Below are 72,089 nucleotides of genomic sequence, written 5' to 3'. Positions count from 1 at the left end.
TATTGTAGATGGATAGATGGCTCCTTTCCTCTGTTCTCTGTCTGGCGTCTGATCTTCGGGTAACTGCATTCATCAAAGGCCTAGTCAGACACACAGAGACAATGGCTAATGAGTAGGAGCTCCCAGTTGGGCTGATCCCGGCTTTGGTGCTCGAGACAATGCAACAACATCTGTGCTGCTGTGTGCAGACAGAAGCCTCCCCAGAGAAGTGGGATGGGGGGGGGGGGGAGGAGGAGGGGGGGATAGCAGGGGGTTGATGGGGAGAGAGAGGGGGGGGAGGGGGGGGTCACGTGTCCTGGACATACAAACAACCCCCCCCACCACCACCACCACCACCACCCCCGTCCTCCTCCTGCTCATCCAATCCAAGTCCTCTCATCACCCCGTCCGTATGAAGCAGCTTGACGTACGGGGGAGGGGGGGGGGGAGGGAGGGGGGGGGGGGACTCGGGATGCGCCGCTCACCTACACGTACGGCACGCGAGGCGAAACCCGAGGCGCATTTAAAAACGTCAGGGGTTTTTGAGTTAGCTCCGGAGGAGGGGGGGGGGGGAGGGGGGGGGCGGGGTGAGCGGGATGGTTTTTCCAGAGCTAGGCCCGAACAGGTGCGGACCCCCCCCCCCCGATGTGGACGGATCTCCTCCAGGGGGGGGGGGGGGGGGAAGGTCCGCGGTGACCGGGGCCGGACGGACGCCTCCCCACCGAGGGGGGAAGGGCTGCGGTCCCTTTTCCCCGCCCAGACTCGAGAATCGGCGGCTCGGCGATGTGTGTGCAGACATGCAAACGGTAAGACCCCGGTTTTAAGGGGAGCGTCTCGTTGCAAAACGTGCAAGTAGAGATGGAGCGAGTTTGGGAGCAGGCAGCCCGACTCCCACCAAGGTGGCTGACCCATCCGGAGGACAAGGTGTACCTGGTAATTAAAATGCAATCTCCGCTGCTGCTGCTGCGCCGCCCCCCCCGCCCCCCCCCGGAGCGACGGTGGCAGCGGACTCGCCCAGGAGCCCCGGGGGGGCGAGAGGTGCCACCTGCACCGCCACGCCACCTGCGCCACCGCTGCCTCCCTTCATTAAGCCTGGTATTTATACTAGCGCCTGCCCCCAGCAGCCCCGGTCTTCACGGGGCCCGGTAAGGCAGCGCTTTATTAGAATTAATGTGGCACTTCAGAGGAGAGTGTCAGCGCGGTGCGTACCGGGGGGTGCCGGGAGAAAGAGTCCCCAGCCCTCCTCTGTCACGTTGAATAAAGGCGCCGCGGCGAGCTCGGAGCAGAGATGGGCGCGGACAGCACATGACAGAACTGCTTTGCGGGGCCGAGGGAGAGGAAAGTATCCTTTATTCAATCTGTTCTCGCGTTTACGGGATGAGCCGTTGCGTGTACGCGGGGCGGAAAAGGGAGGAGACGGCCTCACGGCGAAGCGCGACGCCTCCGAACACGACGAAGGCCGCACGGCCGTGACGACGCCGGCCTGGGGAGGGGCCACTCCGTCTTTCAGCAAATCGCGGCGTCGGCGGCCACCGTCGCGAAGGGTTTGAGGGGCTCCACCTCTCGCTGCGCTTCGAATGGTCCGGTCGTCAGGTTGGTTGGGTCGAGACGCACCGTCTAAATGACAGAGGGGGGGGGGGGGGGGGAAACCCGGTCCGGGAAGTAAAAACCCCTAACCGTGTCTTTACTCCACCCATGTAGTAAACCATCAGACTGCTCTGACTAGTTTCCCAAATCAGCTGGTTTAACACGTGGATGGAGTAAAGACACGGTTAGGGTTTGTACGGTATGGACCGGGTTCCCCCCCCTCTGCTAAATGAAGGCCCACGGTTACACATTTCTGGTTAACCCCCCCCCCCCCAACAACTGCCCTCACACCCTGTCCAAAAGCCTCATGGTTTAACAACACTGATGAAGGCCACGAAACTGCTGCAGATCCTGACTGATGCAGCTAAAGACCCAACACGGCCACTGATGAGAAGACGATTATGCGGGGCATCGGGGTAGCGTGGCGGTCTGTTCTGTTGCCTACCAACATGGAGATCGCTGGTTCGAGTCCCCGTGTTACCTCCGGCTTGGTCGGGCGTCCCTACAGACACAAGTGGCCGTGTCTGCGGGCGGGAAGCCGGATGTGGGTGTGTGTCCTGGTCGCTGCACTAGCGCCTCCTCTGGTCGGTCAGGGCACCTGTTCGGGGGGGGGGGGGTAGCGTGATCCTCCCATGCGCTACATTCCCCCTGGCGAAACTCCTCACTGTCAGGTGAAAAGAAGCAGCTGGCGACTCCACATGTATGGGAGGAGACGTGTGGCAGTCTGCAGCCCTCCCCGGCTCAGCAGGGGCAGGGGTAGGGGTAGGGGTAGGGGTAGGGGTAGGGGCAGGGGTAGGGGTAGGGGCAGGGGCAGGGGCAGGGGTAGGGGCAGGGGTAGGGGTAGGGGTAGGGGCAGGGGTAGGGGTAGGGGTAGGGGTAGGGGCAGGGGTAGGGGTAGGGGCAGGGGTAGGGGTAGGGGTAGGGGCAGGGCCAGGGGCAGAGGTAGGGGTAGGGGTAGGGGCAGGGGTAGGGGCAGGGGCAGGGGTAGGGGTAGGGGTAGGGGCAGGGGTAGGGGTAGGGGTAGGGGTAGGGGTAGGGGTAGGGGTAGGGGCAGGGGTAGGGGTAGGGGTAGGGGCAGGGGAACCCCCCCACCCCCCAAAAAGAAAACTGTTATGTAGACAAAAATCGTCCAGTAAAGCGTTGAAAACAGCAGAGGATATGTCTGTTTTCTTGTATTTGAGAGTTCTCATTAGTTTTAGCCCCCCCCCCCAGCTTGAAGTGAACTGTTCTTTTATAAAGCGTGGTAAAACTATTAAAAAGAAAAGGTAGAATGTAAATTCGTACAGCACAACATGCACAAAGGAGGATGTTGTGACGATATGATTTAAGAAAGGGGTCTGAGAAGGGTCCGTCCCAGGGCCGGTTAGCCTCACGCCGGGTCATTTCTGTGGGGCGAGATGGAAGGGGGTGGGGGTGGGGTGGGTCATTTCTGTGGGGTGAGATGGAAGGGGATGGGGTGGGGGTGGGTCATTTCTGTGGGGCGAGATGGAAGGGGGTTGGGTGGGGGGGACGGCAGCGCTGATGCGACTTGTAGTCGGGCAGCAGGGGAGGGCATTAAAACCTAGTTTGCATCACTCAGCGCCTCCAATTAAAGAGGAATAACCAGATACAAGTTCCTGTCTTCAGATGTGTTTTATGAGCTGCAGTGCAGCAGGGGAATTCTCTGTAATATACTGCACATCTCCCTGCAGTTGGGCAATCTCCGCTGCACGCCTCAGTTCATTAGTGTTAAAAATGGGGAGCGTTTTAGAGGCAGATGTACTTGTAAGTCTTATTAGGTTCATATGATGTTGTTTAAGGGGCACGTGAGGCTCCCAATTAAATCTGCAGAAAACTAAACAGAAGTTTCAGCATATTTCTTTTTTTTTTCTCTCTCTCTCTCTGCAGGTTTCTCCCCCCCCCACACACCCCCCTGCAGCCACGGGCCTCGCCGGCGCTCCTCCTATCAAAGGGCTACATCAAAAGAGCCGTGCAGCTGCTGCATTCACAGCTGTATTACTCCTCCACACTGGGTCTCCTGCGCTCCGCCGGCGAGAAGGAGGAAAGTCAAATAGTTTGATCACTTTCCGCCGTGGACGTGCACCATGATCTGCTTAACTCGGAGGGCCGGCCAGAGTAGCGCCGTCTCTCGGGGGGAGTATAGGATCCACCCTGCATCATCTGGGGTCAACTGTCTGTGCTCCCCTTACCTGGATTACTGAGCATGCGTATAGTAGATCCTTTCCATCTCTATTTATTCCATATATCCATACATCCATCCATCCATCCATCCATCCATCCATTATCCAGGCCGCTTATCCTTAGTAGGGTCGTGGGATGCTGGAGCCTATCCCAGCAGCCATTGGGCGGCTGGCGAGGAAACACCCTGGACAGGCCGCCAGGCCATCACAGTAGTCCACACACACACATATATATATATGTAGCATTTTTTTCCGAAACCGTCAATAAGTGCTCAGCTAATATATGTGGTGCAGTGGTTAGCACGGTCACCTCACAGCAAGAAGGTTCTGGGTTCGAGCCCCCGGGGTAGTCCAATCTTGGGGGTCGTCCCGGGTCGTCCTCTGTGTGGAGTTTGCATGTTCTCCCCGTGTCTGGGTGGGTTTCCTCCCACAGTCCAAAGACATGTAGGCCGTACTAGATTGTCCCTAGGTGTGTGTGTGTGTGTGTGTGTGTGTGTGTATGTGGGCCCAGTGTGATGGCTTGGCGGCCTGTCCAGGGTGTCTCCCCGCCTGCCGGCAGATAACTGCTGGGACAGGCTCCAGCATCCCCGTGACCCTGAGTAAGGCTAAGCGGTCTGGAGGATGGCTGGATGGATGGATGGATGGATACTCCATATGGCCCAGTTATGGTTATTCCATCCATCTACAGCAGCGTTTCTCAACCCAGTCCTCAAGGAACCCCTATCCTGCATGTTTTCTTTGCGACCCTGAATAGCTACCTGTTTGTAGTTATTCAACCAATCAGCAACGAAGTTTGTCAGACGTTGCACACCTTGCATAATTAAGTGCTGCGAGATGATTGGTCGAGTAAGTACAAGCCGGGGCTATCTATGCAGGGTTACAATGAAAACCTGCAGGATAGGGGGTCCTTGAGGCCTGGGTTGAGAAACACTGCTCTACAGCGTACACGCTCGAGTCATGCGGTGTGACGGTTTCTGACAACGTTTAAAAGTTGCCGTTTCCCTGGCAACGTGAGCCGATAATAAATAAATAAGTTAAAAAAAGAAATAAAAATGCTATCACATGTAACTAAACTTGAGCACAACACGCTCCTCGGCCCATAACTTCAGCCTGCTTTCAGTTACTCCCTTACGCTCACACCGCCTAAGAGCTTCTCTCTCCCCCCCCCCCACTAATTGGCTGAAGTATTGGGGGGGAAAAAAGATGGCGGTGGAAATCTCGCGCGCCGCGCGCGCTTCCAGTCCCCTTACAGCGGCTGTCACTATCCATCGGCGCTGCGCCCTTCCCGCGGGCCGCGCCGCCTCCGCAGGGGCGTCGCCGTTGATGGGAAAACAACGAGGGCGATTTGCGAGAACTCTCGCCGTCTTCGTGATGTCATCAAGCGCGACGGGATTATATTTCAGATCGCCGCTCGTTTTTTTGCCCATTACGCGTTTAAACTCCTCTGACGGAACACACCCCAAAAAAAAAAAAAAAACACACCTCGAGTAAAAACGCGCGCGTCAACCTCGGTTGACTCCCGCCGGCTCTCGCACTTGATTAGACAAACAGTGCGCCGGGGCCGCCGAGCCGAGGAGATAATGTGGCTCATTTATTCATTTTCCAGGCAAGTCACAATAGATTTTTAACGACCAGCTTCTGACCTCCCTTAGGTACCCCTTGCTGGGGGGGTGGGGGTGGAGGGGGTGGGGGGGATTAATAAACCCTAACACTTTGGCGCTGGAACGCGGTCCCGAGAAGATGGCCGTGATGAAATAAAGACGGGACCAAATCAAGAGGCTCCAGCCCCAGAGAGGGAGGAAGTGGACGAGAGAGTGAGTGTGTGTGTAGGGTGGGTGGTGGTGCGGGTGGTGCTTAGGGGGTTAGGCTGAAGAGTGAGACTGCTATTCCACTTAGAGTCCAATTCCGCAGGTCTCCGAGGGACAATTAAAGCAAGCGAGGAAGAAGTGCCCCTCTCTTCTCAACGCGCTGGGGCGTGCATATTAGACGCTGCGCCCCCTGTGATACGCTCACGCGCAAAGCGGTCTGACAAGGCCCGCGCCGGGCAGCCTCTAAGAAAGCCGCTCCGGAAGTTGATGTCAGTGTTTCAGAAAACAAAACTGCCCGGTTTTTCTTCCTTTTTTTCTGTTTTTGGGGCCTGCCATCTGCATCAGGGCAACATAACAACTTTCTCCCGCGTCCGTGTAACTTCTGTTGCAGCCCCCCAACCCCCCCCACCCCCCACATTTCCAAAAAAAGCTACACCTACACACACCCGGTGGACTGCACGTTTCCCCAACATTCAAATTCAGACCTTTTCACATACTGGCTTTGGGTGTGAGCGAGAGAACATGTCAGAAGTTTGTGCTCACCGGAGAGGGAGGGGGGAGGGGGGGAGCCGTGTGGATGTGTTACCGCTCAACATCCATCTTGTTTCCCCGCTTAGCTCGGTGCTCTATTTGTCTGAATCTATGTCATTTTAGCTCACTCAGGTCAATGGCAATTCAGCCTCCTCTTTCATCTGAGGCACTTCAGAATCATAATGTGATGCATGTGGGAGAGGAACCTGCTAAACACAGTCGCTGTCACTGCTCACTCATAGCCGGGTACAAATGATGTATGCCCTGCACTCCCCCCCCCCCACCCACCCCCCAGCCCCAGCCTCAGCCCCAGCCCCATCCTGAGTGATGCTGCACCCTGTTCTCATGCCGCTCCCTCCATCATCTCCACTTTGTGCAAATGTTCTCCCATACCCGGCCTCGCCTCCATGGTGTGTCACGGTATTCAACATATGAGACTACAATCACCCCCACCCCCCACCCCCCGGAACAGCACAGGAAATAACTCTTTGCAACTTGGCGGAGGGAATAATAATGAAAGCATTTGCTCAAACCAGTCCGTATTTCATGCGGTACTTTTCTGCAGGCCCGGGCCTGCTTCCTTCGCCCCGGTCAGTGCGGCTCCCCCACCGGGAGCCTCCTGGGAGTGGGGAAAATTACAGCCTACCTGATAATTAGCAAAGTTCAGAGCAAACTTAAAAAAAAAAATCCGCCCCGCTCTCCCAGCTCCACACCACTGGCAGCTTTCTCTTAGCAGCTAATTAAGTCCGCCTCTGAGGTTTTCACACAGCACCGGCGCCGGATGCTGCAGCAGCCCGGCTGAAAAGGAGAGGAGACGGGAAGGAGAAGAAGAAGAAGAAGAAGAAGGAGAAGAAGAAGAAGTTGTTTTTGTTTTGGTTCATTTTCCATTTCTTAGACTGAGGAATTAAATATGACAATGGTATTCCGGGAGGGAGTATTATTATTTCACACATGAATGGCTTTTTCAAATAGATATAACGGCGGCGGCGGCGGCGGTTACATGCCGAAGCAAATAGCTAGGCTCCCTCCGTCCTTAACATCCTTTAATTATTATAACGTCATCATCTCAATCTGGCGGTGTTGCACGGCAAAGGGCCACCAGCACACAACGGTGCCCCCCCCCCTGCCGGATGAAACGATACGACACAGACGTCACAGAAGGCCGAATGAGTTCACCTGGATACAATGTTTCCCGATGCACTGATTCGGCCTTCTGTGATGCTCTTACCTGCATGGCTGCGCATGCGTCGAGACAGCACGCCACACACAGTACGGCTAGTGATGCTATCATCATCATCATCATCATCATCATCATCATCAGTGTCAATGGAAATCACAGACTATACTCCAGTCCGGCGAGACTTCGGCGTGCTCATAGGAAGGAGGCTGCACGTCCCCTTCTCAGAATGGCCACATCACACGAATTGATCAAAAATCTTCAGTTGTTTGGGAGTTTCAACCCCAAACACGACCCAAAGCACAAGCTGACGTGTCACGAGGGCTGAGTTAAAACGCTGAACACCAGCTCCTCATTAAAGACGCTCGAGCCGCTGGGCCGCTCTGATGACTCGCCGCGTAAATGGAGTCAGCTTTAAAAAGGCAGCCGAGCGGCCTCCTTGATAAGGCTCTGTGTTGCACTGAGACTGTTTGTGATGTGCAGCCCATGAGAGACGGAGGCAGGCAGGCAGGCAGGCAGGCAGGCAGGCAGGCAGGCAGGCAGGCAGTCATTATTTTCTCCACAATTACCTGAAGTCCTTGATAACGAGCAAAAAAATGCCACATAATTAGAAAAACACCAGCAACACCATTATTGTCAGGAGAACACAACGGTATAATGAAGCAATTATAAATGAGCAGCTTTGTGCTTGTCATTAATTTCTGCTTTTAAGGATGCGGAGATGAGGCATGGCTAAATGTCAGAGGGAGAATGAGCTGAGGAGGGGATGCTGAGGTGAGGTAGACGACGGAGGCGAGTCCTACAGGATGGGTGGGCGGGTGGCGGTGTGTGTGTGTGTGTGTTGGGGGGGGGGTGCAGAACTGTGAGACCAGGCCAGGAGAAACACTGGTGATGACCCCCCCCCACTCAACTCTAACCATGGGGGGGGTGCCCACTGGGGAAACTAGTAGCAAACACATTACAATACGCCTCCATCTCACACTTCTAAACTGTTTAGCCTGAAGTATTAACTCCTAAACAAGTTCAAATAAGGGCCCGTGGAGATGTTAGATTGCACCCCGGCCGGAGTCGTGTGATCAGCGCTTCCACTCTTGAAAATTCCCAGTTGAAAATTGGAAATTCCCAGATGTTAAATGTATCGAGGGGGGGGGAAGTGCATCAGGATGACTGGTCCCTTCCTGATATCTGCTCTCCATTGAGAGGTGGTGCATTTGCAAAGCATGCATTTTTTCTCTCCCCCCCCCCCTCTGTTAAAAGGTATACTGTGCCGTGCAATTAGACAACGCGTTGGAGCTCATTTAAAAAAATAAAAAATGCACGCTGCAAAAACAGTCTCCCCTCCCAACCGCTGAGTCGATTCCAGGCATGAACCTTTTTATTAATGAGCCTCATCCTCACTTTGCTTCCTCCACGTACCGAGATGGGTGGAGGCGAGCTGCAACCTCGCTTTCCTCCCGGCATGCGGGGGACGACCATGAGCCCTCCGAGGCGTCAAATAATAATTTTATTTTTTTTAAAGTGAGCAAACGAGAAGGACGGTGACTGAGAGAAGCCACTCCGCTCGGCAAAGGCAGAGCAGTGAACTCGGAAGGGGTGTCCTCCTCGGTTAGAAATGCCATCTTATTAGTAACACATCCCACAGCACACTTCATCATATTGTCTTAAGAAGGCAATTGTATGGAGGGGGGGCAATTAGGACGAGGAAGCTGCGAGGTTGCCATTATTTTAGGATTTAATGACCAGGCAATACGGCGCTAGATGTAGAAATGAGGGCTACAATGCTACAATTCTGCATAATCTGGCAGATCTAACAGCACCCCCCACAACTCTCTTCCTTTCGCCTTGAATAAATTTACATGGGAATGCATCCATCCCTAATTTATTCAGAAAAATTAGAATATACATTACAAATATTTCCATATACGACATCAGCAGCATGCAGTTAGGATTTTAATGACTTATTTCTTTGTATTCATGCGCATGGATTAGGCCGTGCCACCCTAAGCAAGGGGTTTTTTTGTGTGTTTGTTTTGAGAAAGCAGATAAATAATTAAACACAGAGGTATACAATAATGCTTATATCCGCCTTCTATTCTATTTTTTGTTTTTGCCGCCCGGTGTTCCACTTGTTCTATAAGGAGAAAAGAAAGCTCTGACCTATAAATCCTATACGTCTGCAGAGGACAAAGGCTGAGGAATTGTTTATATGTTTGGATGTGTGAGCATGCATGTGCATGTGTGTGTTTGTGTGCATGAGAGTGTGCATGTGTACGTGTGCATGAGAGTATGCATGTGTGCGCATGCGTGTGTGTGCGTGCACGAGATTGTGTGTGTTTGTGTGCATGTGTGCATGAGATCGTGTGTGCATGTGTGGGTTTGTGTGCATGTGTGCACGCACGCACGTGTGGGTTTGTGTGCATGAGTATGTGTGTGTGCATGAAATTGTGCATGCGTGTGTGTGTGTTTAAAACCGCTGTGTGTGTGTCACTTGTGTGCGTGTAGTGGTTTGTAGGCAAGATGCATGGCTCTGGACACAACCCGAAAGCAGGGATTATTGACATGGATGCTCCACCATTAATAAGCTGCTGTATCCTTTGTGTTTGGGGGTCGCCACCGCTGCAGTTAACTATAACTTGTCAAGGCTGCCCGAGCCGCACAATGCGCACCTCATGCATCTCCTGTCAGCAGGCATAATTCCTGGATGCTGGCACACCGCTGATTTCTGCATAAGTGATGCGAGCCTTCTAGTAGAGTTAGGAGCACAAGTCTTTTACCATTGAGAGATGTTCATCATTCTTGATCTGGCTCTGTCAAGACCTGGTGTTTTAGTGCCTCTCACGATTAGGCAGAATTGACAGGCCAAGAAGGCAGTGAATAGCAAAAATGTGTGGAACTAAGGGGGTGCGGTGTAGGGTATAGGGTGAAGTGGAGTGTGGCCGCCATTTAATCTGCAATTTATCAGTTTAGGCTGCACCATGTAACATCAGGGAGATTACATTCCGCAGAGAAGGAGCTCTATCTTTCCCCCCCTCCTCCTCCTCCTCCCCCCCTATCTCCTCCTGCACGCCTCCTAATGTCGTCTGACAGTAGAAGGTGGAGGACGAAGAGGGAGGACCATCTTTATTGTCACCATTATCGTTTCTGAAACCCTTAATTAACACACAGCGTCGTGGGCCGCGGCGTGGGCGGAGCGAAACGCGGACAAAGCGCGCGTTCGTGGTCGCCGCTCGTCACGGAGGAGACGAAGAAGTCGGGGCGGCGTTGTGAACGCGCCGAACACGGACGCACGCGCGGAAACGCCGCACGCCGCCGACCGATGTCGACGCGCGACCCCTGACCCCGCCGATCCCGTCAGACCGGTAAACGCTTAACTGCCATTTTTTCCGTCGGGCTGCTTTATTGACGTCTGCTCAAAAGTGATTAGTATGAACTGTTAAGTGGCCGCCGTATCCAGAACTAAGTGTAAACTACTAATTAGACACGTTAGCGCCCTAGCTAGCGGGTCTGACCCTTTAGCCGAGCGGTTAGTGGCGTCGCCTTGTGGTGCAGTACACCCCGGATCGAATCCCGCACCGGGCAAGAAGATAACCGGTTACATTGGTGGGACCCGGAAGTGCGCGGATCCTCGGAAGTCTCTCCGGAGCGCGGGAAGAACCAAGCGCGAGGGCGCGCTTCCGGGAGAGGGTGACGACTGTAAACTACTAATAAGACACGTTAGCCCCTAGCTAATGGGTCTGACCCTTTAGCCGAGCGGTTAGTGATGTCGCCTTGTGGTGCAGTACACCCCGTATCGAATCCCGCACCGGCCAGAAAATAACCGGTTACATTGGTGGCAGCGGTGGGATCCGGAAGTGTGCAGATCCTCGGAAGTCTCTTCAGAGCGCGGGAAGAACCAAGCGCGAGGGCGCGCTTCCGGGAGAGGGTGACGACTGTAAACTACTAATAAGACACGTTAGCCCCCAGCTAATGGGTCTGACCCTTTAGCCGAGCGGTCAGTGATGTCGCCTTGTGGTGCAGTACACCTGGATCGAATCCCGCACCGGGCAAGAAAATAACCTGTTACAAGGCTTTTTTTTTTCTTCCATCTTTTTGACTTTCCTTACCGTGCACCATCACTAAGATGTAGAGGATACACGGCCGTGATGAAGAAAAATCAAAAAATCAAAATCACAATCTGATTGCATGGCGCAGCTGATCTGCGGACACACCTCGGGGGGTCGCGTCATGCCCGTACACGCCGAGTTGTGTCAAATTAATTTCCTCTATTATGTCTCGTTTACATTTGCTGTCCTGAAGGTCTACGGCCCGGCGCAGGAAGGCGAACCGCTCCGCTTCTGCAGAAGAAGAACGGCGTTTCTGTCTGAACACACGGGTCCGGTTTCCGTCCATTATCCGAACCGCTTATCCTGCTCTCAGGGTCGCGGGAGGGGGGGGGGATGCTGGAGCCTGTCCCAGCAGTCATCGGGACACCCCCTGGACAGGCCGCCAGGCCATCACACAGGGCACACACCCACACACGTTCACACCTAGGGACCATTTCGTACGGCCGAGTCACCGGACCTGCATGTCGTTGGGACTGTGGGAGGAAGCCGGAGCCCCCGGAGGAAACCCACGCAGACACGGGGAGAACATGCACACAGAGGACGACCAGGGACGACCCACCAAGGTTGGACTACCCCGGGGCTCGAACCCAGGACCCTTTTGCTGTGAGGCAACTGTGCTAACCACCATGCCACCATGCTGCCGGGTCTAGTTTTTCTTTTGGAAATGTACGTAATGATGATGATGATGATGATGATAATCTTAACCAAGAGGGGAAAGTGCTGAAAAGACGGTGGAGATGAGATTTTGCAGCGTAACTTGTCTTGTGCTCCTGACACCTCGCCTGGTTAGGTGGTAGGATATGCGAAGAGGACCCCTGACCCTCTTTTCCGACTGGGGCCGAGCGGGAAAACAGGAAGCGGATCCATACCAGGCTGATCTCAACTTGGTCCAGAAGCCAAGAAGAACATGTCAAGAAGCTTGTGGGCAAAAAAAGAAAGAAAGAAATCACGTCAATTTTATTTGTGTAGCCCAATATCACAAATTGCAAAATTTGTCTCAGGGGGCTTTACAGCAACACAACGTCCCGTCCTTAGACCCTCGTGTCGGATAAGGAACAACCCCCTTCCTATGTTTCTCCCTTTAACGGGGAGAAAAAATAGGAGGAAACCTCCGGGAGAGCAACAGAAGAGGGATCTCTCTCCCAAGACGGACAGACGTGCAGTGGATGTTGTGTTTACACAATTACACAACACAACACTGAAAAGAGGATAACACAATTATAATGGAATTATAAAATATATGAAGAATATGATGAGGAGGATGCTAAGCGGCGTCCAGATGCCACCGGAACAACCCAGGGGCCTCGTGTTATCAGTCGTTACTATGGGCAAATGTGTTCTTACACACCCATGGGGGTTTTTCAGCCCTGAAGTTTGTCTCAGGGGCCGGTGTAGAACCTGAGTAACCCCTGGATTGAGACACCGGTTGGCTAACGCTGATGTCTCTGCAGGCCTGGGTGACTGCTCGTTGCAAGAGGCAGACAATAGATGTTAGGAGGAGGGAATTACAAATAACCATCATGCTTTGCTGCTGACTGTCAAGACAATCTAGAGGGCTAAACAATTCCACGGGTGTGTACGCACAAATGTGCCCATAGTAATGACGGATACACGAGGCCCCAGGACCCGAGCCACGTGACCACCATCACCATGTAGACAAAAGAAAGTGGTCACACGTCTTAGTGAGGGAAGGATATAACATTAAACCAGGATAACAAAATTAAATGGATTTATAAGATATATATATATATATAAAAGGAAAATGTGACGAGGGGGGATGCAAAGCAGTATCCAGGTGGCAACCACCATCACCATGGAGACCTGGGAGGAGGACAGACTGCGCGATCAATCAAGATAAGGGACAAAACCGTGTCTTCAAAAAAAAAAAGTGATGTTTTTACCACACCACTGAAGCACGTATAACTCATCTCTATGTTAGGCTAGTATTACCCGCTCACCGACTGTCTGTTATCTAAATTCCAGCGCTGTCAAACTTTGAAGGGCCAGTCATCCAGAATCACTTTCCAAGTGTAATCCGCAGCAAAGCGCAGACTCCCTGTGGAAAAGTTTGGAAAAATTTTGTCAACAAATTATCCAGTAAATCTCATTATTTTCCCCGTGTTGAATGTGAGCTTAACTGTGAAGATTTAAGCTGAACCATTTCAGTATTTATTTTATTTTTTTGTTAACAGAGTGTGGAAAGTACCATTGGGGTAACCGATAGAGTCATATTTCTTTTTCTATAAATATGCAAAACTGCACTTCCCCGCCCGGTCGCTGCACAGTTCAAGTGGATCACAATGCCGTGCCTCTCAGAAAACAAATTAACAGGTGTCGTGTTATGATCGCATTACTGAAACCCTGTGCAACCACACAACGCCATAATCTTTGCAGCGCGGCGTCTTGTCTCCGGCTGATGAGACCGCACCCCCAGTATTTTAACAACCCCTCCGGACGGACCGCAGCCTCCGTATCAGCACATCCGGGCGTTTCGGATCCACGGGCATACTGTGCCTGGCCGTGCAGAAACAGCACTTGACAATTCACTCACTCGTACTGCGTGTTTCGATATTACAGGCGGTGCAGCTCGAGGAGCAGGCGAGCTCGCGCTGTTGAGTTTTGCGTGACGATTTCCAGGTCGATGCATTCAGCGGTTTTTAAGGCCGCTCTGCTGGTGTTGTTCGGCATGCACAATACGCACAGAGCACAAAAAGGAGAAAGTAAACAAAAAAATAATAATACTCCGATCACCTCTGAGCACCCACAAGGCTGCCTCGATTAGGAACATCTGTGCCATTTCCGACACCCCCAAGAGGAAGTATGATCCCCCCCTCACGCGCTTCCTCACCGCCTCTCGCCAACGACAGAGAGCTTGATCCATCCTGAAAGGGGGATTGAACTCTCACAAGATGAAGACATGACATCCTCAGCTCACTTGATGTCAGTGATAGGACAGCTCACTTGTAGATCGGGCACGTTGCCAGCCGGCTCTCCCAGGGTCCTCCGAAGGCTGTCTGTGAACAGAGGCCAATGACACGGATGACATCTGGGGGAAGTCCCATCACCTGTTGCTTAAGGACAGAGTCCTGAAAGTGGGTCATACCGGGACGCTGTGCAGAGCGTGCACGCATGACGCGGTCGTCCGCTGTGTATGTTGTCAGTGTATGTTTTGCTTTTGCTTTTTCTCCCCACATTTGTCAGGTCAGCAGCAAGAGCCGGGGCCCTGGAACTCGCCCCGGTGACAGAGAGCATCAGCGTCAGCAGATCTTCGGCCTGGATCCTGTTCCCGCTGAGGGCCACGCCAGGCGGCGACCCCGCTGCACGACAGCCAAGAGTAAATAGTGTTACCAGCACGCAGAGTATAGAGTACTATCCCAACAGCAGCTTCACGTTTCTGAGCAAGAACTTACTAGTTTCCAAAACAGCAGAAGTGCATCGACAGTTTGAACCTCCTCCGTGCACTATTAATAAAACGGAACAATATTGACAGATTACAATAATGATAACGATGACGGCTTTTACCGTGTCACTCTACGGACAATGAATGCAACCGCTGCCCCTTGGGGCCCTTTCATTAGGTGCTATATTTGACACTTCACTGACAATGGCGCTTAATTGCAAATGCAACGGTTAAAAAGCGAGCGCGGCACGAGGGGGAGTTTACAGCTGGATTTATGGAAATGCGAGAAAGAAGCACGTGTAGTTGTACACCTGCACTTGTCGAGGTGCCGAAGTACACAGGGTAATTGGCTGTTGACTGCTGCCATTAACATTCAATGGCTTAGTGCATCTAATTCTTGTTCCATTTGCATGGTTCAATTTGATGTCACCACCCACCCACTCTCTCTCTCTCTCTCTCTCTCTGTCTTCTCTCTCTCTCTCTCTGTCTTCTCTCTCTCTCGCTCTCTCTCTCTCTCTCTCTCTCGCGCTCTCTCTCTCTCTCTCTCTCTCTCTCTCTCGCTCTCTCTCTCTCTCCCGGGTGATTAGCCGGGCCTATGAAAATTGTTCATTTCTGACGATGCAAACCTAATTTCAAGCACAGAACAGCAAGCACAGAGGCAAACTTGTAATTGACACCTTCGCCTAATTGACGCCATTCATGGTGAACAATAGGAGAAAATGTGGAGCGCGTGGCGTGCTGAGATTGAAGGACACTTTTTGAGGGTTTTACTACGGGTCTGGTGGACGCGCATGAAATAAAGCGAAGCCTACAATCCTCTGTGTAGCTATTTGCCATTTTGTTTTCGCTGCACCCCTCCACCCCCACCCACCCATTGTGAATTTCGGCCGATCTTATTGATTTAGAGTTCTCTCTCGATATCGGCCTTCTAATGAGACAGAGCTACTCTTACTTATCTGCTACAAATCTCCATCACTCGTCTCTGCAGTTTGGGCTTCAAATCATTATAGAGAAAACTCACTTTCACTGTTCACATCTCTTACAGGATCACCTCAGGGCAGAAACACTCGGTATCCCTCTGAGTTTTAATCTCCTCGTCTCCGAGCATCCTCCCGGCTATTTCATTTAAGTTTTAATATGTGTATTTGACATTTTGTTCATTTAGACTCCCCCTTTAATTTAATTGACGTGCCGCTGCCTTGTGTTGTTTGTTTTGCTCCTTAGCCGGGATTTCTCAACGACCGGCTTCCCATACACAAAAATACAGCCCTTCACGCTCGAGTCAGGAGAGGAAAACACAATGATGTTTCCCATTAACTGTAATAAATAACAACACTTTCCACATTATACCTGGATATTGTGCCCGTCCTGTGCCTATGCATGGTTTGGGACGAGCGTCTGGACTTCTGAATGGCACAGGGAAAACAGGTGATCATTCGATGCCAGTTGTGTGGCGAACCTGTGCAGATGTTGTGCATTACTTTGGAAGATAGTGCAACTATTAGGTTTGATAACATCTGTATCATCTCGTATACCTCAGTTTGCATTGGGCTTCGTCTATTGTCTCGATGCATGCTCAGTAATCCAGGTAAGGTCATCCCAGAATGTTGAATCAGCTCATCTGGAAACAAACCTTGTGTCCAGATGCAATAATTCAACTTTCTGGGGTTACCTCTATTGTTATAGTAGTAGTAGTAATAGTAGTAGTAGTAGTAGTAATAGTAGCAGTAGCAGTGGTAACAGCAACAACAACAACAACCTTCCATAATTATTCTGCCAAAAATAGGTCCTCTGCCAGCCAGTCTTGCTGACTGTAAATGTCAAGTCATCGTGGCCTGTGGTGGCGTTTGTCTGAACGGCTCTGGGCCCAGACGGGAGACCGTCGTGGGGAATGGTGTGTCTGCCATCTGCAGGAGAACACCCGAACAACAGCCCCGCTGTACTTACTGTGGGGCTCTGCTGATGCCATCTACTGAGCTCGAACCAGTGGTTCTCGGGTACCAGTGGTGTACTGCTGCTTCTCTATGCATTTCTAACCGGGAGTCTATTAGGTTCCCTCGTTGGTCCAAGTCTAAAAAAAAACCTCACGATTTCGTCCCACCTACCGAGTGGTCCTACAAAGTGTCACTGCGCATGCGCCGGTTAGTCCCCCCCCCCCTAAAAAAAAGGGTAGCGCCGGGCTGAAAGCTACTTGTCCTCAGTTTATACAGGCTGCTCTGACAGCCTCAGCTGGTGGAGTCCAGCTGTTTAACTTGATGCTGTGTGCATGAACACACTGACACAAATAAAGCCTACCGAACAACACACACACGTCTGGGATGTAGTTGAGAAAATGTCACGATTCCTCTTAATCATGTGGCCAGCAAGAGGGAGGCTACACGCACGTTTGCATCGAGGCTGCAGAAAGTCTGGGGAACCAATACGTGCGTAAATGAATATACCTGCAAAAAAATAAATAAATAAATAAATACATAAATACAAATGGCGTACTACTGCCCTTATAGTACGCTTCAGTTCTGCCGGTGGTTTATTCGAGGTTACAACTTGGAAGAAGAAGAACAACAACACCAACAAAAAGGAGACGAAGAAGAAGACCTTCGCCACCATTTCCTCTTGACGCATAAGGCACTGGAGACTGGCGCGAGGTCATGCACGAGACCCGCTGGGCCGATCGTCTGTTATTCCACCGCCAACAGAGAGTGAGACAGTAAGGCTGCCTGTCTGTCTGCCTGTCTGCCTTCCTGTCTGTCTGTCTGTCTGCCTACCTGTCTGTCTGCCTGTCTGTCTATCTCTCTCTCTCTGTCTGTCTGCCTGCCTGCCTGTCTGTCTATCTGTCTGTCTGTCTGTCTGTCTCTCTAGCTCTCTCTCTCTGTCTGTCTGCCTGCCTGTCTGCCTGCCTGCCTGTCTATCTGTCTGTCTGTCTGCCTGCCTGCCTGTCTGCCTGTCTGTCTGTCTGCCTGTCTCTCTAGCTCTCTCTCTCTGTCTGTCTGCCTGCCTGTCTGTCTATCTGTCTGTCTGTCTGTCTGTCTGCCTGCCTGACTGTCTGCCTGCCTGTCTGTCTGTCTGCCTGTCTGTCTATCTGTCTGTCTCTCTAGCTCTCTCTCTCTGTCTGTCTGCCTGTCTATCTGTCTGTCTCTCTAGCTCTCTCTCTCTGTCTGTCTGCCTGCCTGTCTGTCTGTCTGTCTGTCTGCCTGCCTGCCTGTCTGTCTGTCTGCCTGCCTGTCTGTCTGTCTGCAGGTAACAGTAGACTAGCACTAATGTCATACTGTTATACTGTGTATGAAGGCTGTACAACAATAATAAGCATAACAATAATAATCATAACAATAATAATAATAAGCATAACAATAATAATCATAACAATAATAATCATAACAATAATAATAACAGGCTACCTCACGAGTTGCCCCTTGCGACCTGATGTGACAGATTTGAACGTGATGCCGCGCAAATTGTTGTTGCCCCAACATTCACCGCCTCGACGTGAGAGGAGCCCACAAGGTGCAGTCCTCTGCATCTCAAAATCAAAGCGTCGTTCAGACAAAAAAGAGGAAAAAAAAGAAAAACGTGCAGTTTCCAAATCGGGCCAATCTGCTCGTGAGCTTAAAGGCAACTCATTAACTTCGCACACGAGCGTTTGAATTTAAATTAACCGTTGAGGTGATAATATCAGGGGAACCCGAACACCCCCCCTACCCCCCCCCCGTGAAGAACTTTGTGATGAAGATGACGAGCGGTTGGAGGAGGAGGAGGAGGCGCGGGGTGGAGGGCGAGGATGGCTTTTCCATATCTCAGCAGTAATTAAAATGTTTTTGCTGCGAGGTCGCCAGTAGATGGGGTGGGGGGTGGGAGGAGGGGGGGGGATCCTCCACCGCTCCCGCTAACAATTATACCCCACGCATAAATCCTCCTACCGTCTACATGTGCAGCCAGTGTGTGGGGCCTGTAGGCTGCCTCCCACTGCGGAGCCACGACGTGCGTGTATGAGGGGAGGGGGGGGGGGGACCTCCTCATTGAACATAACGAGTCTGAAAAGCGTCGAGACATAAAGGGTGGGGGGTGGTGGTGGGGGTCCTGCTCGTTTTATTGTTTTGAAAGCACCACGTGATGCGTTTAGTCACAGCAAAGACAAGTCGGCCTCCCTCGGAGGCCGTAATGGTGCGAGCTTACAGCTGGACGTTGAGGGGGAAACGTGTTTAGAGCTGGCTGGGCGCTCGGCGTCTCAACTCCATCGCACGTGGACGACCACCACCGGTGGTCCGAGCGGCTCAGACCTCCGTCAGAGACAACCACGAGCATCCCCGACAGTCTAGCACCCCTCCCGGTGTTTGGGCCAAACGGCTGTTTCCCCCCTCTGAATGCTACGATAAAAGAAAGTGTCATTAATTTGTTTAGGGCAGGGTTTTCTCTATTACATCAAGTATGAGAAGAACGTCACTTATTTGTCTCTCATTTCCCCCCCCCCCCCCCCTGTGATGGCCTGGCGGCCTGTCCAGGGTGTCTCCCCACCTGCCAGCGATGCTGGGATAGGCTCCAGCATCGACCCCGAGAGCAGGATAGGCGGTTTGGATAGTGGATGGATGGGTGTGGACGGAGCAGCGCAGAGCACATGGAGGCCGGTAAGGCTTTAAAGAGCAGGCGTCTCGCCCATGCACTGTCAAAACATCTGCCCAGCGGTTTGCATATGACCAATGGCTAAACTGCAGCCGCTACGGACTTTAACTTTACGAAGTTTAACCTTACCTTGGGTCGTCTCGTGCACCGGTGGTTAGATGAACGACAGGACGGCCTTTCACTCGGGTCACTGTGGCTGTGGCCGACGCTGAAACACAAGCCAGGGCCAAATAATTGCATCAGACTCGTTCTGTAAATATTTCTAATTAAAGTGACGTTTCATAAACACAATTGGATGCAACTTGCAAAATGGATTTTCCAGTACATTGGGTTTGTTTCAAACTGACCACACAGACGCCGCGGCAGGGATGCAGGTACTGCGCATACTGCACCGTACACACCACAAACACTGCACACACACACACTGCACACACTGAAGTCAACACACCAGGCGCATCATCATCTCACGGCAGAGAAAGAGAATCAAGAAAGGCAATTGTAGCGTTGCCAGTAAATGTGAACGTTTATTAACTTGAATAGACTTAATGCAACAGTCTGGTTCTTCGCTTAACTACCCAAATATCTGAAATTACAATTTAATACTCGTGTTGAGATGCTGGGCGGTTTAAGGCGACTGGCTGGAAAAGTCAGAACATTTAAAAATGATGTTTCATGTCAGCTTTTAGGAAGAAGACGTCAGTTTTTTTTGGTGCAAAATAATAACTGGGTTCTGATGTGCGAGTATCGCAGACTCGATGAAAAGCTTTGCATCCTCTTAGTTTCAATTACTGGGGTCTGTGGCAGATACTAATCCCATTGTGCTATCATGAGAGAGGATGTACAGACCTTTCCATGACATCATACGAGAGGAAGATGGCGAACCCGTCACGCGCTCGCTGCTCCGTTTTCTCATATGCCCACTCGACCAACCTCACTGAATACTGCACCAACCACGCAGGCATACATGGAAAGTCAGTAACAACTGCCTCTCATCCAGCCGTATTTTGTGCCGTCCGGTCAGTGAATCAGGTCTCCAAAGATCTCAACCGGCTGTTAAAAACTACGATACATCCATGGCACTTAAGTGCATAAGAAAGAAGCAGAGGACTTTGAGAGTAAAGGAGTTTTAGTAATGCTGGATAATTACAGACACGCTTGTAATATAATTGGAGGGATACTATGACGCTGGAATATCACAGCATGCCAAATTGGGGGAAAAAAATATTAAGTACAGAAAAGTAAGTGCACATAAACATGAGTCCCTTTCTTGAACTTATGAGGAGGTAGAAAGCTAACCCAGTCACTAGTCTGCCCATGTCGACAAATGGTTAACTCAGCAACAAGATTAGAAACTAACTCTAAAATGTCTTTGTTCACTTACAAAGTATTTGTTACTAGAGGATAGATTGACCCGAACTAGCATCACAGCAGTCAGATATCCAACATTTCTTAACATGCCCCACTGCATTACAATGAAAAATTGTCGGATCCGAGAATCTACAGCAAACCTTTTGCCAGTGCAAATGCGATCCATTACTCCGTTGTCAACCAATGTGAGACAGTTACGATGCACAGACTGAGAATTCAGGCTCATTGGTTTCAACTTTGAGGTAGGACCTGGAACAGCAGAGGGGATATTGTTCAAACCCGCAACACAAGTGAATTAAAGGGACTGAGGCATGACAACCAGTAAATGCTGTCATGTCAAGTTTTCCTTCAGTAAATGTGTGGACAGCAGTCTCTCGGAGAGATGTATGGTTTGCTTACTTGGGGTGGGGTGGGGTAAAAGTTTTACTGAATCAAAAAAAAAAAGTAATTGAAAGAAAATATGTAAAACAAATTTAACTATACACAGAGCACCCCTTCTCGAAGGCACTATTTTCAGTACATGGGGACTATTTAAGCCGGGCGTGAATCGCTTGGTGACGACCCTGTATCTGAACTCCAGCAGTCTCCTAGCATCTCTACCAAGGGCTGCTCATCACTAAGGTGCCTGCCCCATTGAAGCCTCTTGAGCAAGTTTATTATAATATCATCACTTGACTCCGACATCTGACATGGGTTCGATATGTAATTTCATTTCTAAAAGATAAGCAAAAGCATTAAATATGATCAAAGAAATAAATACGTTTTATATAAATATATGGGCCCTTATGTCCACTGGTGGAGACGTGTTGGCAAAAGAAGAAATGAATGACAAAAGGCTAGATGCAAAAAAGCTGCCCCACGGCTTGATATAGTTGCATAATGAGTGGTGTGAGTATTATAAATTTATCTTAATGTACATGAATCACCAACTATCAGTTACCACCAAGCCCTGTAAATCCCCAGGTTACAATGCCTTTAATGAATGTTAGATCACATAATTCAACTTGGAAGCCCTTCCCTCTCGCCTGGAAAGCCAAATCAAGAAAATAAATTGTCAGTGAACACATCAAGGAAGCATGGTCCCTTTTCGATTATCTTTTCCATGTGTTGATTTAATGTTATATAATGATAACCTTGGATATAAAATTTCTAATACAGAACCCCAAAACCTCAACGGGACTGAAGAGACAAATAGATAAAAGGAAAAACTCAAGTTCAGCTCAAGTTAAAGTTAACATCTTTGCATTTTTTTTCCCCCCATGTACTTTTTCACCGTGGCTAAACCTGGCTTTGTCCACATACATACAGTAATTTTATATATTTTGTAATCTTTCAGTGTCTCTGGCTATATACAGCTATACAAAGAGAGCAGGCTGAGGGCCAGGTTTTGTGAGCTGTGCAGAGGGAGCAGTTGGTTGGGAAGGCTCCCCGTCTCCCGGCTCCTTCCCTGCAGTCTGCCCATACAGGTGGCTGTTCTGCTTCACTTGCGATCGTCGATGGTCTTAATGAATTCCACCGCCGCGGTGAACTGCATCCACCAATAGCACTCCTCCCCACTCAGCCGGCTGGCGTAGAAATTATTGATGTACTGAATGGTGGACAGCAGGCAGGGCGGGTTTGCCTGGAGGGGAGGAGAAGCGGGGATGGGCCCACATTAGCCACTGAAAGAGCCTCACGCTATTGCTGTGACGATTACAAGCGGGGATAAGGAAAATATGCAAAATATGTACGCACCGGTTATTTGAGAATATTTTTTTATGGCACAACACTATTACCGCTCAATTATTTCTAAGTGGAAATAACACCACAATAAACAATGCTTTCACTCTTCAGTTACCAGCGATTAACAAGGTCAGTACTAATTAACAACACTTAACAAGCTGAACAGTTCAGGTTCCTCACCCTTATGAGGACAAAGACGAGCACAGGGACAAAGTCATCTGCTCCTGGGACGGAGTCCTCATTTGCCAGGCTCAGGAGATTCATGATGGTGGAACACATCCGCAGTATACATTGGACTTTGTCTCGTGGGGTCTTGTAGGCATTGATGGTTCTTATCTCAGCCTGTGCAGAGGGCCATGGTGCCTCTTTTAGGTAAACCTGTAAACCCACAGATGAAAACTTAGCGGGGAAGCTCCCTTGACATCTCCTTTTTCCCCAGAAAGGATCCTTAGGATGTATCTGATCTAATGGCGGATGAATATCACCAAATTGTTACCTCTGGGATTTGAAGAGCTTTGTGATTGGCTGTCACGACTTTTGAGAGCCGCTGGATATGTTCGTAGAAAAGTCTGCAAGGAAAGAAAGGTATTAGTATATGAAGGCATATGAAAATAGAAGATGTACTTTCTGCCTATAAACATCAAACAAAATTAAGCCAGCAAGAAACTAGACCAATATTTAATGAGCTAGAGGCAGTGGTAGTAGCACTGGTAGTAGCGGCTCACTGGTCTCTGAGAATGTCCCCATCCTGGTTGGGATAGAAGGCCAGTTTGAAGATGCGGTTCATAACGCTGCGCTCAATGGCCATCTGGGCATCCTGCAGCTGGTCCTCACTAGCATACTGCCAGATGGCATCACGGGCCATGGCACCATACAAGTAGCGCAGGAAATCCTCAACTGCTGCTGTCTTGTCGTCAGCTGCTGTGCACCCCTGGAATGCTGGGTTGAAGCAGAGAGACAACTTAAAGTATACAGGACAAGCAGCTTATCTTTCACAAGAATTGAAGGTTGTTAATAAACACACAAATGATTGGTGGATGATGAAAAGTGTCTCTGTAAATAGGAAGCTGGCAGCTTAGGGCCAATGAGGAATAATGATCAAATATAAGTTTGTGTAGCATGGTTGCAACAAGATGCAGTTTGAGGAAATACCCTTGATGAACTCCAGCATCTTAGACTCCATGTGCTCAAGAAGGAGCCTAACACAAACGGTGGTGAAGTAGCGGTTAGCCACCTCCTTGTCCCTCAGTACCCTCTGGAGGAGCCTTTCTAGATGGGCCTGTGATGTCTGCAGCCCCTGGCGACACCTAGTAAGATAGGCTATATATGGTGCCCGCTTTCTAAAATTGACAGAAAAAAACATACATTAGTATTTCAAAATACCGTTACATTATGGGCAGCATCATTCTGAGAATGATGAGAATGAGCACTGAAAAGTTAAAACCAAAATCTCTGAAGGCATGCAGAGCAGGTCTGATGTGCTTTGAGTGACTCTTTTCTCTCCGGTACCCAACCCCATCCCCACCCTGCAGTTACCTGTAATCCTCAGCAATGGCAGCCAGCAGCTTCCTGCAGGTGCGCGCATCAAAGCGGCCGACGCATCGCGTGGTCTCCTGGATCTGGGCCATCTGGTTCTTATCCTGAAGGTTGATGGCTTCCGCTAGCTGGACCTTCAGGAAGCAGACGATCTCATTGTCTGGGTAGGGGCACAGGAGGGAGACGGCATTAGACACACTCCTTGCTTCTCACAAAGGAGAGGCTGGTTGCTGTAATCTGATCAGCCTGCCGCCTCAACATGGGGATATGACTGATGGCCACAGAGATGAGGCCTTATGGATTTGCCGTTAACCATTTCAAAGGATGTTAAGTCTCTAATCTGCCTGGCATCGTCCTTCTTCAGGATGTGAACAGAGACTCTCAAAGCAAAAATACAGAAGCGTCTACAAAAAGTGAGATGATCAGTCTCCAGTGGCTATATATTATAAACTATTGCAGATTAAATTCAGGAAAAACATATGATGTTGGACCTGAATGATGATGAAACAGGGCACTGACTACCTTCAGGGTCTGTGTGATCAGGCAGCCCATTGCGTGTGGTTGCAGGTGCCATGATGGGCAATGCCACCGAGTCTGCAGAGCATAAGACCATTCGTAACTTCTTCTTGGCATCACTGAAAGAACAAAAACAATAAATTCAAAACTAATTTCAGAGATAAAGCTATGACGTTACATTAAAATGACACTTCCTTTTTATAACACTTAACGTGTTGAGGGAAGGAAAAATGGGAAAGATGCTAATGTGGGTTTTAAAAGTTGAATATGCTTGACTTTTTTTTTGGTCATGTGAAAGTCTGACCTGAAAGAGAACTTGGAGTCATGTGGCTGTGCCGACTGGCTGGCTGAGTCCGGCAAGTCATCTGTGGAAATGTTTTGCAGAGCATCATCTCTGGGAGAGTCATGCACACTTTCCTCCACACACAGATCTGTCAACACACACAGATCCTCTCTCAGATTTCAGTAACGCCAGCCTGTATATGACATGAATACATCTCACCGACGTTTACATGCACGTCCACAGAAAACCGACCTCCTGCGGCATCGTAGGCTGCTGCAGCCGTGGCTCCGTCACTGGGGCTGGTCCTTTTGATGTTTCTGTATTTGTCAAGGATATCTTCTGCTGCCTGAGTCTGAGAGCTCTGTCTGGGCATTGGGTCATCTGACAAACATACCAACACATAAGAATCAAACCCACCACAGTGCACATTCATTTTGCCCCTGAACCTATAAAACGAGGTTCAGCGCAAAAAATAAATAAATAAATAAATAAATAAATAAATAAATAAATAAATAAAGCTCATTAAAAAATAAAAAACAACAAATGAATTCAGGGCAGACCTTGTGAGACACGTTCATTAGTCATATCATCTTTCTCCTGTTTGTCCCTTTTCCGGAATGCCGCTATCGGAGCTATGGAGGAGAGGGAGGGAGCAGGTGAGATTATGTTCACTGTCATTGACTGAAAGACTGACCAGGAGTCTTCTCTTGACAGCCCATATTGAGAGTTTTTTTTTCTTTTTTTTCTTTTCGTTATATCTTAGGTACCTGCTCATGGGCTTTATAGGGACTAACAATTTTGATGAGGGATGCATGGTGTCATACCACTTAAAAAAAGTCTAGTGCAGTACTGTACTGAAAAAGAAAGCAGATAAATGCTGGAATGGTGAACATAACCATTGGCTGACAGCAGAATATCACTAAGGCCCACTGTAATGTCTGATAAACGGCTAAGAATAAGATCTAAATCAGTAACTGAGAACAATCCTAGTAACACCAAGGTGCTAGCAGGACAGTTGTCTGAGTTCTCTTTGGGACAGACAGTTTTTGGCAACTGACGGATCATTACACACAGAAGAACAAATGGGGAGGGAGCATCTACGTTGATATTCTACCTGATCCACACAGCAGAATGGTTACTACATTTCGTAAAAAGAAAGACAGGTGGGCTGCCAAAACGAATGCATGAATGAAGAGTGTGGGGATGTCAGCTCATGGTGCACCATGTCACATCACAGCTCTATCCATCACAAAGGTCCACATCTACAAAGCGGAATGGCACGAAGCCACAGGCTCCAGCGGCTTAAGGCTAGCTCAGCGGCGACAATGCAGCGGTATTACCTGGGACTTCGCCCTCGGCCGTCCAATACAGCACTGTGAGGAACATAACAGACAGGATTGGCCTTTCACACACAGACTGCGGCTCAGCGGGACAACTGCCTACGCATCACCGTGTAGCGTGGAAGGGCAAATACAGTGGATGTGGCAGGAGTTGGTGGTTTAAAGCTCCGCGGCTCTCTTGCTTTTTCACGTGCATGCACATCTCCATTTTATGAATACCAGTTTAATGTTTACTTGAGGACCATCATTATCTCAAAGAGTAATAAGCAGTCATCTCATGTGCGCACAGCTCATTATTTCCCAGACAGATGTAAGAGAGATGGTTGCAGAGTTGAACTGCAACAAGAGATGTGTCATCTATCAGCACTGATGACAGAGAGGTCTATCTAATGACCATTAGCCGCTGGCTGACAGCACTGCTGGGAGGGCTACAGCCATACCATCTACAAAGCTAAAGCCCCTCCGATGACTGATTAGCTTTGAAAAGTCTAAATAAATCTGCAGCTAGTGAAACGTGAGCAAAAAGGGACTGGACACGTCTCGGGAGAAGCTTTCAACAACAAGAAACATCATTTTCCAACTGAAACATCAGCAGCGGCGTGGAGAACATGGATCATCATTCTGTTTCCCATATTATGAATTGTTTCTGCTCTGCTCTTTAAACTGCGATATTTCCCGTCACAGATGTGATTAAGGGAACTTTTTTTAAGGAGGAGAAAATAACTTACAGAAAAGTAACTGTTCAATCCAACATAATTCATATCTATAAATCTGAAACGATCTGCAGCATAGGAGGAGGACATGTTTAAAATGACCGACTGATATCGTTCCCTACCTTTGGGAATGGCAGACACAAAGCGTTTCTTCCACCATGGTCTGTTGCGATCAGACTTCTCATCATCACTGTCTTTTCTCTCTTCAACCTGTGGATAAAGATGACCAAGGTATCATTTAAACCAGCAACTTATTACATACGTTTGTCAAACAGACCTAGCATAGCTTCAGTGACAAATCATTTGATTAAGCGGGGTCTGTGTGGGCTTAGCTAACACAGCACTGGCAAAACACATAACTGCCTTTGACGTGAACAAGCAGCGCAGCTGTAGTTAGTTACCTCTCCTTTCAGGGAGTCTTTGCTGGGTGATGAGGATGGCCCCAAGGTGAAAGCTCCGGCAGGGTCACGGTCCTCAACTGCCATGCGCCGATTGAGGCCAGGGTCACTTGTGGGTCGGCGGCCTGGGCACACAATGTCGGAGCTGCGACTGCGCACCAACCTGTCGGGGTAGGAGTGGCGCTGCTTGTTGTGCTCCAGCTCAGCCTGGGTGAGGCAGTGTGCAGTGAACAGGGAGTGGCGGGGCTCCTGGCCCAGGGCACAGGCCTCGGGGATTGGAGGGTCAGGTGGAGGGTGAGCAGGCCTTGTATAGTGCACTTTAGGCCTCACTATGGTTCCAGTGGAAGAGCCTGAGGCAGGAAAAAAAAGAAGGTATTGAGCTTTAAGTTTCTAGATAAGGGGTTGAACAGATTTATCAAAGTTGAATAAATTGTGACAGTGACTAATGTCAAGATATTATGTGGTTCCTGAGCACTCCCTAAACCTGGTGGGTTTCACATAACATTAAGAAGTAATTTACACTGTAGGTGTAGGGAGTAAACTGTTGATGCATGGTTTAAAAAAAAGACTTAGAAAGCGGAGGAGATTGCTAGAGAGGGCTGTTGGTGGGAGATGAGCCTGAGGTGTAGGTAAGGCCACCTGTTCCAAGGGTAGAGACTCTACTGAAAAGCTTGCAATGGCAACCTCGTGCCATGAGCACAGTGGGACAAGGGGACCGTGCCAAAGAGCCCGGGGTGAGGTCTCTCAACCCGTCATCCCCTCACCTTGCAACAGACTGATAGTCCTGCCGCCACCATGGCTCTCTCTCAAGCCATTTCCATTCACAGTTACACTTTAGTCCTACCATTTACAAAACCTACAGAAGCAAGAAAAAAGAACGCAAAGAAAAACATGGGATGATAACCAGGCCGGCAGAGTGACATTCCTAAAAATTAACCATGTACTAATAATGTGCCCAGTAATTGGGCTAAGATTTGAATGAGGGGCACAGACGCTCTTTTGGTTCATTTCTCAGAGTTCAAGCTGTTCTGTGAGCCCACAACATTAGGCCTGGTTTTAATGACGCTCATTCCGAGCTCTGATTGGCTCCTAAGCATTCTGGGGGCACAAATTACCTTCGCCGGAGGAGAGCGGATCGAACATAGCCAGTAAGGAGTCCACCTGCGAGGGTGGAGATGTCAGATGGTGCGCTCCTGTAACAATACCAGAGAATAAGCACATTATAAGGTTTTAAGACTTTTAACACTGACACACAAATACACATGACCATCACTGAAAAAATGTGTGTGATGTTGGTACAAAAGAAAGCATTTAAGTTTTTCAACTTGACCTTTTTTTATGACAAACATCTTATTTCCCCTGACAGAGAAACCCAAGTAGCACTACAACTTTTAAACAAACTATTACAATTGTTTGGCACAGTCAGCAGGTGAAATGTTGAAGTGTATGGGGGTTGGTGGCAGCTGTAGAAGTGACAGGGATTGATGGCTCTGGCTGCTGCTGATTTGACCAGGTAGACAGTGGAGTGATGGTTTAGCTAGCCTAGCGGGGAGGTGACATTTCCTCTCTCTCTCCTACCGTGGCCTGCCTCCTCTCCATCTGGACTGGTCACAGAGTCCTTCCCTCCAAAGTCTGAGCTGCACTCTGACCGCAGGTCCTCGATCTTGTTGGGGATGTCTTCTGAGGTTGCACTGATACCTGTGGAACAAAATAATATTCACACACGTTTGTGCTGACGTTTAGGACAAAAGCAACTCAGGATCACCTCTGCAGTGAGAAGCTTCAGATTTGATGAAGAGGGCCTGTGTGTTTTCTGTGCACACTCTAAGTGCAGTGCCAGAGAATGTGAAAAGTCAAGAGTATGCAGAATGGTCTCTTTCACAGGGGAGCCCACTGGGACCTCTAAATTGGCAGCGTGAGTTCCCCTGGGTTCAGGGAGCGGTACAGATAAGAGTGATAATCGAATGCTGACCATCCATCGCACGAATCCTCTGGGATGTCTTCCTGTGAGCTGAGCCATGGGCGTCACCGCTGGCTTCTTAATCTGGGATACTACTTCATGCATGTCAACAGAGGCAGCCTCAACTGAGCCCCCAGCAAAGACAACCAGCATTAACCCCTATGTCCTCACAAAGTACTCTTACTGACCTGAATGCCCTGGTTAACTAACACTTCCAGCAATATGACTGCATTACACAAAAATAGAAAGAGTGAGAGGAACAGTTTTAGTCACTCTGTCAAAAATGAACAATGTAAGAGTTATAATACTTCAACTTTTCATTTACAAAAGGTCAAAAGAGGGCTGAGAGGGTAAAAGGAATTAAATCAAAAATAAAAACTGGAAAAAACACGTCACATGGTCAGACATTATAGGTAGATTTCTACCTGAGACGACGCTGAGGCCTGGAGTACTGGGCCTGGAGCTGACCTCTCTGACCTCTGTGTCATCAGACGTGCTGCCGACTCCTGAACAGCTCTCCAGTTCCTGCAGGCGCTCCTCCTGCTTCAGGTCTGGGGCTTCTGAGAACAAGCAAAAACAAATAAACAAAAACATACACCGTAATTATCTAAACCACTAAAGGCGATAGTGCACGTTTGTCTCACTTTAGTTTAAAGAAAATACCGAACCGATGAGTTACATCGACCCTGCTCGTGGCAGTTTGTTACAAATGACGGGCATTCCCTTGATCCCTCCCTCTCTGAAAAAAATTATGTGGTAGCCAAGAGGAGTGCATATGCATGAAATCAAACAAAACATACATTATCATGTCCTATAACTGCCAAATGAAACCATAAAACCTAGTACGGCCAATTCTTTGGCCACCCAGTGGAGCTGTTGGGTCGAACCCGGAGGCTCCATCCTAACAGCGGCACTCATTTGCATGCTCGTTAGTAATAATGCGGTCGTGAAGTGCTCTTCAGAGTGTAGTTTTCTGCTGCCTAGCCATGAAACAAGCACTCGACTCCGGGCGAGCATCAGACAGTGCTATTGCAGAGCAGAACAGGGGCAGCAAACGGAACAAAAAGCAATCAAGACACTCATGCATGTCATTCAGACACTGCACATATTGAAATGGTGTAATACTTCAATTAACATAAGGCCAAGGCTTTTCCAAGAAACACTTAACGCTGTTAATGAAGCACTCTAGTAATTTTCACAAAACATTGATTTTCATATGGGGGTTGAGCACATAATCTTACATTAATAAAAGCTTTGAATTTAAGCATGTTCATTTAGCTTTTGAACACATAGGGTAGACACTTTCAACAGTTTATCAGATATTTATTCTATTCCATCAGCCTTCACACGAGGGAGGACATAACTGATATAACTGGACCACCAAAGGAACTCTCTAGAAAGTCTGCACAGCAAAACCATAAATAACAAAACCGGTGTCAGAGCAATGTGGCATGAAGTATAGCTATTTGAGAGTCTTGCCAGATTAAAGGGGTCGACACCATGTAAACTGACTGAGGACAGCTGCTGTCCTTGTGCGTTTCCTCCCCACTGCTCCACCACAGGTGCACACACACCTGGAAGTCTCTCTAGAGACACCCTAAGATGCCTTTTACTAGCACACACAGATCTGCCTTGAAAGACAGGCATGTGCACACAAACATGATGACAGATGCATGCATGCATTTTTTGGTATGAAATGCAGTGGCTACACCTGGTGCTCTACACTGCCGACTGAATACTGGCAGATGTGCACACACAGAGATGGGACCATCATGGAGATGTAGCGCATAAATCGAGACAATTACCAAGACAACGGCATGATTGCAAGCTATCTGCAATAAAGCAGACATGCTACCTCAAGCTATGAGAGTTAAAACTGGGGGAGGAAGCTAAATCTCCCCCAACTATTTGCAATGGGGAGCCCACCTGAGTCACTTGGCAGGACCTCCACACTCCACGCCTCACTGGTGGTCTCTGAGATGGTGGATCCATATGGGTCAAGCAGTACAGAACCAGAGCCAGGCAGACACAGCAGGCTGCCTAACATGTTCTCCACAGCTGCACCTGAGCAAACCAGAAAGAGACAGAGTTAATCATTCATTTATTTTCCTTTTTCTAATGATGTTAGAATTGACCTCTGTCTTGGTTTCCTCTCCATTTCTTCATCCTTGAGTTAAACACTCAGTGGTTGCGGCCTTGGATCTAATAAAACATGTTCAAAAATACAAATTGTGTCTGACTCTGGCTGGTGAGTCCAAACAAAGGCTCAAGACTTGAACCCTTTCACACTACAGGATAATTTGCACAGACCCTTGGGCACACCTCTGATCTACCCTAACTAGCCCAGAATAAAGATGACTATCAAAATGGTACAGTCACACTAACAAATGACGCAAAGTTCATATCTAGCGTAGAGACCTATTACACACAAGAAACTTTACAATCTGTGGGAAAGTGGCAAAAAAAAAAAAGAAGAAAAAAGGATCACCTCCTGATGTACGTCCAAGGCTTGCTTGAACACACCTTTCTACCACCCTTAGCGAACTACATTCATTAGTGGTATATATATATATATATATATATATATATATACACTACCGTTCAAAAGTTTGGGATCACATTGAAATGTCCATATTTTTGAAGGAAAAGCACTGTACTTTTCAATGAAGATAACTTTAAACTAGTCTTAACTTTAAAGAAATACACTCTATACATTGCTAATGTGATAAATGACTATTCTAGCTGCAAATGTCTGGTTTTTGGTGCAATATCTACATAGGTGTATAGAGGCCCATTTCAAGCAACTATCACTCCAGTGTTCTAATGGTACAATGTGTTTGCTCATTGGCTCAGAAGGCTAATTGATGATTAGAAAACCCTTGTGCAATCATGTTCACACATCTGAAAACAGTTTAGCTCGTTACAGAAGCTACAAAACTGACCTTCCTTTGAGCAGATTGAGTTTCTGGAGCATCACATTTGTGGGGTCAATTAAACGCTCAAAATGGCCAGAAAAAGAGAACTTTCATCTGAAACTCGACAGTCTATTCTTGTTCTTAGAAATGAAGGCTATTCCATGCGAGAAATTGCTAAGAAATAGAAGATTTCCTACACCGGTGTGTACTACTCCCTTCAGAGGACAGCACAAACAGGCTCTAACCAGAGTAGAAAAAGAAGTGGGAGGCCGCGTTGCACAACTGAGCAAGAAGATAAGTACATTAGAGTCTCTAGTTTGAGAAACAGACGCCTCACAGGTCCCCAACTGGCATCTTCATTAAATAGTACCCGCAAAACACCAGTGTCAACATCTACAGTGAAGAGGCGGCTGCGGGATTCTGGGCTTCAGGGCAGAGTGGCAAAGAAAAAGCGATATCGGAGACTGACCAATAAAAGAAAAAGATTAAGATGGGCAAAAGAACACAGACATTGGACAGAGGAAGACTGGAAAAAAGTGTTGTGGACGGATGAATCCAAGTTTGAGGTGTTTGGATCACAAAGAAGAACGTTTGTGAGATGCAGAACAAATGAAAAGATGCTGGAAGAATGCCTGACGCCATCTGTTAAGCATGGTGGAGGTAATGTGATGGTCTGGGGTTGCTTTGGTGCTGGTAAGGTGGGAGATTTGTACAGGGTAAAAGGGATTCTGAATAAGGAAGGCTATCACTCCATTTTGCAACGCCATGCCATACCCAGTGGACAGCGCTTGATTGGAGCCAATTTCATCCTACAACAGGACAATGACCCTAAACACACCTCCAAATTGTGCAAGAACTATTTAGAGCAGAAGCAGGCAGCTGGTATTCTATCGGTAATGGAGTGGCCAGTGCAGTCACCAGATCTGAACCCCATTGAGCTGTTGTGGGAGCAGCTTGACCGTATGGTACGCAAGAAGTGCCCATCCAACCAATCCAACTTGTGGGAGCTGCTTCTGGAAGCGTGGGGTGCAATTTCTCCAGATTACCTCAACAAATTAACAGCTAGAATGCCAAAGGTCTGCAATGCTGTAATTGCTGCAAATGGAGGATTCTTTGACGAAAGCAAAGTTTGATGTAAAAAAAATCTTATTTAAAATACAAATCATTATTTCTAACCTTGTCAATGTCTTGACTCTATTTTCTATTCATTTCACAACATATGGTGGTGAATAAGTGTGACTTTTCATGGAAAACACAAAATTGTTTGGGTGATCCCAAACTTTTGAACGGTAGTGTATATATATATATATATATATATATATATATATGTGTGTGTGTATGTATGTATATAAAGCAAGAGTGTATGTTTGTATGTTTGCTTAAAACTCCAGAAATACTCATTGTAGAACAAAAAGAAAGGTATATTTAGAATCAGCACTTTCCAAGGATTGCACAGTTCGAAAAATATTTCAAAAACCAAGTAAAAAATTTGATTTATCTGCGAAAGAGGAATTCCAACGATGCTTTGTGGAGACTTCTAGCAAATCCTTCCAGTGGTCAAGGGAGGCACTGCACCTAACATTGTCAATGCTAGCCTGAAGGCACGCAACGTGGTTTACCCTGAGGCGCTTGAGCACTGAGCAATTAATACACACATTGGCAAAGAAGCTTGATGAATAGATTGAAAATTATGACATCTGATAATTTTCGCTAATAACATTCGTTTATCACGTTAAATCATAAATTATCATATATGTCATCATCGATTATATCGTAAAGATCAGATCGTGTTGGTTGTTTTGAATTCAATTCAATTCAATTTATTGTCATTAAAAACAATGTGCAGGCACATGTTAAAAATGAAATGAGTTTTGGTGAGAACATTTTCCCTGGGCAACGCCAGGTACTTCTCCTAGTAGTTATATATGGCTATTCATTCAAAAGTGCTTGCTCTATCAATTTAACACCCTTGATTTTGCCACTTTGTTCACACTTAAAAGACAGTGTTAACAGACCTGAGACATGTCATGTATTACTGACTGTGAGCTTTTTCACTGACTGTTGAAGAAACAGGGTTTTGTAGACAATGAGCTTTGCATACGGAGACACAGAGTGAGTTGGGGAGCTGGAGATCGCAAGCATTTCATGCCGAGACCCACAGGCACATATACTACTGTGCCAAAGGTCAGAGGTTAATGGTAATATCTCACCCCACCCCGGCCCTCTAGGGCCATGACTTTGAGCTGTTGATTAAACCAGGCATTACTCACAACCAAATTACCCCTTTGCCCACCCTCCCACAAAGTCCTCGGCACGATGTCCCTCCATCTCCATTTGGGAAACTGCGGGTTAACAAGGCGGAAGAATGCGGAGGTGGGGAAAAGAGCGCTAGCAGGTGTGAGTGAGAGTATGGCGCCCCGAGTTGAAGATCAGAACGCGACCTGTGGTAGCCGCGCCCCCTGGTACGTCACGCTTCCACTTCATGGCACACAGACACACACACACACACACACACACCATGAGCATGCATGCATGCCAACTCCCACACAACAGTGTGTGAGGATGCCGGCGGGGGCAGGGCTCTTGTTGGCGGTGAGAGAGCTCTACCCTGCTGTCCGTGTTTACAGTCTTCAAGGTAGGGGCGCAGAGCACTTGTCTTTCAGGTGGATGATTAAATGAGTGGCACAACAAGAAGTGAAACAATTAGAATTTCTGCCTCATTATCATGGTAATCTTATCAGTGGGATAATGAGGTATTAATGGATATTTAATGTGCATCTCATAACCCAATCCCTTGGAGAAAACACATAAGGAAATCGCTGTAAATTCACTTAATGATGGAAAAGTCCCCCAACGCCATATTCGGAAGAATGAAAAATGGAGGATGCAAATGAGAAGGAACCAAGGTCAATAAGACTGCAGGGACTGAGTGAATGTCAGAGAAAGAGAGCGAGAGAGAAAAGAGTGAGACAGAGTAAGTGAGCAACCAGGAAAGGAGGGGAGGCATGCAAAGAGAGACTGGTGTAGAATAGATCAGAAGATGGGGTTCTTCATAACATGAGGAATTGGCTGCGCTGTCTAACATGAGGAATTCCCATCAGGTCATCTACAGCAGTGATAGCAACAGCACATCAAGCCCTAACACAAAATAAATAAATAAATAAATAAAGAGCATTCAGGTTAATTTCATGCCTCTGCATGCATTATTAGATAGTATTCAAAATTATTTCAATGAAGATTTGGGGGCCTTCTGAACTTCCAGTACACATACAGTTGATATTCCATATCAGTATAGAGCGACGCTCATCTCTGTCAAACATCTAGAGTTTGTGCGATTTCTTTGAAGAGAACATCCACCCATCCATCCATTATCCAAGCTGCTTATCCCAAATGGGGGTCGCGGGATGCTGGAGCCTATCCCAGATTGGGCGGCAGGCGTGGAGACACCGTGGACAGGCCGCCAGGCCAGGAAGAGAACATGTCCCTGGTTAACTTACCTCATTAAAAAAAAAAAAAAAATGTTTTCAGGGTTTACGGTGACAGCTGAAATACTGCATACAAATTCCAACCATGGGAATAGTTCCTAGTTCCTGCCAGAAGCTTTAACAGCACAAAATCCAATACAGCAATGTATATCAGTATATTTAGCAGTACAGTACACATTTTGTTAAAGAACAAGATCACATACGCCAAATTGTGAATCTGAAGGAAAATTCTAAGGTGAGAAAAAACAGGTACAAAACAGCTTTTTCACTGCTGCTTTGCAGTGCAGTAAAGTTGCGAAGAATGACTTAAAATGTTGAAGGTTTTTGAAATCGCAGTAGAATTTGATGGTAGCACTGATTTGAAAGGCAGAAATTCTGGGGAAAACACTCAAGTCATTAATGGCTGCTACGGTGGCTTGGATAATGGGTGGATGGATGGATCTTTTTGCACAGCAACAAAAGCACCATCGCCTGACAAAAACAGTTGCTGGGTTAGTACAAAGATACAGCTAACCGGCAAGCCAATGAGCTTAATCAAAATGTGAGCAAATGCACGCTACGGCATGCACAGCTACGGTAGAAGGCATTATGGTCATCTACAATAGTTCTCCTCTAGTTAATCCATACAGTTGCATCATAGCAGGGATGTGCTGGGCTGACAGGTTGTTCTCATATCTACTGTACTTCTTTTTTTTTTTACACTCAGAATGAGTGACTGTAAAAACATCACTTTTCCGAACATTACTCATTTGTAGGCTAGGCGTGTTTTTTTTCAATCACCCAACATGTGTAGAAAATGGTTAGTTCAATTCTACAACCACAAACACATGCACCTTACATACCCTTCATCACTCAAATCGTCCAGATCTCAACATTAAACATGATCCATCCGTTATCCAAACCGCTTATCCTACGTAGGGTCACGAGAAGCTGGAGCCTATCCCTGCAGTCATTGAGTGGCAGGTGGGGAGACACCCTGGACTGGCTGCCAGTCCATCACAGGGCCGACACACACACACACACACACACACACACACACACGCACATTCAAACCTAGGGACAATTTAGCATTGCTGATTCACCTGACCTACTTGTCTTTGGACTGTGGGAGGAAACCGGCGCACCCGGAGGAAACCCACACAGACATGGGGAGAACATGCAAACTCCACACAGAGGACGATCTGGGATGACCCCAAAGGTTGGACTACCCCGGGGCTCGAACCCAGGACCTTCTTGCTGTGAGGCGACCGCGCTAACCACTGCGCCAATGTGCCGCCCACTAAACATGATGTAGGGAGAACTGAGTCGATAGTTTTAGAGGAAACAATTTTACAGATAACTAGATTTCTTAGTGGCAAAAATATTGGGGCAGTGGAAGTAAAATGCTATTCTTCCTCAATTAAATTTTTAATCAAAAAAATTATTACCAGTTATGAGTCAATGGGAGAGTCATCTTGTTAAAGTTCAAGTAATGGAACACATTATTCAGAGTACTCAAATTACCAGAAAAAAAGGTTGCATAACATTTACAGTGCCTTGCGGAAGTATTCAACCCCCCTGACAGTCGTCACTCATTTCTGGATTATAAAAGATACTCACATCTGTTCCTGAACAATATTATTTTTGTGAACCCATAAGCTCTAACAGCATGTTCCCAAAGCCAAAATAAGTTGTGTTTTGCTGACTCTTTTTTTTTTAAACAAATTAAAAACTAAAATATAGTGCTTGCATAAGTATCCAACCCCCCACATATCAATACTTTGTAGAGTACCCTTTTGCTGCAATAACAACCATGATTCTCTTGGGGTACGTATGTACAAGCTTTGCACATTCTTCTGGAGCAATTTCTGCCTATTCTTCTTGGCAGAATTTGTACAGGCCTTGCAGGTTGGTGGGAAGGCATCTCTGGACTGCGATTTTCAGTCTGTGCCACAGATTTTTAATGGGGCTGAGGTCAGGACATTCACCGGTTCGTTGCTGAGCCATGCCATTGTTGCTTTAGCCTTGTGTTTAGGATCATTGTCCAGCTGGAAGGTGAACCTTCTCCCAAGCTTTAGTTTTATGGCAGACTGCAACAGGTTTTCTTCCAATATTTCCCTCTATTTAGCTCCATCCATTCTTCCCTCAATTTGAACAAGGTTCCCAGTGCCTGGAGATGAAAACCAACCCCACAGCATTATGCCGTCACTGCTGCCGCCACTGACATGCTTCATTGTGGGGGGGGGGGTGTTTATTTAGGGCATGAGCAGTGTTAGGTTTGCACCACACAAAAGGCTTTGAGTTTTGGCCAAAAAGCTCAACTTTCGTCTCATCTGACCACAAAAACTTTATCCACAGCCTAACTGGGTCTCACTCATGCTTGGTAGCAAACTCCCAAGGTTTGAGCAACACCTTCTTTCTTGCCACCCTCCCATACAGGCCATATTTACGGAGAGCCTGTGATATGGTTGACTCATGCACATTAACTCTAGTTTCAGCCACTGACCTGTGCAGCTCCTTCAGAGTGAGCGCAGGATCATCTGTGGCTTTCCTCACCAGTCCGAGTCTTGCTCAGACACGTAGCTTTGAGGGACGGCCTGTCCTGCAAAGCGTCTGGGTGGTGTGATGCAGCTTCCACTGTCTGACAATGGACCCAACAGTGTTCCATGGGACATCCAAACACTTGGATATTGTTTTGTATGCCTTCCCCACCTTCTGCATTTTAATCACTTTGTCTCTTACTTCAGTATTATGCTCCTTTGTCTTCACTTTCTGATGGAGTTCCCGCCCAGCTAATAAACTTCACACAGAGTGCTTTTCATACCCATAAACCAGACCGTTACTTTAATATCTTACAGCCGCACACAAATTATGTCCAACTGTGTTAACCTGAGTTTGTTTTAGGAATGATTTGTCATTTGTGTAAACTTGGAGCTTTTAGTGGACAAGGGGTTGAATACTTATGCAAGCACTATATTTTAGTTTTTAATTTATTTTAAAAGAAGTCAGCGAAACATAACTTATTTTGGCTTTGGGAACATGCTTATGGGTACACAAAAATAATATTGTTCAGGAACAGATGTGTGAGTATCTTTTATAATCCAGAAATTAGTGATGACTGTCAAGGGGGTTGAATACTTTTGCAAGGCACTGTACATACACAGAGCAAAGTTCAAGTCCATCAGTCCATCAGCATAACCATCCTCCTATGAGAAACTCTTCCAAATCAAAACTGCATCCCCCACATCTCAACATATCTCAAAAGAACTCAAACTGAAGGATGGTGAGGGCCTTATTTCTTCAGTACTTTGTTCCTGTGGGGGAACACATGGATTTCTTTATGCCCAACACAATGCCAAGCCTTGAATTAGTGTGCCAGGCAAAAACTGAACACAAACCATGACAGAATATTAAGATAGCCCACCCTCTTTGTCTGCTTGTTTTTTTTATTCCTTTCTCCTGCAGGAGCCAGAACAAAGCTGGGCTGGTCTTCAGAGTAAAGTGACTGTACCCGGAAGTGTTCACCGTACGAAGATCGCCATGTTGCTGTTCAATACAGCTTCTCTCTCTCTCATGCTTGTTTGCCTGTAGTATGGCCACATTAATTTGGTATTCATGCAACATCTCCAAACTTCACCTCTCCCCATCCGTTCATATGTTTAGCCCGTTTGGTAGTTATTTAAATTAGTCAAGTTAAGTGAGTCAAGATTATTGTTTAGCTTCTCCGTTTGTATGGTTTCTCTCATTTGTTGCCAGTCTGAGCCATCTGGTAACAGTATCTACAGTAAACATTTGTAGAACTAATTTGAAAAAGATGAGGAAAAAAAAGAATCCTCAACGACTGGTTACGCTGAAGATGGATTTCTAAATACATACACTTGGTGCAAAATGCATCAATTTAAATTTCTCTTTGACCTATATTAACATGTAGACAAATAAGAGTCACATTTAAATGTTTACTTGCGCTAGCACGTGTTAGTTATAATCTTTGAAAGCAACAATAATAATTGCCCAGATATGTGCCACTTACTTATGTGTACTTATGGACACACTTACAAGGCAGTTCAAATTGTAGCAGACGAGCAAAAGGAAGGACGCCACACATTTGACTGATTCCTATTTTTTCCAATCTTAGAGAAACACACACACACACACCCTCAACGCATGAGAACACAAACTCCTGTGCTGCTATGACACGATATCAAAACAAGGCGATTGCAGCCCAGCTTCTTTGTCATTGTGGTTGTGATCTTTTTTTCGAGTAGACAGTATAGAGGCACTCATGTTATTGCCAATGTTCCTCCAACCAATCCTCCATCTCTGTGCCCCAGTATATTGCACTTCATCTTTTGCGTCAGTTCCGCCTCCCTCCTGGCACGCCTTCTCCCACTTCCTGTATTTTATTTTCCTTTTGCCTCTTCTCTCCCACCCTGTTGTCATTGCCCATTGATGAACTTTGTTCCAATTTATGTATTTGAACCACTCACACTACAGGGGTAGGTAAACACTTCAAACATGTTTGAGTTTTACGATGCAAATCTTGACACTGCCATCCGGATTTGGGAGCCAAGATGTTAAGAGTCTTTAAACCTCATACACTATAAGATAATTGTTGACCATTGCGACCGCCCCAGATCGGCATGAACTTGGCCCAGTCTTGTAAATTGGTCATAATGGCCAAATCAATACTACAACAAGCTTTGAAATTCTGTAGTATGTTCCTGACAATAGGCAAAAGCTTCATTATGTTAAAATTATACTGAGGAAGAAAAAAATAAGTCCAATCACTTGTCTACAACATTTCCTTCGATCAAATTGCTTAAGTGGTTTGATATTTACGACAGAATCAATCTAGATATCCTTCGCAACATCATTCACTTTAGGTGCAATAATATTAAAAAAATATTTCAGTTGATTTGTCACAGTCATAACACATGGAATATTGCCTATATCTACTGATAACTTAAGTGCATGCTTACAAGAGCCACCTGCTCCTTGATGCTGTTTCAACAAAACACCACAAGGTGATGACATTTCCCTAAATATACTAAATACATGTTAATAATAGCGTTCACAACAGCTTAATATCTACTAAGCCATTATGAAACATTACCACGTGTATAATAACTAAATAGCCCATTGTCGGCAGGCAACTATCTGTCCTACCTGCTATTTCCTGCAGCCGATCTTCATCCATGTTGGGGTCAAAGTCACTGCCCAGTACATCTGTGCTCCAGGTCTCACTGACAGTCTCAGAGATGTCCCGGTCATCCGTCAGGCCCATCATATCTCTGATCTCAAACTTGCGCAGTTTATCGTCCAGATTGTCCTGAGTGGTAGCTGAAAGAACAATGGGCATGGGATTGTAAGTGAGTTTGATTTCATCTCAATTAAAATGCATCAAACAGCTGTAGGAACAACAATTTACCACCCCCACAAAATCAAATACACACACCCTGCTCATGCTCCAGCAGCTGCAGAGCCTCCACCCCATTGCTCCCAGAAGGTCCGGCTCCAAGCTCAGAGACAGACTCTCCTTCTAGGTCCAGAGACGATACAGAATTGGAGCGGTTGGACGGGCCTGGTTAAAAAATAAAGTCATACTAGTCACTTCGTATTATTTTCCCTTTGTAAAGCCAAATAATAATGTCACTCTACAGACAAAGAACACCATGCAGTTGTATATTATTTTCAGTTAGTTTCTTTTTAATCATGATGTGTGTCTTTGCAGCCTGACCCTCTGAGATGCCTTCCAGGTTGTCACTGCAGAGGGAGAAGCGCAGGGTTTTGTCTGGTTTGCCATGCAGCTTAGTGTCATCAGTGGGAGCGTCCCCCTGGGACCCATCAGTCATCTGAAGGTTCAAGACCTACACCGCAGCAGAGGCACAGTATCATTGGTCACAAGCAAACCTACAATAAATGCGCATTAAGTAACAGTGCATGATGTTAAACGTCTGTTACCATCACATTTTTACTAGCTTTATTTGTGTGATGTTGTAACTGTGTCTTATGAGAGAGGAGTGAATAAAGCTGGAGTCCAGTCAGTGTGAGATGATTTTTACATTAGAGTCAAGGTTTCTGTTCAGTTTTACAGCACTGCAAAAGCAGATACAAAGCACCAATAAAAGGTCCAACACCAGCTCTTTTTTTTCCACCATGATTTTATGACACCAACTTTATCACATCATGCACTCTCCTGCCAATGGGTGCATTAATTTAAGTCCCATTACCTCATTCTCTGACATCATCCCAGGGACCGTCTGAGGGCCTGTTCCTAGTGAGATCACCAGCACCTCTTCTGGCATCACCTCCTGTAGGGACTCTTGGGAGCTGGCCTCTGTCTCCCCCTCCTGGGCTATGTTGGTACGGCTGCGGCTGCGAGCGGTTGCTAGGAGAACATGAGAGCAATAGGGAATTAGTGTTGGCTCGTGTTATTCTGTTTTGCATCTTCTGAATGTAGCCATCACAAACTACTAAATCTGAAGCGCAACAGTCTAATATGTGATGTCATATAAATAGTAACTGCTGATGATAATCAGAGTGACTTTGTAGAATAGCACGGATCAAGTCATGTTTTTGGTAAATCCTTGTGATTTTGTACAGTGGCGTAGATTGGCAGGTGGGACAAACCCCTCTCTTGTTTCTTGCCAAGAGAGATCATAGTCAAGAGTTGTCTAGTCAAGACTGAATTTCCTTGTGGTATAAAAGGAATGTATTTTATACCTAAAATGGCAGTTCTATCTGACAACCATAGCTGCATAGTCAACAGCTTTACCGACATACGTAGATATATATACCTATAACAGGATATTGAATGCTTTACTCAGAGGGCCTACATTATTTTACCATTCCAAATGAACTCTTACTGATGTACAGAGGATAGATTTGGCACATAGTTTTAGCCCTCCCCCCCAAAAAAAAATAAAAAATTAAGATCTGACATCTGAATGCATTTCATATTATGTAATTTGTAGTATCAAATGACCTATTTTCACGACATTTAAAGGATCACAAACATGCCACAGTGAATCATTTTCTAAACCACAATCAGGGCATAATATACATTATGCCATTCTATTAAGGGGTCCCAACGTAATCCGTGACACTACAGCATGACCCTGCCGAGCGGCATGGAGTCAGGAAACGTTTGTTTCCTCTGTAGGATGTCATCAAAACAAAAGAAACACAAAAAATAAATGTCGTACCAAAGCGATGCGTTGTGATGGTTCTGTGCTAGTGCAGAATGGCCAGCACCGAATCAATCCAATCGCCCTTTAAGGTGAAGGAAAATATTCATCCCCACTACCACTGGAATTCAGAGTGACTACACTTCTTACTGAATGTGAGCGGTGTTTTTCCTATGTAATGCCTTTACAAATGCAACAGCGGTGACCCAGTGGTTTTAGGAGCACAACAATGAACCTTTCATGAACAAAACAGGATCCAGTTTAGCATACGTAGGAGATTGTGAAGTGGTACGTGAGGTCGTTTCGTCAAACGCTTTCATACAGAACAGATGCGTGGCCCTAAGGATTCCGCACTGCATACCTTTAAGTCTTGCTCTCAAGATGAGGGTATCGCAAGGCAGATCAACGCTATACCATGAAAAGCACCCCACACTGTACGTCGCATCATTACATTATCATTAAGGGACACTTTCAGACTGGTGTTTCCTTTGTTTCCACAATACCCCACATAAAGACCAACAGGAGCTAAATTAGGTACAGTTTTTCCACTCTACCTGGAAATGAGCAGCCATATCCCGCTGAATGAGGAAGCAGGGGGAAAAAAGAAAGAAAACTTAGGAAACCAAGTAAATTGAAAACATGGGTGGAAGCAGGGTGGAGGGCAAAGCACGCATGGTGAAAACACGTGTGCACTGTTAGGCTAGCGGCGGTGAATGTAACGCGACTTTGGCTTGATGCTGAGATGAGCGTTACCTAACACATCACTCAGTGAAACACAGACACATGGTTTAGTTCTCTCTAGCCCCAGTAAAGGCTACCCACCAAAAGGGGTTACTAATGGAATGTGGGCAGACAGAGTGGTAGTTGTGGGGTCCCAGGATGTTATGGCTGCTAAGTGTTGTCCTGGTCATTCATTGGCAGCAGAGGAGGAAAATGAGGAAGAAAAAATTGAAAGTTGCAGAACACAGAACCGGTCTCAAACTCCGATACATTTTCATAAGTATCACAAGTCATGCTTTTAAGTACACAAGTCATATTTATAGGAGAAAGTACAGTAAAAGTGGTTCATTTCTAACTGAGGGAGAGTTGCTACGGCATCATTTATCTTGGAAATGCTAATGAAGGTAGTCTATGCACCTTTCCATCCATTCCAATTAAAGTGAGCTCATTTATATTTGGCAATTTAATTGGTTGTCATTTCTGAATGGAGCTCCAATACAAACCCCGCTAATTAGCTTTATAATAAGCTGAAAAGAAGCTCATTAGTGCTGGAAAAGCATAAGCCTCTAACTAGCCATCACCATTCAACCACATGTGTTTATCTTTCCCTATTAAAGGAAATAGTAACAGTTCTACATAGGGCTGGGCAATATGGTCAAAATCAAATATCATGATATTTTTGACCAAATACCTCGATATTGATATTTTGACGATACTGTACACATTACTATTGGTGCTCTCCAAATATTTACACGACATTTTTGAAAAGAACTCATTAGTAATGTGGATATGATGCCCAAACAGGTAGAGACAAATAACATAACAGCTAGAACTGTCTAATAAGTTAAAAAAAATTGCATCTCTTTACTGTAATGGAGCCTTTAAAGCCAGGAAAAGACAATACATATGTAATATTACAATACCCAAAATCCCAGATGATATCCAGTTTATATCACAGTATCGATATATTGCCAAGCCCTACCTATAGGGAGTCTGTTCTTCTTGTTGGCAGGGGTAGTAGCTGGGGAGAGCTGGGGGGTGTTGGAGGGTGTGAGCTCCAGACTGTTGCTCTTCACTGTTCGGGACTGGGGCACATTGCCCAGCAGGTTCTCCAAAGCCATGTGCTCCTCCTCTCGTAGGTGGTCTCCTGCCGTCACACTCCGCACAAAGTCAACCTGTGGGCCACATGGAAGACACCATTTCAAAGCCCTTAGTCAGGGTTCTTGCCCATTCTCAATCTTGAAATTCCAGACTTTTTCAAAACATCTTGCAGACTTGGAGATGCGGTACTTTCCCCTAACAGCTACAGCTGTGGTACTCAGCCATGTGCCAGGGAGGGCTGAGAATATATGCAAATTTTCATTCCAACCAGACTCCACACCAGTTTATTTCATGGATTAGTTCTTCCTCTTTGGTTGAAGGTGTGCTAATCAGTGAAATCAGCTGGTGGGGAATCTGATTAGACTGAAAACCTGCATACTCTTGGCCCTCCATTGCACATGGTTAATTACCACTGAGCTATATATATATATATATATTTTATTTTTTAAATAATTCGGAATTGGGGCTTGTTGTTGTGTCCGTTGTGCCATACATGGGTTTAATTAACTATTGGTGCTCTGTAATTCCATTTTCATCTCTGTATAACTTAATTAAGAAAAGTAATTTACAAATAAAGATGTTATCTAATAAGAAGTTATCTAATAAGTCTGGGCACTTACACTCAGAATAAAAGACAAATAATTCAATTATAAAAATATATGGGCACTTCATTGAGGATAATGTTCATTTTTCCCCAACCAAATATTGAGAAACCTTTTTCAGTTAACCTGTCTGATGAGTAAATAAACTGGAAAAATCTGTCTCACTTTCGATCGAGCTAGCTGTGTCGTTTCTCTGGGTGGGTATTGTAAGAATTTTATTGATACTACTAGTCATCAATACTTTGATACTCTTAGTTTGTTCCGATTATTTTGCACAAAATAAAAACAATTTTACTAAGAAAAGAATCCACGCTGGTTTATTATTCTCTAGCTGATAGTAAAAAGGGCCTTTGGGCTTGGCTAGTAGATGGAGGGGAGGTGTGCTCGGTCATGGCGGCCGTAGCATGAGCCTGACAATCTACAAAAAGTTGTCACATTTTCAAAAAATATTCATAACTAAACAAATAGCTTAGTGGTTAGCTGTCTGTTATTAGCATGTTCTTAATCATTAGCTAATAGTTTGACAGTGTTTCCCAAATCCAGCCCTCAAGGAACCCCCGTCCCACATAGATAGGCCTACTACTACTTACCCAACCAATCACATCACTTATGTCAGGTGATCATCAGATCATACACAAAAGGTTTTGACTGAATAAGTAAAAGCAGGCCATCCTATGCAGAGTTATAATGAAAATCCACAGAACAGGGGGGTCCTTCAGGACTGGGCTGGGAAACACTGGAACAAACTCCATATCTGTGACTCTCGTACAGCATACCTGGTGGATGAAAAAGATGGGACTGCCAAGGGACGGACTGCAAGCAACAGTCAGAAACTGCACATTTTTACAGATTTATTTTATGCTCGGTCAAGATGTTTGGATACGTTGTTCATATTGCCTCCCTTACTTCCAAGGGTTTTATGGCACTTGTGGTGACGAGGAGTGTTGTTGTTGACGCAGATAAAGTGTAATGAGACTTAAGAGTAGCTGGTGTCGCCGCCATGATGAAAAAAACAAGTCAAGTTGTATGCGAGAGCACAGCCCCATGCCTCACTCAAAGATGATGAGTGAGAGAGACAGACAGCAAAATAAGGAGGGAGAGAGGGGGGGAGAGAGAGAGAGAGAGAGAGAGAGAGAGAGAGAGAGAGAGAGAGAGAGAGAGAGAGAGCAGCATTATGATTGCTACATTTCCATTAATTCCATCCATCCATCCATTATCTGAACCGCTTATCCTGCTCTCAGGGTCGCGGGGATGCTGGAGCCTATTCCAGCAGCCATTGGGCAGCAGGCAGGGAGACACCCTGGACAGGCCGCCAGACCATCACACAGGGCTGACATACACACACACACACACACACGCACACATTCACACCTGGGGGCAATTTAGTACGGCCAATTCACCTGACCTACACGTCTTTGGACTGTGGGAGGAAACCGGAGCTCCCGGAGAAAACCCACGCAGACATGGGGAGAACATGCAAACTCCACACAGAGGACGACCAGGAACGACCCCCAAGGTTGGACTACCCCGGGGCTCGAACCCAGGACCTTCTTGCTGTAAGGCAACCACGCTAACCACTGCGCCACCATGCTGCCTCCATTAATTCCTTGAAAACCATATTTGCCGCTACAGAAAACCTCACTCTGCAATTTCTCCAGAACCTATATACACAACTGATAAGAAAGGACCTTATCAATGTCCTGTTTTTTTTGGTTTTTTTTATGGGGGGGGGGGTTCCTCCTTTCTCTCCCCAATTGTACCCGGCCAATCACCCCACTCTTCCGAGCTGTCCTGGTTGTTGATCCACCCCCACTGACGATCTGGGGAGGGCTGCAGACTACCACATGCCTCCTCCGATACATGTGGAGTCGCCAGCCGCTTCTTTTCACCTGACAGTGAGGAGTTACACCAGGGGGACATAGTGTGTGGGAGGATCACGCTATTCCCCCCAGTTCCCCCTCCTCCCCGAACAGGCACCCCGACCGACCAGACGAGATGCTAGCGCAGCGACCAGGACACACACCCACATCCAGCTTCCCACCCAAAGACACAGCCAGTTGTGTCTGTAGGGACGCCCGACCAAGCCGGAGGTAACACGGGGATTCGAACCGGCGATCCCCATGTTGGTAGGCAATGGAAAAGACCACTACACTCTCCGGACGCCCCTAATGTCCCGAGTTTAACTAATTTTGAACAAGTTCCCATTTAAAACCAGGTTGATGGGACTGTTCCTAGTTTCAGAACATCTTTGTTATTGGGTCAGTGCTGCTGTAGCTTCCCAGACAGTAAAACTGCACATATGAACATGAAAGGAAGACAAACTTCCAAGGCCACATGCGGCAACCAATTATTGTGAAAACGCTGATAGTTTTTCAAAAACAATGACTTAAACTGAAATCTGGGATTTAACCTCAAATCTGGACAACATTTGTTTCTCCATACTATTACTCACATTTCTCTGGTAATGTCTGAACCTTTTCAGACCAGGAAGTTAAGAAAATCGTTCTACTTCACGCTTTGCAGACCTACACAACTCAACCACGTTTGGTTCAACCATTATTTTACACATTTTTTTAGTCTTTGAGGAATAGCAGCATTCTGATCGGAAGAAGGGTGTGAGCTGTCTGACCAGTTTGGGCTTTCCACACCCTGTGACACTGGAAATTTAGCCTGGCGTTGGTTTAAAATATTGATAAGAGTCACTCATAAATTAACACAGTACCCTTAACATAATAACATTCCCTGCAATAGATGCTGAAATCAAATCAGTTTTAGGTCGACTTTCTATATTTTAACTCAGACAAACTTCTGTTGGGACGGATCATGAATAGTTTATAAGCTCAGCGGGCATAAAATGACACGGGGTATGTGATGTGTCTAATTATTCAAAGGACACTCGTCATTTTCAAAGAGGACTTTTTTTTTAGATGAGAAAAAGAGAACAAATCTCTCTGACCAAGGCACTCCATGTAATTAAAAATGTCTTTATTGAAACTTAGACATATCCAAAAAGGACCTAAAAATGCCCATGTGTAGCGGCTTGGGCCTTCTTCAGGGCATAGTGAGACAAAACAAGAGTGAATGGTTTTTGTGCAGGCACGGAGCACAGGTGTTAGTTGCTTGATTGGATCTGAAACAACCAATTACTAAGACCCGCCCCTCACACAGATCATAGAGAGCAATCATATGGCAAACACAGTTCATTGTAAAAAGAAAACAAAAACACAGAGTAAGTGTACACACACCCACAACTATATCACAATAAAGGTACATGTTCACAGTGACTCAGAAAAACAGTAGACTATAAATTAGACATTTTTACAAAAAAGGCCTATAGTCTATCTCCTTGTTCAAACCTGGATATTCCATTGCCTTAAAATTCCAGATCCAAAAAGTTTCCTGCTGCAGCAACTTTTTCCAATCGATCCCCCCCCACGTACAGATTTCTTTCTCATCTCAATACCCTTGACTCTTAAGGATGAAGGGTTGCTATGGTGCATTTCTCTCTAGTGTTTGGCCATTGCATAATCTTCATTGTTGATCCTTATTGCATATTTGTGTTCAGAAAAACGTTCTTTTAATTTCCTCTTTGTCCTACTTACATAAAAGCACCCACATGGGCACTGTAGGCGATATACAACAAACTCAGAATTACAATTAATAAAGCCATTGGTTTTGTATTCTTTTTGGGTTTTCAGGTCAAGGAATGTCTTGCACTGAATGACACCCACACAGTGTTTACATGACCTGCACTTATAAGTTCCCCAAAGGTCTTTATGCAACCATGTTTTTTCTTTTGAGCCTGGCAGGTAACTCCTGACAAGTTTGTCTTTTATAGAAGGTGCTTTTCTGAACACTGTCATAGCTGGATTTGGGAAAATTTCCTTTAGAAGTGGATCACTGTTAATCATTTTCCAATTGGACCTGATTATTTGTTTCATCCCGGAGGCATAGCAGCTGTATTGTGTGATGAAGCATGGTCTGGGATTGTTTTTAACCATATTAGTTTTCTTCTTTTTCTTTAACAGGTCAGACCGATTTTGAGACTGGGCTTTTTTTTACTGCACCATCAATCAAAATTGGGGAATAACCCCTTTCACAAAATCTCAATTTCATGTCTTTGGCCTGTTTTTCAAAATCCGAAACTACTAACCATGGACCAAAAAGCACCCAACAAATATATTACTTAACTACAGAGAGGACTAAGCACGCCGCTGACTCCAAACATATGCCGGACTTTTTTTTATCATTTATCTGTAACCTATGACTCATAAGCACAGATCCAGTTGAAATACTTTATTGAAAATTTAAATCTTTTTAAATGTTGGGATATTTGATAATGATTTCATGCAAAATCATTAAAAAAATTCATGCATCATTGCAAAGATATAATGTATAAATAAGATATAAATATTTTGCATAATTCACTAATCAATGGAATCACAAACCTACCAGTGCAAGTAGCTGATTATGTGTCATATAGACCACAGTCCTGCTGAGGCCTTCGAGTAGGTTCATCGAGGACATGGGCGGAGTCTCAACTGGTCGTCCTCCAATCACCACATCGAGAAAGGCTGCCACACAACTCTGGAGAAAGAGTCAGAAAGGCAAGTAAGCACAAAAAGAAATGAATATATGACACTTGTGCTATAATCCATGGGTATTCAACTAAAATTGCTCGAGGTCCAGTAAGTCTACCATCCTCCCCTGCTGAGGTCCAAACAATTAGATTAGACTAAAAAAAAAAAGTGGCGGCTGGTGCTAAAATTTGGGGGGGGGGGCGAAATTTACCTTGGCGCAGCACACCTGACAGCTGCTTTAATGTCCACAGTTATTAAGGAGGACAATGCAGCCTATAGATTTTATCAGGGTTCGTAGACAGTGGATGATTGACAAGTCAAGATGAGGCGTCATGGTGGGTGTGAACATGATTGACAGCCACGAGAACGGTCTAATCACATTAGATCAAAACACATGAAAACAATACCAATTCGCTGCCAATAAAAGTGGGAGTGTCTGGAGTGCACAGAACTGTGCCCCCTGGAAAACCTGAAGAAACCAATCAGACAGCAGCCTCAGGCCACCTGCTCGCCTAAAGTTTGAGGGCTTACCAAATACCATTTGGAACCAATATTTAATGCTGCTGACAGGCGCTCACAGACTGAAAACACTTTTATTTCACAATTATTTGCATTATGCAACTAAATTATATTTAACATGTTTACGTAGATTTTCATCTCTTGATATGTGAAGGGGCGGCGCCCCAGAGCCCTGTACTGGCCAGCCGCTGCTGAAAGAAATCAATTTAGTTAACATTTCTATTGAACGTCTTTATGCATGCTCAATAACCCAGGTAAGGAAATCACAAAAAGTTGAATCAGTTCTCATTTTGCAGTAGCATGGTTTTGGCAAGACATTCCTACTCCTTAAAAAAAGGTATCAGTTTTTGAACACTGCTCTCTTCTGTCCTCCAGGTTGATTTGGTAAAGATGCAAAATCATTCATAAAAATTCATAAACTTTTTCCGCATCCTTACCTCAAATTGCTGCTGGTTAAGTTTCTTCGACGTGTCTGTGTAGCTTCGTAATGGTGTTTAATATTTCCACTTCTGACAACTGCAACAGACTCCCGAGTAAATGAGGCACACCAGTCTCGTAGAGCTCTTTGCAGGAAGAATAAATGCATACTTTCCTGCCCAGTCATCTCGGAAGACTCGGTTTTTTCACCGTCAGTTTTTCTAATTTTTGATAAATGCCATCTTTTTTCAATCATTAAGTTACATCTGCCTGTGTGCCTTAGTCTGCTCGCTTCTTTACCTGAACTTAGTGTACGTCGCAACCTATAGTAGCAACTGTGCTGTTTATAAGGGTGAGGATACCTGCAGTCAGTTGAGACTGAAAAAAAGTCACTTAGATGAGTGATGAGACATTTCTCTCAATAAACGTTGTGTCCAGATGAACTGATTCAACTTTCTGTGATCTTCTTACCTGGATTATTGAGCATTTGTACGTGAGTACGAGCGAAAAGCACGCAAGATGGCAGACTACAGAAGCCACCTGAGATTCAGCCTCAGGTGCAGACAGAACAGGATTACACCCTAAGAGCCTGCAAATGAAATCTTCGGTCAAGGGCTACTGAGCTAACAAGATCCTCTGGAAGGCACAGAGCCAGCTGTTGAACAAACGGGTGAGACGAACTAATTTTACCATCAATGCTTTGAAAGCCAAAGAGCAGATCCAACAGAGACTCACATCGTGTCTAGATGAGACCACTTTCCAACATGTGTTTGAGTTCACGGAGAAGGCTCGTCTAGCACAACATGGAAAGTCGAAAACCAGGCAGCAAAAGAAATTCGACCTACTTGCTGCAAGCCAGAGACATTGGCAGACAACGGACGGCACTCTCAACGGCAGACAGAGAGACAGACGCCAGACACACACCAACGACGTGGACAAGTGGGTGAAACATCAGCAGAGATGAGAGGAATGCACTCAAAACTCTCAGTAAGGACGATAACATCATCATCCTTCCGGCGGACAAAGGCGGATGCACTGTTTTATTAAACCAGACAGACTATCATGAGTAAGTTATGATGTTACTTAGCGACATAAATACATTTATGAGCCCCTGAAACGAGAGCCACATCCTTGATAGGGAGGAACGCTGGTTTGAATGGGGAGTCAAAGAGGCCATCTATGTGAAGAGAGAACAACCATTCTTGAACCGGGCGGGGGGGGGGGGTGCCTAAGAGTATATCTGTTGCCATTTTACAATTCTGTGATTGCAACTATTCCCCGACCCTCTGTGAATAGTACACATGGCCATTGTAACTCTAGTTACAATGGCCATGTGGTCACGGCAATTTACATATGAAACCAATCGTTGGCTTCATCGTTATGCAACTATGCTGTTTATAGGGGTGGGGATATCTGCAGTCAGTTGAGACTCAAGAAGTCACTTAGATGAGTGATGAAACGTTTCTCTCAAGACACACTGTGTCCAGATGAACTGATTCAACTTTCTGTGACTATAGTAGCAACTCGTAGTCGTGGGACCCAGATGGCTCTAAGTCTCTTTAATGACAAAATAAAGAATACCCCCCCCCAATTAGGTCAAAAGGGTTCTCAGTCTGGACGGAAGCCTCCCGTGGTCTGGATTTGGACCAGAGTTGGTGACCACTGCTATAATCACTAAAGCATTAAAGTTGGTTGTTACAATTACAGCAAAGTAAGGCACTCACCTTGTCAAATTTGCACAAATTACTTTTTCGCCTTGGGTCTCCATCATCATCAGCCATTGCCAGTTGTTGCAAAAGTTGTCCTACCTGGAGGGCAAAAAAAAAAACCGATGCAATGACAATCTAGATTGCCAAGTGATATTCCTATAACAACACTTGCTCTGCCACTGACCTGCATAAGGTTGAAGCGGGCCACTTCGTTGATGGGGGCATCTGAGATGATACCGTACTGCTCTGGGCTTACTATAGCTGGGCAAATGAAGCAGGTCAGCAGCAGGTCAGTACACATAGTGCGCACCTCACCCACCTCTAGACCCTCCACGCACGACAGAGTCTTGTACATCTGGGAAACAATCCAACGCAGGCTGTGGGGAAAGCAGTAGGTGTTCTGCTTCAGGTAGCCAATAAACTTGTTAACCAGAGCCACCAGCTTGGCTTCATTTGCCTCCACTGCTGCCTGAACTCTTTGCCTGTAGCCCTCAGACCCCTTCTCCCCGAAGCGTTCCTGTTGGGCTGGTGTGAGACGCTCCGTCACCTTGGTTGGATCCGTCTCCAAGTGGTCTTCATCCTCCACCAACAGCTGCATGATTGGCTCGTGGAGGGTGGCGGTGAGGAAAAGCTTGGCTGAGAAAAGGCCCTCAGAGAAGAGCTTGAATAGAATGCTGAAGGCACAGGTTCCCCGCCGAAGCAGGCGCCGAGGATTGTCACTCTCCTTCAGCTCAAACTCTATCAAGTACCGCAACACCTGGGAGTTGACAAGTGTGAAAGATAAGTTCAGTCTTACTCAACTGGTTTCAGAGGTATGTTACTGACAGGCTACTGAAGATCCTTATTAGGTTCTAAAACATTATAGTAATATTCTTTTTTCTAGTAATTAGTATCATCAAAATAACTGTACCAGTTCCAGCTATTATCACCAGATCAGTAAAAATGGTTACCAGTATATATAATAAATTGCAACTTTATCATCACCCTCTACAAATGTCAAACTGAAATTACATTTTTAAAACTATAACTATTGCCCTCTAATCTTTGTACATAATGAATCATCCTCTTGCATTTGTCACAGCTGGGTTCCAAGCTAGCACAACTTCTAGCAAGCGTAAGTGGGGAAAAAAATCTATAAGAGGATAGAGTTTGACATAAAGCTTATTTTCTTCAAGGGGACATACCATTACACTATCTTAAATTCTAAATGAGCGGAGGGATGACTAACATTGGAAAGCAATATTAACACGATTACCCTTAACCATCAGAAGTGAAATGGTGGGGCAATCAAGTTATCCTGATCCAATCTCCTCTAAAGTTCTAGAATTTTAATACAAAACAATATATTGTGTTGTGCTACCAATTACTGCTTCCAGAAAATAACAAGGAATGACATTTCCTTTAAGATTGGTAACCACTATTAATTACTTTTTGTAGAACTCTGACTTTCTGTTGAGTGTGCATGTGTTTAGCATATATGTAACAGCAGAGACCTGTAGCAAGTAGCTCTCATCTTCCTGCATGATGCAGTTGCCATAAAGTGAAGTGAAGACTGTGTGAATAACCCCCTGGGTGTGTTCCTGGTTCAGCCTTTCTCCAGCCACCAGGCATGAAGCCACCAGTCTGGGGTTCTCCCTCATCCTGGCCAGGAACTCGCCATAGATGCTCTCCTGGAAGCCCAGGGTCTTGTAGCCATCAACAAACTGTGTGTCCTCCAGCACTTTGGCATGTTGGCAGCACTCAGCCGGAGAGGCCTCCGCACTGTGGGAAAGAGACATTTCATTATTAACAGAGCATAAGGCTCTAAAGAGCCCTGGAAGCAAGTTTTAACAGAGATGGATAAAGCCCAGGCTGATAATTGGTAATTAGACAAACAAGTAATTACACCACATGCTCTTTGACCAAAGAGTTCCTCTGACTCTGCAATTTCCTTTTTAGATAACTGATCTAGACTATATTCCAGTAGGCCTGGTACCAACCTTATTGAGATTTACAGGGAACTAATACAACTAAATGTATCTCATCAGGCAGATAATATCCCATGGTTACACTTGTCTTTTCAATAAGATTTTGTCATCCAAACACATCAGCATATTAGCCAATAATATCAGCAGCAAAAAAAAAAGTGGTATCATCCATTAGCACAGGAGTGTAGGAGTGGTAGATCGTACCTGGTGAGGATGAGGCGGTCAAGGTTGATCCTCTGCTGCTTGGCGATCCAGGCAGCACGATACAGCCTCTCAGCTGTCTTCAGCACGTCTCCATTCAGCCGCTGGATCAATTGCTTCTCTGAGGCCACGTACAGCCGCTCCTGCTTTAGGTGGTGGGCCAGAGTGTGGATATCTGGCTTCACCATCTTCACCAGCTCAAGCAAGCAGAGAGGCAAAGGACTGGGACAAAGGTCAGAAAGATAAAGGTCAGTCCCACAAGAACATAAAAAAACATAATGCAAATTGATGTGGACATTAAGTACAAAAAGCCAAATCCTATGGCATTGTTAGGTCAAATGTTCCTCACATTATTTAAGATGGAGGATTACATTTCTGCCACGTCACATGAGCACTAAAATATAATACACAAGTTAGATACACGAGGCCTAAATACATGATAAAAAAATTTCTGCAGTCTATCACAACTAATCCCTGTATTCAGTTATAGCATTACGCTAAGGCATGACAACATACAGAAAGGCAGCACAAAGTTTCAAAATCTTGACCTCTACCAATGAAATAAATTGCTTACTACTAGTAAGCAATTTCTTTTATTTTATTTTACCATGTTTCATTCTGTTCTGTTCTTCTTAAACTATACAGAATGGTCGGTTAAAGCACTTGGAACTTGCTTATGTATGTCTTTATTCACATAAACAGACTGCACTTTACATTCAGCTCTAGCCAGCTTGCTCTTGTAGCGTGTCACACTCAAATTGGTCCCCGGAACAGCAAACTAGGACCAGCAATACTATTGTTACATCTTTTCTTTTTGTTCTCTTCAAGTAAAGTCCCTTACTCTTAACAGTGATCAATATTACCTTTAAACAAAAAAACTTGTATGCTGAACATTATTACGGATATGAATTTCAATGTCACAACAAATAAAATCCTCTTTTCAGAAAAGACATCAAATCCTCTTTTCAGGACTACCATGTCACTTAAGTTAGAAATACCCTAATAGGTAATTGCAGTAAGTCACTACCGTTATCTACTAGGATTTGGCAATATGCCCAAATCTTATCAGCCACTACCACCCCTTCAATGAGCAAATGCCAAAGTACTCAGGGAACAGAAAGACAAGCAGACATTTCAGCACTGATCACAACTTTGGCTGAAAAGTCTGTTTATCTTTGCCTTCAAGAACAAATATCAAAATGCATTTTGGTCCCAACGAACCATGCCATCGTTTGGAGCCTCCAAATGACAAAACAAGTGGGAATAAGAGAGGTAACCTACTAGACTGTCAAACGACTCATGTTATCCTAACAACTTTGTGTTACTGACGGGGGTTAGTGTTGTCTAACATAGGCTACAGCCCCGGCTGTATTTTCTAGTATGACGATTCATGGCACGCTTGATACTTTGAATACTCAAGGACACGGTAATTTAAATGACCAAAATGAAAGACATTGTCAACACGACTGCAGCATTTATTTTCTATTGAGTCTTCGGTGTGTCACACAGTGCCCCGACGGAGAATGATATTATGGATTCAATTAGTTATCAAGTACCGTGAAAACATACTTTTTGTGACTGTCATCTTAAAGTATAAAGTATTCAGTTTTCTCACAAACACTTTACTTTTCGATACTTAAACAATGCTATCTTTGAAAGTAAAAGCATCCACAACAGAGCAGGAAGACCTGAAGACCTTGCTTCCTGCAGGGGTTTGGCAGAATGCTAGCCCGGGCATAATGCTCACATCATACAAAGGAGTATCTGTGTTGGCTGTGCTTCCCATTCTAGCATGTCAACAATAGTAAACCCCTCTCTCGGGCCTTTTCCCGCCACAAGCTATGAATGCTACAATACACATCAGAATATGCAAATCACATTCTCCTTTCTCCAAACCTAGCCACTGGGGATGCACAAGCCAATGCATTCTTAGTATCATTCCCAAGCCCAGATAAATGTGGAGGGTTGTTTTAGGAAGGGCATCTGGCGTAAAACCTTCACCAGATCAAATATTTTCTTCTTCTTCTTTCAGCTTGTTCCCTGTTTCTCAGGGGTTGCCACAGTAGATTTTTCAGTTTCCATCAGTACCCTGTGAGGGCACAGCCCCAATGGTGGCCGTTGTTAACCCAGGCCTCAGCCAATCTTGTATGGAGCCTCGACATATCCAGTACGGTTTTGTCAATCCGCATACTGATTTGGCAACATTTTACATCAGATGCCCTTCCTGATACAACCGCTAACCCTATGGATGAGGGCACAGGTAAAGCACTGGGTGCCATCCCAGTATTCATGAACTTGCACCCATACCTGTCACAATTCGCCAAATCAAATATGCAGATCATAAATTAGATTTCCATATCGGTCGAGTCCTGGGTTACCAACAACCGCCATCAGTACTGTTGGCCAGAAGGGTGCTGGTGGAAACATTGCGACTGTTGGGCGAAGGAGAAGGACAGGGGGAAGGCATGTCCAGAGGCAGCAGGAGAAGAGAAAGGGTAAGAGTGAGGAGGTTAGAGTTGGAACTTTGAATATTGGCTCTATGACTGGTAAAAGGAGAGAGCTGGCTGATATGATGGGGAGAAAGAAGGCAGACATACTGTGTGTGCAAGAGACCAGGTGGAAGGGGAGTAAGGCCAGGAACATCAGAGGTAGGTTCAAACTCCTCTGCCATGGTGTGGATGGGAGGAGAAATGGGGTAGGGGTAATCCTGAAGAAAGAGTATGTCAAGAGTATGTTGGAGGTGAAGAGAGTGTTGGACAGAGTATGAAGCTGGAAATCGAAGGTGTGATGATGAATGTTGTCAGTGCATATGCCTTACAAGTTGGGTGTGAGATGGAAGAGAAAGAAGAATTCTGGAGTGCTTGGATGAAGTGGTGTAGTGTATCCAAAGAGGAGAGAGTGGTGATTGGAGTGGACGTCAATGGGCATGTTGGTGAAGGGAACAGAGGGGATGAGGAGGTGATGGGTAGGTATGGTGTCAAGGAGAGGAATGTGGAAGGACAGATAGTGGTGAATTTTGCGAAAAGGATGGAAATGGCTGTGGTGAATACATATTTTAAGAAGAGGGAAGAACAGGGTGACGTAGCTGCAAGGTGGTGACAGGTGAGAATGTAGCTAGGCAGCATCAGAGGGTAGTCTATAGGATGACTTTGGAGATCAAGAAGATGAGAGTGAAGGCAGAGCCATGGATCAAATGGTGGAAGATGAAGAAGGAAAAGTGTTGTGTGCAGTTCAGGGAGGAGCTAAGACAGGCACTGGGTAGTAGCGAAGAGTTGCTGTATGGCTGGGCAACTACTGCAGAAATAGTGAGGGAGATACTTGGTGTGTCATCTGGACAGAGGAAGGAAGACAAGCAGACTTGGTGATGGAAGAGGAAATACAGAAAAGTACAGAGGAAGAGGTTAGCGAAGAAGTGGGATAGACAGCGATGAAAAGGAAAGGAAAAGGAAAAGTAAGGCATATGACAAGTTGTATGAGAGGTTAGACACTAAGGAGGGAGAAAAGGATTGTAACGATTAGCTACACAGACAGTGAGCTGGGAAGGATGTACAGCAGGTTAGGATGATGAAGGATAAAGATGGAAATGTGCTGACAACTAAAAAGAGTGTGTTGAGAAGGTATAATAAGGGGCTGATGAATGAAGAAAATGAGAAGAAGGTTGATGTGGGGATAGTGAATCAGAAAGTGTGGTGGATTAGCAAGGATGAAGTGCGGCCAGTTATGAAGAGGATGACAAGTGGAAAGGTGGTTGGTCCAGATGACATACCTGTGAAGAAAGATGTTTAGGAGAGATGGCAGTGGAGTTTTTAACTAGATTATTTATGACAATCTTGGAAAGTGAGAGGATTCCTGAGGAGTGGAGAAGAAGTGTACTGGTACCGATTTTCAAGAATAAGGGTGATGTGCAGAGCTGTTGTAACTACAGAGGTATAAAGTTGATCAGCCAGAGCATCAAGTTATGGGAAAGAGTAGTAGAAGCAAGGTTAAGAGAATAGGTGACGCTTAGCGAGCGGCAGTATCATTCATGCCAGGAAAAAGCACTACAGATGTGATGTTTGCTTTGAAAGTGTTGAAGAAGTATAAAGAAGGTCAGAAGGAGTTACTTTGTGGAGAAAGCATATGATAATGTGCTGAGAGAGGAGGTATGGTATTGCATGAGGAAGTCGGGAGTGGCAGAGAAGTATATAAGAGTGGTGCAGGATATGTATGAGGGCAGTGCGACAGTGGTGAGGTGTGCAGTAGGAATAACGGATCGGTTTCAAGGTAGATGTGGGATTACATCGAGAATCGGTTCTGAGCTTTTTCTTGTTTACAATGGTGATAGACAGGTCGATGGACGAGATCTGGCAGGAGTCTCCGCGGACTACGATGTTCGCAGATGATACTGTGATCTGTAGTGAGAGTAGGGAGCAGGCTGAGGAGAGCCTGGAGAGGTGGAAGTATGTACTGTAGAAAAGAGGAATGAAAGTGAGTAGGAGTGAGTGAGTAGGAGTGAGTAGGAAAGGCCATAGAGGAGGTTTATGGATGTAGTGAGGGGGCACATGCAAGTGGTTGGCTTGACAGTGGAAGATGCAGAGGACAGGAAGAGGAAACTGACGATTCACTGCGGCGACTCCTAACAGGAGGAGCCGAAAAAAGAAGATTCTTCCTTCTCCAAACACATACAGCCAGCACACACAAACCAGACTGAATGCAGGAAATCTGAATGATTTCCCACGGAATCCCATGTTCAAGTTGAACTTTGTCATATGTATTTAGAATACAATGAAATTCTTGTGCTCTGGCTCTCTCTGCCCTAACACAAGGAACACAAGGAGAGAGGACACACCATCCCAAAAAAAAATAAATACAAAAACAAAAAAACCCAGAACATGTACAAAATGCTTTGTGAACCACTGCTAACTTGGTAAGTAAGCTAAACTGGGGGTTGAATGAGAAAAGACTTCGGAAAACTTCAAGGTAGTGGTTGTATTCTGCAAGCTAATAGACAAGCATGACAACATGGTTGATATGCCTGACAAATTAAATAGGTTATGCAGATTAAAAAAAATATAATGAAAGGGGCTTGGAATTCACATTCATTGATAAAACGCAAAAAGACAGAATTGAAATGCCTGATCAAACTGATCCTCAATTACCGTTTGAAACTTGTTTTTTTTTTTTCAAACCTTACCAGGCCATGGAAACTCAATATGGATCAGTGCTAGATGGCTAAAATCAGTCACTAGATGGTATTCTAGCACAGCCTTAAACTAATTCCCAAACCCTTACCCACACCAATCCAATGTCTAAACTTAAAGCTTGGGTAAGCAACTTTCTTTCAGTTCTATTTGTGAAAATTTTCACATCGCTCTTTTAAATATATGAGTAATTCAAATAGTCTGAGAGAAAACCAAGCCCCCGTGTTTAACCCTCCATCTGTATTCAGGATCTCAAAATTTCACAGCTTCTGGCAGGCCTCAACCAATCAGGGGAGCTCTCTGCGACGGTGCGGTCCCACTGCCTGTCTTCTGTTCAGGTGCACAGCTTTACTGCCATGCTATCTGTCGGTTTTCTTGTCATCACTAAGGATCTCGAAGAAACTGATAGATGAAATACGTTCATCTTAATAAATACTTCACCTTGAAGTACAAAGGTATTTCACAATATCAATGTTGGGTTAACGATGATTTAGAGATTCACTGAAAAAGAATGTTTTTATTTCCATGCATAGATTAACGACTGCGATACATTTTACTGTCTTTAAAGCATTAATACAGATCTTGGACAGAGGTCATTACACACGGTACCAGGCCCAGCGCTTTGGATATAGGAGGGCTTTTTAAATATTTCACCTATAAATAAAACAGTATTTCACAACAATGTTGGTGTAACCAAGTGACTTGTTACAAGAACAAAACAAAAACGGAAAAAAAAACCAACAATACATTTACATGTATCAACAACAAAAATGTTGCCAGTTTTAAGGCACGCACATATGGTTTGGAGGGAGGGGTTACGGGAAGAAAGGAGAAGGCAGACAATTGGGGGAGTGGATTCCTCTGGGCATGTTCTGTCAAAATTGCTCACTTTTCCAAAGCAGCCTATCCCAGCTTTAACCAGCTCTTGAACTTAAAGGATAATTCTGGTATTTTTAAACCTGGGCCCTATTTTCCCATCATTTGGGGTCTAAATGACTAATAGGGACAACAATTTTTGGAAGTGGTCCAGTATTGAGTGAGAACGCTTCAGCCAGCAGCCATGAAACAGGCCGCAGTGTAATCCTTGGGAGCAACTGCACCCGTCAAAGTCAGTCTCAGCTGACTGCAGGCTACCACCAACCTTGCCTAATGACTCTGCAGTCAGCTGAGACTGACAAAGTCACTTAGATGAGTGACGAAATGTTTCTCTTACTAAACTTCGTGTCCAGATGAACTGATTCAACTTTCCGGGATCACATCCTGATGTGTAATGACGGTGATTGGCTCGATAAGAATATGAAACCTGCATATGCATATGAAACTGGCAAACCACCGATCGCGTATGAAACTGGCAACTGATCGCCGGTTTTGGTCGATGAATACTGCCAGCCAAAGAAGCTTGTTCCTCTGCTTGCTGTCCCTCTCTCTCTCTTCATCCTCTCTTCAATTTCTAGCTCTTCATCCATATACTCTGGCTCAAATACATACAGGCTGCCATCGCATTTAAACGCCTCATCCACATTGTCAAAATCAGCTAAATATTCAGCCATAACTTTGGAAATAAATTATTGCCAGAAGTTCCTCCATGTCTCAGGCTATGCTACCGCAAACAAACAGTCAGCTCTGATAAGATTCGGCGTGACTTTTTCAAACATCCGAAACCATGCCTTGCGCGCAAATAGTAGCTGCAGTAAAAGGGATGGCACAACGAGATTGGAAGAAGCGATACGTAAAGAAAAACGTCTCTCTGTAGTGAGCCTTTCCATAATGTTGTCAGACACATAACAATCTGAGCCTGTCAACGGCAAAAACAAGCACTTGTAGTGGACACACTTTGACAGGCGCAATTGCCCCCAAGGATTACATTGCAGCCCGTTTCGCGGCTGCCAGCTTAAGCGTTCGTGCAATACTGGGCCAATTCCAAAAATATTTGTCTCATAGACAGGATAGGTATGGCCAGTGCAGTCATACACTTAGTTAACTTAGTCATTTAGACCCCAAATGATGGTAAAATAGGGCCCAGGTTTAAAAATACTGGAATTACCCTTTCATAGTTAGTGGGTGGGAATTCTGTCCATTCTGGCTTGGCCATCTAGAAAACCCCTTTTAAGGATGCAATCAACCAGCACAATTTTAGATTTTTACTTCAATTTATTATCTTTTTTTTAAGTAAAGAAAAAAATAAATTTATAAAGAGGGCGGACAGACACGTCTCACAGATATACAACCAGTGCACTTGCACGCATGTAATGGAAGTGACCCAGTTAAGCCCGCATAAAATCGAAGTCTCTAATGTTTTCTTGTTGCCATTTGAATTCTTTCCTAATAAATTGGGTTGCAAATACAAGCTTAATCTTTCACCCAAACACTCAAGGACGATTTTCTTGTGAAATCAGAAATTAAATTACTTTAATTTAACTGCAAATGTTAAAAGCCTGGATTGTGCTTGTAAGACACCTGCGAGAGTAGGGTGCAGGTTGAAGAGAGCCTGGAGAGGTGGAGAGAAGAGGAATGAAAGTCAGTAGCAGCAAGACGGAATACATATGAGAGGGAGGGTAGTGGAATGGTGAAGATGCAAGGAGTAGAGGTGACGAAGGCATAGGAGTTTAAATACTTGGGGTCAACTATCCAAAGTAACGGGGAGTGAAGAAGAGAGTGCAGGCAGGGTGGAGTGTCAGGAGTGATTTGCGACAGAACGGTACCAGCAAGAGTTAAAGGGAAGGTTTACAAGATGGTTGTGAGACCAGCTATATTATGTGGTTTTGAGACAGTGACGAAAAGACAGGAGGCGGGGCTGGAGGTGGCAGAGTTGAAGACACTAAGATTTTCATTGGGAGTGACAAAGAAGGGCAGGATTAGGACTGATTATATTAGAGGGACAGCTCAGGTTGGACGGTTTGGAGACAAAGCAAGAGAGGCAAGAAGATTGAGATGGCTTGGACATGTGTGGAGGAGAGATGCTGAGTATATTAGAAGGATGCGGAACATGGAGCTGTCAGGGAAGAGGAAAAGAGGAAGGCCAAAGAGGAGGTGTATGGAAGTGGTGAAAGAGGACACGCAGGTGGCTTGTGTGACAGAGGAAGCTGTAGAGGACAGGAAGACATGGAAAAGGATCCACTGTGGCGAACCCTAACAGGAGCAGCCGAAAGTAGTAGTAACAGTAGTAGATTCACAGAATGCAATCTCCCTCTCTTTATGCGTGTAGCGAGGCCAATGGCCGCAGAGAAACAAGTGAAACCCAACACAATGTAAACCTGGAGTCTGTTAAATGCCATAGTAATTTAGAGAAAGATTAAATGGCTGTAGATGACATAGCAGCTGTATCAGAGAGACCCAGTGTGCGTGGAGTTAGTGGTGCTGCTGTGAGCATAACCTCCCCGGCAGCTGCTGCAGCCGAGCCCGGGCAAGAGGTGCTGAGTGACAGAAAGGTGGCGGCGGCAGACCTGCCTGTCACAGAGAGCCAGGAGAAGGAGAATGACGATGTTATCATCCTCCTCCTCCTGGCTCTCGGTGACAACAATTGACAGGACTGGACAAGTAAAGACACACATTTACAATCTTCCATCACTTTACCCAGGTTATTGTCACAACTTGATTTAATTGATGCCTGGAGAACAAACAAGTCAAACTCAGACAGTACACATGGGTAAAGGCTTCAGGGAACAGGGTCAGTGCTGTCAGTCTAGACAGGGTGTACATCACCAGACACCTTAACACCAGGTTAGTCAGGAGCAACATATTTCCAGTTGGTTTTACAGGTCACCACTTAGTCAATGTTCTTTTATGTCTTTCACCAGCTTCTTCTTCTTTTGGCTTGTTCCCTGCTTCCCAGGGGTCACCACAGCAGATCTGATAGTTTCCATTGGTACCCTGTGAGGGCACAGCACCGATGGCGGTCTTGTAAATCGCATAATGATTTGACAAAATTTCTTTCACCAACTAAAAAATATAAAACTTTCCAGCATTTTAAATGTGAAATGACCACAGGACAGGTCTTTTTGTAAAAAAAAAAAAATTGAATTATTTTGGGTAATTTGGAGAGGGGGGGAAAAAAAGCACAGTTTGACTAAGTCAATTTGCCAAGTTTGGTCTGGAAAAAAAAAGGCTTATTTTAGGGGCTCCAGCTAGTGGGATGCTTTGGGAGAAATTTCCAACATAGCTGCAGTGCAGTGGTTGAACATTATCCTATCTAGATCATGAATGAGACATTTGATTGGATCTAAATATAGATGACAATTATAAACTATTTGTGCTGTTGTGCGAAGAAAAATCTTCTGTAACACATTTGTAACTTTCTATTAGAAATTAGCAAGTGAGTTTATGTACCTGGGCTTATTTGTATTACTTCCCCTATGAGCCTGTTGGCTCCTTGAACCAGCACATTCCTCACCGCCGCTAAAGGAAGTGAAAACAGTGGCACGAAAACAGCTCAAACCCAATAGTCGATGCTTTTCTGTGCATCCTCGCTTAAAAATAGATCAATCAGCGGCCCAGAGCTACCTGGTGAGTCAGTCATGTAGAGCACTGGGGAACTCTAAAGCAGAAGAGAAACCAAACAACACAAGGTGGGAGGGAAGGCATAGCCGTCAGTCTTCCGGCCAGTGTCAGGTAGGAGAGCCAGTGGATGAGAAGCCCCGTGAACTAAGTTTTAATTCTCCATAAGCTGCATGAAAATTACAGCAATGAGCAGATGTACAAAACAAAGTCTACAAGGAGGCGAAGCCACAGATTAAAATATTCCTTACAGGGTCATGACTAATCACAAGCTTTAATTGAGCCCTTTATGGTCCAACACTGATCAGTATATTCGATTATGCCAGGGCTAGGTATTTTTCAGTGCAGAGGAGAAAAAGGACACGATTCTACAATAAAGAAATGCAGCTTAACACCACAAAGCACTGCTGAAAGTACCTGGAACACAGCCCAATCATCCCACTAGATGGGCACACACAAACTATCTGAATAAAGTGCTTTTTATAGGCCTTCAAAAAGGTTTCACTTTCTGAAAAAGCACTAGTGGTTCAAAGACAATGTCCCTTTCTCACTTCTCCTTCCCATTCTATCTTTGGCTACTTATCACAAAAACAACACAAGACAAATGCACAGCATAATCACTGTGCTATTTTACTATTCCCGCAGTGGGTCCTTGTCTTAAGTGAAATCATACACTAGTAGCATTGCATCAAAAAGCTCCAACACTTTTATGGTCCAATCAGTCCAATTTAGCTGTGTGCAGAATTTACAGAAAAACGTTTTAGTCAAGTGGATAAAGAACACCTAAATAATGTGAACACAAAACCAAGTCTCAAAAAAACATTTATCAACTTGGTCACAATCCCGCACCTTCCTGTACAATGTTTCTGGTACCTCGCTAATAAAATATAAATACAGAGCAAAAAAAAATAAAAATTAACAAAGGACCTTTGCTAATACACAATGCTGTACAGTCAAAAGCACTGCTATACAAATTGAGCTTTTTTTTTCGAATTTTGTAAAAATGCCAACATATCCTAACATGTTTTTTTGATCCTCCTTTCTATCTCCACCAAACTTGTACCTCTCCATGCTCAGGTTGTCATCCACTAACTTATCACTGTTGTCCTAGCTAGTTGTTTTCAACATGCAATTAGCCAATGCTAACAAGTTTGTTAAAAGTGCAGCTAATCTGCCTCAAAACAGTTTATATATAATTAAACAAAGGGAAAATTTTACAATTAGTTTGGGTATCTCACTGGAAAACATCAGGAATCTCCGTTTGAGCCAGATGCTGCATCCCAATGAAGGATGGGTACTGAGTGAGTACCGATGCTAAGGAAACAGTACAAAAGTGGGAGGCACCAACCGGACAGATAAAGTCTTTACTAATCATGCTTTCTTATTGGTGCCATAGGTCGCATAAACATAAATAAGTAATTTTCCATACAATCAGCCAAGAGGTCACACGTTTTACCAGAAAGGGCTGATATATTGACTTTTTCTAATTAAAAAAATGTTAAAAGTCTGTGCCAACCAATAATTGCAATGCTTCAAAGCTGTTAGTTACTGAACATGCTCCAATGTATTATTAAGTATGCTGCTGTTATGGGCATTATGTTGATGTTGCATTGTTACCAACAAAAGTTTAAAAAATTTATTTATCAAATATGATGGCGTTGTTGATTTCTAGCAATTACCAGCAATCGAAAAAAAAACAAATTTTATTTTACACCATGACAAAAAAAAAAGAAGGTACCATTAAGTATTATTTTCTCCGCCAGGTGGTAGCTTGGAGGTGCACACGTCTGTCCGCAGCTAATCTCACATACTACTGGGCCTGTCAGCCTAATAATTTTTGTTCACAGTTATGACTGTATGATCAAGGACTTCTCGTGGTTGTGGTGATTCAAAACCTTTGAAAAACCTGTTTTATACTGCAATTGAGTGCTAACTCCTCAGTTGGTTTTTCGCCTAATTCCGAACACCAGAGAAGGGGAGATACGCAGGCAGTGCCTCCGTATTTTGCCTTCTCCTGGTAGGCGAAAACAGGGGTGGTTTGTCACCAAGTCCAAGCACTGGCGAAGGGAAGACATGCCTGGCGGAGATCTGCACTTTACTGAGTGCACTCTTCTAGGTAAGCACTGGTATTGATAAGAGGCACCAGTATTAGTACCAGTATCAATTAGTGCTGAAAAGATTAGTAGATAATTGATTTGACAAAAAAATTAAAATTGATTACAGTTTTGGTAGTCAATCTTCCGAGTCATTCATCAACTCAAAATACCAAATATTTGTTGGTTACAGTCTCATAAATGCTAAGATGTGCTTGCCTTCCTCCGATTCATATCATTATGAAATGAATACTTGAGGTTTTTTTCACTGTTGGTCAGACAAAGTAAACAGTTTTAAGACATCACTTGGGACTCTGGAAACTTGAGATGGGCATTCATCATTATCTTTTACTTTAAGACTAAATTATTGATCAATTAACCGAAAAATAATCAATAGATTAATCGCTTCTGAAAATAATTGTTAGTTGCAGAACACCTCACGACACCCAACCATATGCATCACCTGTTAATACAGGGATTGCATTGTGAATCTCTCAACATTGCTCAGTATTTTTCGAGTATATGAAGTTGACATACAATGCCATCCATACCTTCAATCAATTCTAACTACAAACAGAGCTGCAAGCAGCAATTAAGGGGGCCAAGCACAAATGTAGAAATTGAGATATATGCAGTGGAGTCAGTTTAAGGCAATAAACTGCATTAGCTGGCGAAAGCGTGTGAAAATAGGTCTTACCACAACCACTTGTCCTCAACATTTCATAACAAATTTAAGCATGAACCCATGGTGACAGTCTGTTGACAACGACAGCGTAGAGAGACAACAACCGCTGTGTTGAAATGTGACAGCAATTTGTCAAAGCGTCTTGTCCAATTGCGGCGATGAGCTCAAAAGCAAACATATTTATTTGTACTAATAGAGCAAAAGTGCCCTCAGCAGTGGTCACCAAAAATCATCCCATCATGAGCAGAAAACTAGATTTGTGAATCGTATGAGTTCAATGGCCTGGCTCAACGTGCTACTTTATGACCTAGAAACAATGTGGCATGGTAGCTAAAAGGTAACATTTTTGGGTAAGTACAATCATTCAAATTTGTGGTTGTCCATGTGAGAAAAAAAAATCTTAACTGTAAAAAGGCAAAGAAAAAACGGAGACAATTACTAAAGCTGAAAACAGTTAACATTTGAGGGGGGGTTGTGTGTGTGATCTATTTATGTTTAGACATTATTCCGTTTACTGATTGTTGATGGCCTGAACTACAAGCATTGTCTGGGGGGCGGGGGGGAGCTGAATAACTCCCATAACAATCTCTGCCCTACCTAATGGGCGCGAGGCAAATTTGGCGAGAAAAGCCGTGAACCTCTGACTCAAAAACACAATTTCAGTTCGCGATCAACGTTAATTTCCTAATAACGTCGGATTCCGCATATTCAGATGCGTTGGTCCACTTAGCCACCCGAGCTTGACAACACCTAACGCTAGCTGGCTAGCTAGCCAGCCAGCCAGCCGGGAAAACCGGGGGAGTTAACTCAACGTCAGCTAGCCAGGGCAGCGAGAAGAGCTGAAAACACGTCTATTTAAACATCCGGATCACTAAAAACCCTAAAAGGAAACATTCGACGTATGGCAAATCCGCAATATTTGCCAAGAGGTAACCGTCCCGTTGTAGAGAAGCGCGCAACAACAACAACAAAAAAACACACAAATTGGCGAACTGGCTAACTCAACAGTAGCCTCGCTAACGTGAGGCAACTTAGATTCGGCTAACGTTAACTAGCCGAAACAGGGTAAGCTATTTAGTTGCGCTAGCTTAGCTAGTGTGCGTTAGCTTTCAAGTGACCAACCGTGATGGGGGGGGTGGGGGCGAAAAAAAATGTTAAAATAAATTAATTAACTTACCAAGCGATAGCTCAAACGCTCCGGCTGATTGCGGTTTCGCCAAAAAAAAACCGCTGACCATAAGATACAGCTAACAACAGTTAACTGTGCTAGCTAACGACCGTTTCCCACTCACCGGGGTCTGCAGTGTCGAACGGCGCTGGCTGTCATTCGCTGTCATCACGAGGAGACATGCGCAAAAGCGAGGCGCTTACGTCATTGTTTCTCGACCGGCGGGTAGTGGGGGGGGGGCGATTCTGAGCCGTGAGGCATTTTAGACGCGGTCGCGTCCGATCTCCAAGCCGCGGGGATGGTGTCCGGCGTGATCTCTATCGCACACCGCAGCAATGGCCGGCCGGTTGTAAATCAGTTGAGAGTTTGACGCGCGCGCTTTCCACGAGACGTTCTGTGTGAGGGCTGGCGGGTGCGCAGCCACGCTTGTTGTTAAAACAAGCCATCGGAGAGACAAAGAATGAGCCTATCAAATGTGAAACAACGTGCAATAAATCAGCCATTACTCCCAATCCACGCGGAGGTATTGGCATTCTCGTAGAACAGAGTAAAGCGGAATGCGGGTACACAGAGCGTAAGGAAACTTCACGAGACACTAGTTTAGATTAGTGGATAAGTTGATCAATTAATCGATACAGTGGTCTGCAAGCTATACTATGTATGTCATATCCATTCCTGATAGAGAAGATTATGGTCTGCATAGCCAATGCCAGGAAATGAACAGCACAAGATACACGTGTTCTCGACACCGGACCCAGACAGCAGACACAGTTTGGGCCTAATCTGGGGCACTTTGGCACTTGCGGCTCGGTTACGGCACTTGCAACTGTTGCGTAGGCCAAACTTGGCCCAAATGCCATAAGCCGGGCCTGACTTGGGTTACAGCAGGTGTTGTGTCTGGCCCATATGTAATGAACCGGGCTTGACTTGGGTTACAGCGCATACTATGTGGGCCACATAAGGTGGACCTGTGGCTGAGTTGAGGCAGCCACACTCGCCCTGAGTCAACGCCGCCGTTCCAGGCCGAACGTGGGCCGTAAGATAACTGCAGACGTGGGCCATATTTGGGCCAAAGATTCTCCGCTATCCGGGGAGGGTTCAGGATGTGTGTTTCAATAGGTGAACAGCCAAGATCATTTTGGATTGATAAAGCACTATTTTGTATTCTGTCTAGGCAGGGGCAAAGTCTATGTAATTTATTACAGCTCTACAAAAGACCCTTGATGATTTGTGACAGCTACGTAATTATAGGGGGAATTTACATAAATTTCAAGGTTTCATAAAAAAAAAAGTCGAAAATGTTGACCAAGTGGTCTCATTATACCTGTTGCAAAGGGTATCGCACCAACGGAAGTGTATTATTTGGGACATCCATTTGGGATCAAAGTGGCTATGGGTAAAATAGAAGAATGTGGGAGGAAACAGGCAAAGGAACCAGTTGGGGACTCATCCAACAGCTCCAGACATCATTATTTATTCCAGATACTTGCGTGTATTGGTCTTAATCATCCTTAAGAGATTAGATTGAAAATGTTCCAGCTGCTCGCCTCGCGGTTGTGATGGCACGTGACGGACGGAGTTCGGTAGACCCAGCAGTTTCCATCACCACACCTGTAATACCAGACATGACCACAAGGTGACAGAAAGGCCTCAGTGAAACAATTAGAAATAAGGTCAATTTCGGTTTTTCTATTCGTCCATTTCAGTTTATGTACACGGAATTTGCCAAAAATCATAAACAAGTGGATTAAAAAGCGGATATTTTTGTCCACTGAGTTATTTTCGAAATAAATTAAAACATCACCACCATAAAACCACCTACATCAGCGAGGACCTTTCGTGGACATTAAAACACCTAGGCCCTTGTGAAAAAGGCCCAGCAACACCTGCATTTCCTGAGGAGGCTGAGGAGCGCCCGTCTACCCCCCAAAATTCTCCCCAACTTCTACCACTGCACCATAGAGAGCATCCGGACTGTCTGCATCTCAGTGTGATACGGCAACTGCACCTCAGTAGACCAGAAAGCTCTGCAGCGGCTCGTCGAGGCGGCCCAGCATATCACCGGTACCCAGCTCCCAGCCAGAAAAGACATTTATCACAAACGCTGCCTTCCAAGGGGTCTGAGCATCAGCAGAGAGCCCACCCACCGTGACCACCGACTGTTCTCCCCCCTGCGCTCTGGGAGGCGCTACAGGAGCCTCAGAGCCCACACTACCAGGCTCAAAAACAGCTTCTTTCCACAAGCTGTTGCCCACCTGAACCTGGCCACCCACTGAATGGCTGTAGATATTTTTAAATATTTTGCACTCCGGCTCTCCTTTAACTTATTTTTAGCCTTTTTGGTCTTCATGTGTGTATATCTCGTACTGTGTTTGCTGTGTTTGTCTGTGTCCGTCTTGCACTGTTTGGTGAAGCCACAGCACCTCGTTTCATTTTTAACATGTGCCTGCGCATTGTTTCGAATGACAATACATCCAATTGAATTGAATTGAAACGTGACCGTTTGACTCGTTTTCCTAGACAGAAAGTTTCGCATAGCAATCCAAAATATTTTTGAATGCATACGATGGCAAAGTGAACGAGAAGCTGTTTCTTTGTTCAAACCACAGAAGTCACTAGAATAATTGATATTCAGTTTCCACCTTCCCAGAACGTGCTTTACAGGATGTGTTCAATGAAAAATTTTTAATGACACCTCTTTCATTTTATTGTAAATACAATATCTGTCTGACATTCTCCATATTAACCTCTATAGCAATTCTCTAGTCAAGCTGAAAAGCAACAAAGACCCAATCAATATTTGAGACATTTAGAATTATTGATTAGTGCTACTGAAGTATTAATCTGTGCACCTTAATTTATTTGTTTTCCCCCCTCCTACATAGTATTAGTTCGCTTCTATTGGTTGCAAAAAGCTTCTTGCATAACCCCTTTTTTATTTTTCTATAACTGATTTCCCTGGCCATCTGTTTCCTTTTTTATTCCTTTACTGAATCTTTAGGGCGGGCATGACTCAGGAGGTGGAGCGGGTCGTCTAGTAATTGGAAGGTCGCCGGTTTGACCCCCGGCTCCTGCGGAGAGCATATCGATGTATCCTTGACCAAGACACTGAACCCTTAACTGCTCCTGATGAGCCGGCTCGGGCTGGCACCTTGCATGGCAGCCGCCGCCATCAGTGTGTGTGTGTGTGTGTGTGTGTGTGTGTGTGTGTGTGTGTGTGTGTGTGTGTGTGTGAGTGTGTGTCTGAGTGTGAGGCATACACTGTATAGCGTTTTGAGTGGTCGGTAGACCAGAAAAGCGCTGTATAAATGCGGTCCATTTACCATTTAGCTGGCTGGGAGTTGCAGTTTGACCAATTTCCCCCATGCAATTTGATCCAGCACATATTGAATTTTTATTTTTATCTTATCACGTTTCTCTCTTTTAATTTTTTTTTATTCATTTTTATTTTAGCCTGTATTTCTTAGTTAATGTCATTTTACAGCTTGATGTAAAGCACTTTGCATGGACTGTCAGCTGGCGGTAGGAGTTTTTTTTCCCCCTCTCAAAACTTTGTTGATAACATTCAGACAAACAACAGCAACATATACGCAAGTTTAAAGGCGATGGCAAATTAAAAAAATTTTCTAACCTAGTTTTAAATGTGGTCAGTGTTGAGGCAAGTCTTGTAATATTTTCTAGGAGTTTGTTCCGGCGATGTGTAGCCCCACGGCTAAATACTGCTTCGCCATGTTTACTTTTAACTCTGGGAAGAGTTAGCAGCCCATTCCCAGATAACCGTATGGGTGCAGAAGGCTCATATAGTAGTAAAAACAAGTCTGAGATGTATGTTGGTCCTAAATCACTGAGAGATTTGTAGACATGCAGCAGTA

The 72,089-nt window shown here is 45.5% G+C and overlaps 1 protein-coding gene across 2 annotated transcripts; it reads right to left on the bottom strand.

Moving 5' to 3' along the window:
- Window positions 1–19,895: 19,895 nt before the first annotated feature.
- Window positions 19,896–68,373, bottom strand: gapvd1 (GTPase activating protein and VPS9 domains 1). 2 transcript variants are annotated; one of them, XM_056288453.1, is made up of 27 exons: window positions 68,342–68,373; window positions 54,601–54,819; window positions 53,923–54,190; window positions 52,614–53,186; window positions 52,445–52,528; window positions 49,657–49,791; window positions 44,484–44,676; window positions 41,825–41,982; window positions 41,332–41,461; window positions 41,050–41,175; window positions 40,761–40,934; window positions 31,142–31,279; window positions 29,641–29,775; window positions 28,834–28,953; window positions 28,371–28,448; window positions 27,259–27,605; window positions 26,980–27,067; window positions 25,365–25,436; window positions 25,057–25,185; window positions 24,826–24,952; window positions 24,528–24,640; window positions 24,006–24,165; window positions 23,622–23,809; window positions 23,195–23,408; window positions 22,966–23,038; window positions 22,650–22,847; window positions 19,896–22,368 (listed from the first exon to the last, which is right to left on the bottom strand). In XM_056288453.1, exons 2-27 carry the CDS (start codon window positions 54,783–54,785, stop codon window positions 22,228–22,230), a joined length of 4,347 nt encoding a protein of 1,448 aa, XP_056144428.1. In that variant the 5' UTR covers window positions 54,786–54,819; window positions 68,342–68,373; the 3' UTR covers window positions 19,896–22,227. The 2 variants fall into 2 exon arrangements, with proteins under 2 accessions (XP_056144428.1, XP_056144383.1); XM_056288408.1 differs by having other exon boundaries at window positions 68,227–68,358.
- Between the last annotated feature and the right edge of the window lie 3,716 nt (window positions 68,374–72,089).

Source organism: Lampris incognitus, chromosome 1 (genome assembly GCF_029633865.1).
Source record: "Lampris incognitus isolate fLamInc1 chromosome 1, fLamInc1.hap2, whole genome shotgun sequence".
Lineage (NCBI taxonomy): Eukaryota > Metazoa > Chordata > Actinopteri > Lampriformes > Lampridae > Lampris > Lampris incognitus.
The sequence above is the reverse complement of the archived record's forward strand: the minus strand, read 5'-3'. Positions and strand labels throughout refer to the sequence as shown.

What these genes read in the sequence shown, in the direction of transcription:
- gapvd1 (XM_056288453.1), bottom strand. Translation starts at nt 54,785, where the DNA reads ATGGTGAAGCCAGATATCCACACTCTGGCCCACCACCTAAAGCAGGAG. An exon ending in TGATCACACAGACCCTGAAG is followed by an intron (nt 24,166 to 24,527) that starts GTAGTCAGTGCC and finishes GCCCCTACCCAG; the next exon opens with ACAATGAGATCGTCTGCTTC. An exon ending in AAGCTCTTCAAATCCCAGAG is followed by an intron (nt 22,848 to 22,965) that starts GTAACAATTTGG and finishes GTGGGTTTACAG; the next exon opens with GTTTACCTAAAAGAGGCACC.